Source organism: Engystomops pustulosus, chromosome 9 (assembly GCF_040894005.1).
Source record: "Engystomops pustulosus chromosome 9, aEngPut4.maternal, whole genome shotgun sequence".
Lineage (NCBI taxonomy): Eukaryota > Metazoa > Chordata > Amphibia > Anura > Leptodactylidae > Engystomops > Engystomops pustulosus.
The window spans coordinates 29,500,045-29,572,133 of NC_092419.1; the positions used below are offsets into that span (position 1 = coordinate 29,500,045).

The following is a 72,089-nucleotide window of genomic DNA, read 5'->3' on the forward strand; positions in this document are numbered from 1 at the left end:
TGTAAACCCTAGAAATGGTTGTGCATGAAAATCCCAGTTTCTGAAATACTCAGACCAGCCTTTCTGGCACCAACAACCATGCCACGTTCAAAGGCACTCAAATCACCTTTCTTCCCCATACTGATGCTCGGTTTGAACTGCAGGAGATTGTCTTGACCATGTCTACATGCCTAAATGCACTGAGTTGCCGCCATGTGATTGGCTGATTAGAAATTAAGTGTTAACGAGCAGTTGGACAGGTGTACCTAATAAAGTGGCCGGTGAGTGTACATCACAGTATATTTTATATACATATTATGCTGGACATGTGCAGTACAATATAGATATAATGGTGCACATCCTCCATTCTTTATTGTGTCAGGTCAGATGACGGGGCCCCTGACACTGTGGGCCCCATAGTGGCTGCTATGGCTGCTACCACTTATGTAGAATTGGGCAATATGGCCAGCATCAATTATGGCCCTTTAAATTTAGAGAAGGTGCCACGCGTGCACCCTGGCAGTCGGCTTTCTCTACAAGAGCGTTCCAGGCGACGTCAGGAGAACCTGTGCATGTATTGTGCCAGCCCAGAGCACTTCGTCGGGACTTGTCCTGTCCGTCCCCAACGTCCGGGAAACGTCAGCACCTAGGCTTCTCAGGAGAAGCGTCCTTAGGTGTGAATTAAGCTTCTCCACGCTTGACTCTCCCCGTGCTCATCAGCGTTGGCACTGGCACCCAGATCCAAGTTTCCGCCTTCCTGGATTCAGGCTCTACAGCGAACTTTGTGGATGCTGCCCTGGTCTCCCAGCATCACTTCCCGGTGGTTTGTCTCGAGAAGCCATTGTCCATTGCCTCGGTCAGTGGCCAGATTCTCTCCGTGCCCATCTTGTTTCGCACGGAACCCCTGCTCCTGCAAGTTGGTGCATTACATAGAGAAAGGCTGTCCTTTTTTGTGCTGCCCCAATGCACTTCCACTCTCCTGCTGGGCCTCCCCTGGTTGCAATATCATGCCCCTGTTCTGGACTGGTCTTCTGGGGAGATTCTCCGTTGGGGTCCGGATTGTTCATCACACTGTATAAAGGTTCTACATCCGCTCCCTGTCGGGACTTCTACCTTGTCTCCTAAGCCCCTGGGGGGGGGGGGCTTCCTGCTCCGTACCAGGACTTTTCCAATGTGTTCTCCAAGAAACAAGCTGAGACCCTTCCTCCACATCGTCCCTATGATTGCCCCATCGACCTGCTGCCTGGATCTTTTCCTCCTCGGGATCGGGTGTACCCGCTCTCGGTACCTGAAACAGCCGCCATGTCTGAGTATGTCAAGGAAAATCTGCAAAGAGGCTTCATTCGCAAATCCTCCTCTCCGGCAGGCGCAGGCTTCTTTTTTGTCACCAAGAAAGATTGCTCTCTCCGCCCCTGTATTGACTATCGCGGTCTTAACAAAGTCACCGTTAAGAATCGCTATCCTCTGCCGCTGATCACGGAGCTGTTTGATCGTCTACAGGGTCTTTACCAAGTTGGATCTTCGTGGGGCCTACAACCTTATCCGCATCTGGAAGGGTGACGAGTGGAAGACTGCCTTTAACACCCGTGATGGGCATTTTGAATATTTAGCTATGCCTTTCGGACTCTGTAATGCGCCAGCTGTTTTGTCAACGATATCTCAGGGACTTATTGTACAGCTGTGTTGTGGTTTACCTGGATGACATCCTCGTGTATTCTGCTGACCTCGAGTCCCACCATTCCCATGTACGGCAAGTGCTCAGCCGCCTCAGGGCCAACCATCTCTACGCCAAACTGGAGAAGTGCCTGTTTCATAAAAAAAAAGCCTTCCATTCCTCGGCTACATTATTTCCGATAAAGGCTTGCAGATGGATCCTGACAAGTTATCTGCGGTTCTTCAGTGGCCACACCCAGTGGGACTGCGGGCTATTCAAAGATTCCTGGGCTTTGCAGATTATTATAGACAATTCATTCCTCACTTCTCGACTCTGGTAGCTCCTATGGTGGCGCTAACGAAGAAAGGTGTCAATTCTCGAGTCTGGCCCCCAGCGGCTGAGGAGGCCTTCACGAGACTAAAGTCTGCTTTTTCTTCTGCATCTGTCCATACCAGACCTTATACCGAGAAGCCATTTTTTGTGGAGGTTGATGCCTCCTCCGTAGGAGCTGGAGCGGCCCTTACTCAGAAGGGGCCTAGGGGCCAAACTCTATCCTGCGGCTTCTTCTCCAAAACTTTCTTCCCCGCAGAGAGGAATTATTCTATTGGAGATTGTGAGCTTCTGGCCATCAAGCTTGCCTTGGAGGAATGGCGTCATCTGTTGGAGAAAGCCAGATTTCCAGTCAGCATTTACACAGAACACAAGAACCTCCAGTACCTATAGTCGGCTCAGCGGTTGAACCCGCGTCAAGCTCGGTGGTCTCTCTTCTTTTCCCGTTTTGACTTCCAAATCCATTTTCGTCCTGCCGAGAAAAACATCAAGGCTGACGCCTTGTCCCGTGCTTCAGATGTTATGGGGGAGGACTATGCCCCGAGACACATCGTTCCTCCTGAGAGACTTGTGCTGGCAGCGCTGGTGGACCTCCGGCAATTACCTCCCGGCAAGACTTATGTTTGATCTGGACTTCGAAAGAGGATCCTGACCTGGAGACATTCTTCTCGTGCGGCTGGGCACCCTGGGGTGCAGCGCTCTGTGGCCCTAATTTCCCGATTCTATTGGTGGCCTGATTTGGTCAAGGACGTTCTGGATTTTGTGCGGTCCTGTACCTCTTGTGCTCGTAATAAGCCCTCACGACAAAAAACAGCTGGTCTTCTGTTGCCGTTACCTACCTGCCCGTGGTCTCACGTGGCTATGGACTTTATTACAGATCTGCCACCATCATCTGGCAATACCGTTATCTGGGTGGTAACCAACCGTTTTTCGAAAATGTCTCATTTTATTCCTCTGCCAGGCCTGCCGTTCGCTCCACACCTTGCCAGACAGTTCTTCACCCACATCTTTCGCCTACATGGACTTCCGTTGCACATCGTCTCGGACCGAGGGGTCAAGTTTGTCTCCCGCTTCCTCAGTCTAATGGACAGGTTGAAAGAGTTAACCAGACTTTGGGCTGTTACCTGCGTCACTTTGTCTCCCTGGATTCGTGTCTGCTGGTGCCTCACCTTTCTTTGTTCTATATGGAAGACATCCACGTCCACTCCTACCTCTCTCCGTGTCTGCTGATGTTCCTGCTGTGGAAGAGTTGGTAGCAGACCTTAAAGCTATTTGGGAACAGACTCGTCAGTCCCTGCTTCGGGCGTCTGCCCGCACCAAGACTCAGGCCGATAAAAAACGCAGGTCTCCTCCCATCTTCCAGGGGATAAAGTGTGGCTGTCTTCAAAATATGTCCAGTTGAAGATTCCCAGCTACAAGCTTGGCCCTCGCTATCTGGGTCCATTTGAGGTGCTGAAGCGTATTAACCCTGTGGCCTATAAGCTGCGCCTTCCTCCCACCATGCGCATCCCGAACTCCTTTCATGTCTCCCTGCTCAAGCCTGTCATCCTGAATCGCTTCTCCCAGCAAGATCCTCCTCTTACTCCAGTGGCGGACTCCACCAACACCTATGAGGTAAAAGAGATCTTGGACATAAAGACGGTGAGGGGAAAGCGGTTCTTTTTGGTTGACTGGAGGGGGTTCGGGCCTGAAGAAAAGTCGTGGGAGCCAGAGGACAATATATTGGATCGTAATCTTCTGCAGAGATTCCTCCAGCCTAGGAGGAGGGGGAGGCCAAAGGGGGGGGGTACTGTCACGGGTGGTCCCGAGACCCACATCGCGGGTCGCGGGCTCACCCGTGCTGCCCTGCCCCCGCCAGCGCGCCGCCAGCTCACCCGTCCCGGCTCCTGGCTCGCTCCCCTCTGCTGTGCGCGCGCGTCCCCGGCTGCTAGGGTGCAGGCGCGGCACCTTCTCCAAATTTAAAGGGCCAGCGCACCATTAATTGGCGCTTGCCATATTGCCCAATTCTACATAAGCCTGCCTCTTCCTGTAAGCCTTGATCTTTGTGCTTCATAGCCTAAGACAGTGATGGCCAACCTTTTAGAGCCTGAGTGCCCAAACTTCAACCAAAATCCACTTATTTATTGCAAAGTGCCAGCACAGCAATTTAAGCAATAATGTATTTCTCCTTGTTCTTTGACAACTTTCAATTGTTCAGCCTCCTAAGGACACCAATGCAGTTGAAAGGAGGAGGGCAAATTCATCTATTATTGTAGGAAGATTTTCCTGGAAGATTCTTTGAGTCTTTTCTGGTGAACTTCATTCTTGGGTGATGGTCTGGGTGCCCACAGAAACGGTTCTGAGTGCCGCCTCTGGCACCAGTGCCATAGGTTCGCCACCACTGGCCTAAGAGAAAGCTTCCAAGCGAGTATTCCTGCGTTCCTGTTTATTCCTGCGTTCCTGTGTGTTCCTGCGTTCCCGTGTATTCCTGTGTGTTCCCGCTCCTGAGTCCTGTGTAGCTGTGTTACCCAAGTTCCTCCGTGTTGCTGTGTTCCGTGTGCCCGTGTTCCCGTTCCCACCTGCCTGGACCTCCCGTTACCGACCCCGGACTTGGACTTGACGTTGCATCTCTGCCGCCTGCCCTGACCCTGTGCCTGGACCTGACTACGATATTGTCATCCGCTAAGGTACCTCGACCTCGACTGCCACCGCGGGCTGATCGCACCTGTGGAACGACCTGGTGGTATCCTGCCGCAGCAAGTCCAACCCGCTTTGCGGCGTGCTCTGGTGAAAACCAGGTGCCGCTTGGGCTCCGGTCCCAGGTGTCGGCTAGTTCCATCTCCCGCGGTGGTCCAGAGGATCCACTGATCCTGACACCGCTGTAGTTATGCCCCTGTTTCGGCTCCAGTAAAGCTGATTAGGTGGCGCACAACTTGTTTTAGTGGTTTTCCACTGTTCTATATCGATGGCCCCACTTATCGGCCAGGAACATTTTGCAGCTTATTTTTTGGCCATAGTCCCTTTTATTTAACATGGGCACCAAACACAGCATTTACCCGTCACCGCTTTCCCTCCGCTCCCCATATTTTCCAGTGATTTCCTATCAGACGTGAGAAGAGTCGGTATAATTATTATCACTATTATATAATTGACGCATGTGTCAGTGGAAACTCTCCAATGCCGATCATTATAAGAATGTAATATACAGTAATAGTTTCCCAGCTGTATATCTGAGCGGTCAGCGTCTGCTCTGGACCAGAGGCTTCTTGCAGGAAAGGGACCAAAAATATTTGCTTCTCATTAAATCTATTTGGTTTCCAAGATTCGGAGAGTGAAAAAACATCCATCTGTTTTCCCCACAGAGAAAAGGCCTGTTTATACATTTACTTCACAACATATACAGAATTGTTCCAGATGTACTCGCTTCCTGAGGTGGGTTTATGCTCAAATAAACTTGATTCATCTTGCAGTGAATCAACAGAAAACACACTTTATGCTTCATACATTATAGTATATGATAGTGTATATTATAGTGTCGGGTGCGCTTTTCTCTTTTTTATGTTTTCTTCTCTTGGTTCGTCTTCTCCCTGTCTACAAGAGACTAACCCAGCATTTCCTAGTAACTTCTTAATTCCTTTCTAAAGAGCCTTAAACAACTTCAGATTTATCATCCAGTTTTAGACACCTGGATGCATCCGGTGCAGTTTAAGATTGTTAGATTGTTTGTCTAATTTTATGCTATCTTACTCTTAGGCTACATTTACGCGACTGTGAGGGGGGTGTATGGCCGCAAGTGTGTGGCCGTACATACACCCCCCCCCCATAGACTGCAATAACCGCAAGGAACGTTCCAGTGAGCCCAGAGAGTACTCACCATACCGTTCCGTAGCCCCAAAAAGAAAGAGCACGCTATATCATCGGCCGTATTTATGGCCATGCGGAATTAATTTCAATGGAGAGGGGAGGAGTCACCCCATTTTGCCACCTCCACGGCAATTGGCCGGCAAAGGATATGAAAGAGGCTCAGCCAGGCAGATAAGTGGGCCGGTCCCCTTCCTGCTTTGTTGAGTGTTTATTAATTTGCTGAAAATAGCAGAACAAAGTGGAGAGAATAAATGGAGTACAGGCGGTCCCCAACTTAAGGACACCCAAATTACAGACCACCCCTAGTTAAATACTGTCCCCTATGACCTCTGGTGAAGTCTCTGGATGTTACTATAGTCCCAGGCTGCAATGATCAGCTGTAAGGTGTCAGTTCTTGTCACGGTTACACCCGCGATCCTCGGTACGGATTGAGGGTGTACCCGTGCCTGCTGCTGCGGTCCCCGCTCCCCCAGCTCTCACTTACCTCTCCAGGCTCCGGCCTGCACTCTTGCTCCCAGCGTGTATGCCGCATGCTGTTTCCATGCAGTCGCGTGCTCCTGCCACTAGAGGGGGCGCGCCCAGACTTCTCCCAGCCTTAAAGGGCCAGCGTCCTCCTTATTGGCTCTTGCATTCCTGGCTCGGCTATATAGCCTGGCGACTCCCAGCATCCCCTGCCGGATCTTCATGTCCTGTTACTGAAGAGAAAGCCCTCTGTGTTCCCAAGCGTTTCCAGACGCCTCTGTGATTCCCGTGTTCCGTGGTGTTTCCGTGTTCCTGGTTTCCTGTGTTCCCTTGTTACGTGGTATCCTATTGTGATCCTGTTATCCTGTGGCGGTCCTGCTATCCTGTGGCGGTCCTGCAATCCCGTGGTCCTGCCTGCCTGCCTTCCCGTGGTCCTGCCTGCCTGCCTTCCCGTAGTCCTGCCTGCCTGCCTTCCCGTGGTCCTGCCTGCCTGCCTGCCTTCCCGTGGTCCTGCCTGCCTGCCTTCCCGTGGTCCTGCCTGCCTTCCCGTGGTCCTGCCTGCCTTCCCGTGGTCCTGCCTGCCTTCCCGTGGTCCTGCCTGCCTGCCTTCCCGTGGTCCTGCCTGCCTTCCCGTGGTCCTGCCTGCCTTCCCGTGGTCCTGCCTGCCTGCCTTCCCGTGGTCCTGCCTGCCTGCCTTCCCGTGGTCCTGCCTGCCTTCCCGTGGTCCTGCCTGCCTGCCTTCCCGTGGTCCTGCCTGCCTGCCTTCCCGTGGTCCTGCCTGCAATCCGTGGTCCCCTTGTCCCTACCTTGGCTGCCACCGTGGGCCTGGTCGCACCCGTGGAGCGACCTGGTGACTCCCCGCCGCAGCAAGTCCATCCCGCTTTGCGGCGGGCTCTGGCGAAGACCAGGAGTTCACTTAGACTCCGCTCCCGGGTGCGGCTAAGGTTGTTATCTCCCGCGGTGGTCCAGGGAGTCCACTTACTTAGTCCCAAGGGACTAATCCCCCCAGCGATTGTGACAGTAAGATCCGGCCATGGACTCCGCCAAGGTCATGATCTCTGCCAAAGCCATGGACAGTGTCAAGGATCCATACCTACTTCTGGGTGACCTTCCCAGCACTTTTGCCCAGCAGGCCCAAGAGATTGCTACGCAAAAAGAACTCTTGGATAAACTCACTGCCACCCTGCGGTTTATTACCTCCCAGCAGCAGGCTCATGTGACTCCTCCTGTTGTTTCTGTCCCACAGCCATGTTTTTCGGCAGCGAACTCTGGATCAGATTTTTTGATGCCAAACAAATTTGATGGCAACCCCAATTTTTGCAGGAGTTTTGTCGTCCAGTGCTCGTTATACATCAAGCTGACGTCCTCCCAGTCCACCCCCGAACGCACTAAGTTGGCATGTGTTTTTTCTTTGCTCACTGGAGAGGCGCTGGACTGGGCTACTCCTCTATGGAATAGTGGTGACGTGGACATGGTTACTCATACCAAGTTCCTGGCAAAAATCCAGTCCAGATTTGAACCACCTCAAGTTCGATCACATCATCTGTCCTGCATGGTTCCAGGGTCTCCAGTGTCTCCGCAGCTTCCCAGAGCTGCACCAGCGGCGCCCAAGCCTCCGCAGCTTCCCAGAGCTGCTCCAGCGGCGCCCAAGCCTCCGCAGCTCCCCAGAGCTGCTCCAGTGGCTCCGCAGCTCCCCGCAGCTGCTCCAGTGGCTCCGCAGCTCCCCGCAGCTGCTCCAGTGGCTCCGCAGCTCCCCGCAGCTGCTCCAGTGGCTCCGCAGCTCCCCGCAGCTGCTCCAGTGGCTCCGCAGCTCCCCGCAGCTGCTCCAGTGGCTCCGCAGCTCCCCGCAGCTGCTCCAGTGGCTCCGCAGCTCCCCGCAGCTGCTCCAGTGGCTCCGCAGCTCCCCGCAGCTGCTCCAGTGGCTCCGCAGCTCCCCGCAGCTGCTCCAGTGGCTCCGCAGCTCCCCGCAGCTGCTCCAGTGGCTCCGCAGCTCCCCGCAGCTGCTCCAGTGGCTCCGCAGCTCCCCGCAGCTGCTCCAGAGACTCTCCAGCCTCCGCAGCTCCCCGCAGCTGCTCCAGAGACTCTCCAGCCTCCGCAGCTTGTCAATGCTGCTCCAGAGACTCTCCAGCCTCCGCAGCTTGTCAATGCTGCTCCAGAGACTCTCCAGCCTCCGCAGCTTGCCAATGCTGCTCCAGAGACTCTCCAGCCTCCGCAGCTTGCCAATGCTGCTCCAGTGTCTCCGCAGCTTGCCACGGCTGCTCCAGAGACTCTGCAGCTTGCCACGGCTGCTCCAGTGGTGCCCCAGACTCTGCAGCTTGCCACGGCTGCTCCAGTGGTGCCCCAGACTCTGCAGCTTGCCACGGCTGCTCCAGTGGTGCCCCAGACTCTGCAGCTTGCCACGGCTGCTCCAGTGGTGCCCCAGACTCTGCAGCTTGCCACGGCTGCTCCAGTGGTGCCCCAGACTCTGCAGCTTGCCACGGCTGCTCCAGTGGTGCCCCAGACTCTGCAGCTTGCCACGGCTGCTCCAGTGGTGCCCCAGACTCTGCAGCTTGCCACGGCTGCTCCAGTGGTGCCCCAGACTCTGCAGCTTGCCACGGCTGCTCCAGTGGTGCCCCAGACTCTGCAGCTTGCCACGGCTGCTCCAGTGGTGCCCCAGACTCCGCAGCTTGCCACGGCTGCTCCAGTGGCGCTCCAGTCTCTGCAGCTTGCCACGGCTGCTCCAGTGGCGCCCCAGTCTCCGCAGCTTGCCACGGCTGCCCCAGAGACTCCGCAGCTTGCCACGGCTGCTCTGGCCTCCCCTGAGGCTGCTCCGGTGTGCCTAGAGCCGACCCAGCCTGCTTCCCAAGTCTTCCCGGTGCCTTCTCTCCTCCTAAGGTGTCTCATCACCAAGAAGAATTGGAGGAGGCGAAGAAAGAAGAACAGCGGGCTGAAGAAGAAGAGAACAGGGGCCCTAAGGGGGGGGGTACTGTCACGGTTACACCCGCGATCCTCGGTACGGATTGAGGGTGTACCCGTGCCTGCTGCTGCGGTCCCCGCTCCCCCAGCTCTCACTTACCTCTCCAGGCTCCGGCCTGCACTCTTGCTCCCAGCGTGTATGCCGCATGCTGTTTCCATGCAGTCGCGTGCTCCTGCCACTAGAGGGGGCGCGCCCAGACTTCTCCCAGCCTTAAAGGGCCAGCGTCCTCCTTATTGGCTCTTGCATTCCTGGCTCGGCTATATAGCCTGGCGACTCCCAGCATCCCCTGCCGGATCTTCATGTCCTGTTACTGAAGAGAAAGCCCTCTGTGTTCCCAAGCGTTTCCAGACGCCTCTGTGATTCCCGTGTTCCGTGGTGTTTCCGTGTTCCTGGTTTCCTGTGTTCCCTTGTTACGTGGTATCCTATTGTGATCCTGTTATCCTGTGGCGGTCCTGCTATCCTGTGGCGGTCCTGCAATCCCGTGGTCCTGCCTGCCTGCCTTCCCGTGGTCCTGCCTGCCTTCCCGTGGTCCTGCCTGCCTTCCCGTGGTCCTGCCTGCCTTCCCGTGGTCCTGCCTGCCTTCCCGTGGTCCTGCCTGCCTGCCTTCCCGTGGTCCTGCCTGCCTGCCTTCCCGTGGTCCTGCCTGCCTGCCTTCCCGTGGTCCTGCCTGCCTTCCCGTGGTCCTGCCTGCCTGCCTTCCCGTGGTCCTGCCTGCAATCCGTGGTCCCCTTGTCCCTACCTTGGCTGCCACCGTGGGCCTGGTCGCACCCGTGGAGCGACCTGGTGACTCCCCGCCGCAGCAAGTCCATCCCGCTTTGCGGCGGGCTCTGGCGAAGACCAGGAGTTCACTTAGACTCCGCTCCCGGGTGCGGCTAAGGTTGTTATCTCCCGCGGTGGTCCAGGGAGTCCACTTACTTAGTCCCAAGGGACTAATCCCCCCAGCGATTGTGACAGTTCTGAAGCTTTATTGATAATCCTTGGTCCCATTACAGCAAACTATTTTGAAACTCCACTTGCCACTGGGGCACAAATTTTTTTTTATCTGGAACTAGAATTATAAAATATACAGTTTCTACTTACATACAAATTAAACTTAAGAACAAACCTATGGAACCTATCTTGTACCTAACTCGGGGCCTGTAATTGGACAAGTAATTAACATGTCACTCCACTAGTTAGGGGAACTAATCCTTATCCATGGGAGTCCCACCAATCAAGATGTTATCCATTACTCTTTGGATTGGAGATAGCAATTCACCTTGGGGGTAAAATGTAACATCAGGTAAATTTGGTAAAATACCTATGTTTTATAAAATAGAAAGTGCTTTTTACATAGCGCCAACTTTTTTTTAATTACTTTTTCGTCACCTTTCATTCTATCCAAATGTTAAGAACATAAAATAGGGCCAACCTATAAAAATGGGACGTTCTGTACTGAGAATCTATGAAATAGATCAGCACTGGGCTTCCTTCTCTATCTAAGAATAGTTCATCAGTGAATGTTCCCATTTAATGGTACACTAAATCACAGTACTGTTGGTTAGCGGCGCAGCATGTTCGAAGACTTCCTCATTGCCGTCTCTTTTGTGCGGAGGATATGAATGAGTCAGTCATCAATGAAGAATCAGCGTCGCTTCTTTTCAGACCTGCAGCTGCGAGTGTTACCCTTTCCCGTCCTCCGTCGCGAGGAATATTCGGTAATGCTTTGCTTTCCTATCTGCTATCTGAATCATGTATGAATTGGTTAAGGTTTTTTTTTAAATTCTCTCTTTTTGGGGTTTGTTTGCAGCTGGTTATGTCGTCTGGCAATTCTTACCGGATCCTGACCCCGGTATCTTCCGTTCCTATACTTTGCAGTTGTGTGTGAAAAGAAATCTAAGGGAGAGAACTTCCTATGGGCCAAAAGCTAATGCTAATAGTGATAGAAATGTTATCTCTCTGTTCAGAGGCTGGGATCCAAAAAGAGGAAAACGCCTGCCAAAAATTTCTACTTTTTTGAAAGAAGAGTGAGATTAAATATATTTTTGTTGTGTGACCCCCATTAATAACTAGTAGATCTGTATCACCAAATATTGGACGTAGACTTTGTTTAAAATGATCCATTGGTTCCCCAAGTTAAAGGAAATCTACCATCAAAATCCATCCTGATAAACAAGGGACACTTACTCATAGATCCAGGCACCGGGACTGTGGTATCTTCTTATTGTTGTTATCCATGGCCTCCTTCCTTCTAAAATCAACCTTTAAAACCCTCTGTGGTATGGCTATACAGGCTGCTACACTGTTTCACTCTTCCCCCTGCTCCCTCAGCACTTCCTTCTGTAATCTCAGTACAGAGGAAACAGGGGGTGGTGAGAAAGTGTAACAGTCTGCAAAGCCTGATCACACGGGGTCAAGAGTAGCCCCCCAGGCTTATTAGCATAATTGTAAAAGTTGATTTTAGAAGGAAGGAGGCCATGGATAACAAATATTAGAAGATTACCACCATCAGGGATATATGAGTAAGTGCCCCTGGATTATGATGCTTCATTTTGATGGTATATTTCTTTTAATGCAATGGAAAAGTAGAATAAAGCCCCCCCCCCCAATCAGAGTTGACCTTTGAAGTGCTTGCTCTGAGCAACTACTTAAAGGGCATCTACCACCAGAATGAAAAGCTTTATGCAAATAAGCCTGAGGGACTCCATGCTCCTGGAGCCCCTCAGGCTCATTTGCATACAGTCTTTCATCCTGGTGGTAGATACCCTTTAACTTTTTATTTGTACCAGTTTTGGAAACTCTTCTTTAATTTTCTTGTTGCAACCACCATGGAAAGGAGATCAGAAGCCTATACTGTACTGTCTTTCAGGCTATGTCCACACCTGAGTTAGAGGCACCACTAGAACCATTAGGACTTTTTGCCTGGCTAAATAATGGACAGCAGAAATGGCTGCTGGACCTCATTAGAGGCAACAGAGTCTTTAGGGTACAATTGGTGTCCATTTTTGTTAATATTGGTATTTTCTTAGTTGCATTATTGAGTACTACCTATAGTGGCATCTATAGTTGTTAGTATGTAATATGGTAAAGAAGATCCCTGACGTGCCTATTTTTGTAAATACTGTCTTTGTATTTCTCATGAATAATGGCAGGCTGCTACGTACGCCACTGCTACACTCTAAGACATCAGTTCTGCATTGGTAACATATGTCTTCAAGGGGGATTCCCAGTAGAATAAGCCCTTTGGACTTGTTCAGTACTGCAATGTCCAATCCTGGTTGACTGTGTCTGGATTTGAAGTGAAACTACACTTGGGTGATCAGCAGGGTCAGGCAGTAAAGAAGCTCTTATTGGGGCTTATTTACTAAGGGTCTGCGACCGCACTTTCGTCGGATTTTCCGACTTTTTCAGGATTTGCGCTGCTGTGACAGGTATTTAACTGGGGATTGTGTTGCATGCGATCTGATTGTGGCGCTGCTGCGCTGCCTTTCATCCGTCGGGGGCGGGCCGTCGGACGATCCGACTGCGTGCGGGATTTAACTTTCAAATTGTGTTGCTAGATCAAGCACTTACATGCATCAGGAAGAAGGTGAACTCCGGCGAACCTGAGCGGGGCAGCGACACATGCAGGATATCGACGCACGATCATAGTGAATCACTGCAGAGTGCATTCCGGTTGGACAATGCATTTTCTGGGAACGCGTCAGGACGGGTAAGTAAATGTGCCACAACTTTCAGCCCTGATTGACTAGAGACAAGTTGGAATGGTTTGTGGGATTTAAATGCAAGACTTCAGAATAGGCATCAATCAGTGCAGGAAATATAAGGGCATTTCAGGATAAATGTGATGGAAGAATCAGCTGAGAGATTAATGTGTTTGTCTATGGAAGTAAATGAGGATACAATTTTTTTTTTCTAAAATGTTAAAGGGAAACTGTCACCATAGGGCCTTTTTTAGTAAACAGGTTCCCACAAAGTTGAGCTGTTATGAAAATAAAGTATATTGAACTTTACCTGGCTCCCTGCCAGCTATCACAAGCAAGTCCCTGGGGCTAGTGAGAACACAAGCCGAGTCCCCATGCCCTGAGGTAAACACTTGTCCTGTTCATTATTCAAACCCACCTCACTCCTCCTCTTCCACACTCCTTGCCCCCCCCCCTTCTGGTTAATCTTGATGTGATAAGCGATGTATGCATAGAGAGAGTAGAGACTTTACTGCTCACTGCTTGGTCAGCTGCTTCTATTTGCCATGCACATCGAGTGGCAAAGTCTCCACTCAGCCTGTGCATGCTCCGCCTATTAAGGCGAGATTTGGAGCGGCAGTAAGGAGGAGGGAGGTGGGTTTGATGAATGAAGAGAATGAGCATTCACCTCAGGACATGGGGACTCGGCTCATTTTCTCACACACCCCAGGGAATCACTCGTTATAGCTGGCAAGGAGTCGGGTAAAGTTTAATAAACTTTATTTTCATAACCATTCACCTCTGAGATTTTTCAAACACAGGTTTGCCTATCTACTCCTAAAAAAGACCCTCTGGTGACAGGTTTCCTTTAAAAAAGTAAAGTAGTAAATTTAAATGAGTAACTGAAAATGAAAGGATGACAGAATATTACAGATATTGTCGGCAAAAAGATCCTATTATTGTTGATTGTTGTCCCATGAATTGGCAATAAACTGCAGCTACCATGCTCTGCTCCCTCCTACCTTCTTCACCTGTCTCTCCATACCCAGTGTCCAGGGTGACCCTCCTATATTGGGCTCAGAGCTCTCCAACAGATGTCCAGCTGGCACCGCCTTCATAAGAACCTTTCCTCCAATGAAGTGAGTTTAATACCGGTAGCCACATGAGAGTTGTTTGGTTACAAATTTAACCTCTGACCACATTTGCTTGTCCGATGTTTGTCCTAATCTTCCACCTGTCTACTGGCTTGAATACTGACAATGCAAACCCTAACCTGTATTCTGTTGTTGTGTCTAGGGTCTTCCATATACTTACCAAAGCCGAGGTGTGCTAAGCTGGCATCATTAAACCAACGCACAGGCGCCAGGAGTAGTTGACCAAGTAAGTATAAGTGTTTGTACAATGTGGCCCTGTAGAGCTATTTTATATGCATAATCTATAATCCATAAGCACCTGTACAGTATTTTTCGGACTATAAGGCGCACCGGACTATAAGGCGCACCATCAATAAATGCCTGCTAAAACGTCTAGGTTCATATATAAGGCGCACCGGATTATAAGGCGCTCCTGATTATAAGGATGAATGACCAGCAGGTGGCAGACCTGTGCACAGTTCAAGGCAGCTGTTGTCTGTAAGTACTGTTCATATATAAGGGGCACTGGACTATATAAGGCGCATCTTTGATTTCTGAGAAAATCAAAGGATTTTTAATGCGCCTTATAGTCCGAAAAATACGGTAAGTAGTTTATTGCCGCAAATTACTCTAATAGTTTCCTTTAAACAGGTGAGTTTCTAGTTTTATGAAAAAAATTACCAAAATCTATTACACAGTTTGTGCGATGGTTGGGAATTTCGTACACAGTATTTACACTGTCAGCGGGCCAATAGAGTCTTGCCAACACCAAGACCGTTTTTTAATAAAGAAAATTTTTTGTGAAATTGATGTCAACTCAATATAAGACACAAGTTTGATACAAAACAAAGCGCAGACACGTGATCTGTTATTTCCTACAAACTGTTTCAATTAAATTCTTCTAATGTTTTCCATGGGATAGTTTACATTGTTCATTTTATGTAGCCCTTTCTCGGAATCTTTTTCCATTTATCCATCGCCTTCTCGGTGTGTCATCTTCTCTGGCAGGCTTTTTCACCTTGAAACGGCCAAGGTCGTCGGTTCATTCGGAGTGCACTGGATGAGCCCAAACATGTTAGTATGCTCGCAAATTTACAAACAAAATGTTAATAAATTGCTTTTGACATCACAACATCGCACTGTTGTTGATACAGCTGCACAGTTCTGAAGTTTATGCCAAAAAAAAAAAAAATAATTCAATGCTCACATTTTACAAACAGCTTGCAAAATAAGCTAATTGTCCCCCAGATAGATTATTGTTATGAAAACCTCATGTGACATCTGCAAAGCTTTTCAAAGTCTAGGACAATAATCTGGATCCTGATCGTGTCCTCCTATCTGGCTCGGAAAGGAAGAGATCGGTGCCCATATTTTAGAATTTCTCACGGTTCAGATGATTAATTCTTTCTCTTAGCATTACAGTCCATATTCTGGTGGAAGGAAGGAAGCTTAGCTGGGATGTTTATATGTTCTGTCCTGTCTGATACATCTTGGTAATTCTCCCAGTGGCTGAAAATCTGGCAAGAGAGTCCCAAGTGGACCATGAGAAAGTCTCTTTAGACTGTATGTCCATCTGCCTTCTACATAACTAGAAGTTCTCAGTGATGACTTCAGTATGGAGATACAAGCTCCCATATTACAGTCTGAACTATGATTCATTACTGGCATTTTTCTGCTAGGAAAGTAATGTAAGCATACAAAAGGTTAATTATGCTCTGTGCCCTTTGTAATGTCTGGATATCTACTGTGACGTATAAGAAGAATTTGTATATATATATCAGGGCAAAGTCTGTTACAGTTTGTAGATCACCGATCTACAATGGACTTCACCCCCTATATGATATGCATAATTCCATAGATCCGCAGGTACTGTAGCCTCATTGAGATTAACAACCAGTTAAATGACATCTACCACCAGACTGTATGTAAATGAGCCTGAGGGGCTCCAAGCTCCATTAACACCTGTGGAGCCCTGAGCCCCTCACGCTCATTTGCATACAGTCCTTCATCCCGGTAATCGATGCTCTTTAATGCACTAGCAAAAAAGCCAAATTATATAGAACTTTCCCCACTCACTTATTGTCTTGACTACATTCTCTATGCTTTCTTAACATTTTTCTTAAGGTTTGCACCCCAAGGTTTTACTTACTTTTTGGCAAATTAAGGAAACTTTGAAATTGACATTAGTTACTATCAGTTGGCAGCATGTTGTAGAGAAATGCACTGTGATTTCAAAAATGCCTTTGTTATTACTGTCCGTTATGCCATGACTCATAAATTCCCATTTTAATCCATATGCTAATGAGGCAGTTGGTGCACCCAAAACCCTGCACTCTCTGCTAATGAGACTCTGCACCCAGAGCAGTGTTGTTCACTAGTCTCACTTTCATATAAGCAGGAGATTTGTCACATGACAACCATAAGCCTTGGAAGCCGAAGGAAGTGTTTTAGGTGGGCGTAGCAGTGCTCTGGTTCCTGAGGACACAATTTAGGTGCACAGACTGCCTCATTAGCATACAGATTAATCTGAGAATATCTTGGAAAATTAAAAAAAAATTCTCTTGGGAATAAATAAGGTGGAACTGTGTACTGTGAAATGTCAGCAGACATTGTACAAAATAACTTGATGCAAAAAAGATAGTTATTGCAATCGCTTTCAGTCATTATTCCTCTGCAGCCTGGGCAGAGCACAAAGGTTGAAATCCACTAGAAAAATCCAGAGCAATAATTCACAGGCTGCAATATCCAAAAAATTGAGGTGGCTTGTTAAAAACCGAAAGAACTGAAGCCCCAAGAAAGGCTGGATCGGTAATGTGCTGTTGATGTAATATAAATGCTGCCAACCTGAAAAACAGAGTATAAGTCAATTTTTTTAAGCTTTTCAATAAACGTTTTCATAGACAATTTGGAATTGAATACTCAATGTGCACAAGGTTAAGTAGTGAAGTTGAAAATTTTCAGTAATTCCTGTAGGTTTCTATCAGCTTTTACTGCACTTTTGCACTTTGCTAGAAATAATACCCATAGCCATTACATAAAGAGGCCTCATTCCCAAGTTTGGAAAAAGCATCTGTTTCATTGTTACAAATCTCACCCAGGAATAAAACTCTTGACCTTTTGTCGCCTGAGCAATATGATCCTGGTACAACCACCTGCGTATTAGTCACAACGCATCTGTAAAACAGATATGTAATATAGTGACATTGATGTAAAGGTTCACATGTGCAGCTGCGAATGACACAATTGAAAAGGTGGACTTGAAAATCCGAAAACTTATGGGCTGTAAACATGCTCGATTTCTAGGAATGTTCCACAATAGCTGATGATACTGTGCGAAGCATTCGGTATAGGTCCTAGAACTTGCCTCCATAGGGTTGTGTATTGCTGACAGAAGCACCATGATGCACATCCAGTGCCATCATTGAAGGGCACATTAAGACTGGCATGGAACCTGGGCTTTATGAAAATTGTGGGCCTGCAACCTAATTTGCCTGTGTAGGTCATGTGATCACCACTAGTTTGACTGTAGTTGGTTGGTTGCAGTGCATCCAGTATGGACAGTGTTGTTGTGTGCAGGGGTGGCAGTTACACACATTGGGGCACATTTACTTACCCGGTCCCTCGGAGTTCCCGAAAGTGCATTGTCCATCTGGAATGCACTCTGCCACGATTCACTTTGACCGTGCGCCCGATTTCCTGCATCTGATGCTTCCCCGCTCAGGTCCGCCGGGGTTCACCTTCTTCCTGGTGCATGTAAGTGCTTGCCTTGCGACACAATTTTGCAGTTAAATTCCACGGTTTGTGCAAATCCATTGGATCATCCGACGCCCCCCCCCCCCATTTGTGTCGCATTAAAAAACCGGCACGATTGCGCCAAAATCCGATCGCGTGTGCCAAAAACCCCTTTTAAATCCCCGTCTCAGCGGCGCAAATTGGAAATCGTCGGGATGTCCGACGAAAGTGCGGTCTGCGGGGCCCTTAGTAAATGAGCCCCAATATTACTGTGGTAACAGAGCAAGAAAATCTGTTACATTATTGCTGGGAGTGGAGCATAAGAGGGAGGAGGAGTTACTTAGAACTAAAGGATCATGGGAGATGTAGTTGTAGATGGCGGCCATAACATTTTGTGAATCATAAAATCAAACTATGTAAGCTACATATTGTGACTAATGACATTGAGTTTTGTTATGTTCATTTATTTATAGCATCATGGGTTTTTGTATCAGACATTAATATTCCCGAAATACTCCTTTAAGCAACAGAGGTTTAACGTATCTGTTAAAAATCCCATTGACATCAATGTAAATTTTGTCATCCGTCAGCTAGACAGGTATCTGATATCCATGTGTTTTTTTCGAATGGAGGAAAAGTGCTGCAGCCACCCTCATTTTGTCCGTCCAAAAAATGCACGGATAATGGATAACGGAACAAAACGGATGCCACAAAATTTCCATTAATTTTTTGATTGATACGTTAAACCTCCGTTCTTTACTATTTTTTGAACGTAGGTTAGGAACGGATGTTTGAAGTGCACTGTGACCTTAGCCTTACCTCCTATTTAGGTAAGGGATAACTGAGGAAGTGAACACTAGATGGCAGTCTACACGCCCATACAGCAGCTGTGACTTGCAAAAAGCTGGGGCTTATTAAATCTCATGGAAGTAGGATGTGAGTGAGCATTATCACTTGCTGGAGAAGAAAGCAGCATTGATTCCAGAGTCAGTGGTTTCCTGAACTGACTAATACATCAACTTCAATCTTCATTTAGCCTCTTGTATAACGTGTAATGCATTTGCAAAGACAATGCTGCAAGATCTAATGAGATACAACAGATTCTATTCAGTTCTGATAAGTCCGGTTGGATCTGTCACCGCCTTGTGATGTCACTGCACAGCATCAAGTCCACTCCTGACGAATAGCAATCATAATCATAAGCACTCAAATGTTATGTAGGTTATGGGAGATACTTTAAAAAACATATAAAATAACATATAAAATGTGCACAAACAGCCATCATGGTTGTAAACATGTAAGCAATATTCCGACCTTGGAGACTTTCCGACCAATAAAAGTATTGTATTACACTGAGTCCAGGACCGGGTCTAGGGCAGCCGGGCTGGATTAACAGATTCAAGGTACCAACACAACCGGGCACATTTACAAAGAGCAGTGCAGTGTGTTCTATGTGCAGTTTGCCTGTGTATAGTATAGAGGGCGCCAGATTCAGGATTTCTGTAGACCGTTGTGCATGAATCTGGTGCTCCCTGCACTGCCCCGACAGTGCACCTTTAATGTGGGGGGTGCAACTAATTTCTGTCAGACTTTGCATGTTAAATCTGGCGCATGGTACGAGTGAGCACCGGAACACCCCCTTCAGTGCAGAAATTTGTGTCGCATGAAGCCTTGTGCAGCTGCCCCACAAAATGGTTGCATGCAACACAATAGTGGTGCAGACACTTCTTATATACCTGTGCAAGTATTTTGCACCTAAAAGAACCTGCAAAGTCCAACAGAAAACTAGACAGAGCACTTTAGTAAATGTGCCCCAATGGTACTGTTCTGCCTCCCAATGATCCTGATTTCTATGGGATGCATAAGCATAACAAGCTACGGCTCCCAACATGGTGGGGTGTAACACATATTTGTATGTTAGGCTACATTCACACGGACGTATGAAAACGTCCGTATCCGTACCGTACCGTACCGTACCGTTTTTTTACGGATTACATACGGCCACATTCATTTCAATGGACAATACGTCTGACCATTTATATTGCCGTTGTTAACTCCGTTCCGTACCGTACCATATACTAGCCGTATAAAAATATAGAGCATGTCCTATTTTCTCCCGTATTTCAGTTCCGTATGCCCTAGAAGTCTATGGGGACGTATAAAATACGGGTTACATACGTGCTGCATACGGATGAAAAACGTCACGTATATACGGCCCGTAAATACGGGACTGGAGAAATCATACGGTCGTGTGAATGTAGGTATTTAACACAAACACCATGGGATTGTTCAGAGTTGGCTCTTACTGTTGCTAGGTAAGGGAGGCTTTTTCTTGTACTTCGAAACTCTTTACTTCCTGACTCAGCATCCAGAGTGTCAGTCTTATGCACTCTTGTAGTCTTTTCTTGTTGCAAATATCTAATTGCTGGCCTATCTAATTTTATTTAAAACGGTCTAATTCTTACTGTCGTGGACGTACTGCTGTATATATATATTTATATATCTCAGGAATTGACACACATGTGTGAGTGGTATAGGACTGAAGACCCTTCTCCTTATATCTAAGGGTGCTGTCACACGTCGCGTTTACTGCATGCGTTTAAAAACGCATTGCTACAGCTGAAGGGATATTTCCTTAATTAAACAGCTGTTAACGCTTGCGTTTACAAAACGCAAGTGTTAACGCATGCGTTAACATCGCGGTTAACGCATGTGGTTGTTAACACATTGTTAACACAATGCGTTAACCGTGATGTTAACGCATGCGTTTTGTAAACGCAAGCGTTAACAGCTGTTTAATTAGGGAAATATCCCTTCAGCTGTAGCAATGCGTTTTTAAACGCATGCAGTAAACGCGACGTGTGACAGCACCCTTAGGGGTAGTATCAAACTACCGTATATACTCAAGTATAAGCCAAGTTTTTCAGCACTAAATTTGTGCTGAAAAACCCTAACTCGACTTATACTCGAGTCTATAAAAAAAAATGAACACTTTATTCGGGTCACCTCGCGATGCCGGCGGCTCACAAACAATGGTGTCAGCAAGCGGCTGACGTCATTCTGTGTGCCGGCCGAGCGCGGAACGTCCTGAGAAGGAGCCAAAGAGGAGCAGAAGAACCTGAAGAGGACTGAAGGACCAGAGGTGGCAATGGAGCATCGGAAGCAGAAGAGGGCCTAAGGGGGACGTCGGAAAGGTAAGTACAGTGTTAATTTTTTTTTTTTTACTATAAGGGCTAGCAGATTATATACTCCAGGAGGCTGGCAGGCTATATACTGGGAGGCTGTGACCAATGCATTTCCCACCCTCGGCTTATACTCGAGTCAATAGGTTTTCCTAGTTTTTTGGTTAAAATTAGGTATCTCAGCTTATACTCGGGTTGACTTATACTCAAGTATATACAGGTATGTGGATGGTTGGCTATGAGTGATTCAGAAGCCTTGGGTCCAGGCTGGAATTTTATAATCCACTTTTGGTCACTTGAGCGGGTCCACCTTCTCCTTGCGGATCACATCTGAACTCCCTGGTACTATGTTGCATATTTGATGCCAGCACATGGTGTATCCGTTGCAAATGACTCCAATTTTAAATTATATTCAGCCTTTTTGATAAATTTTTTTAAAGTCAAAACTAGGAAAACAATATGCATGGAGGCTGTTATGCAAGGTCTGGGAACAGACAGAGGTGTTTGCTGATGAATAATGTGTAATCTGGAAAGAAAAACATAGATGCAAAGTGAGTGGAGTAATAAAGGGCCTTCAGACAATGCACAGGTGTCAAGCCTTAGTTGAGATTGCCTTAGGCTTTTTGAAGTTATCACAGGTTGTTTTTGAGTTTGTTTCAGCTCCTTATATGGTCAAATTTTGGTGTTGAACGCAGGAAATAATTGATGTAGTTGAGAAAAGGCAGGTGGGGGGTGTGTGAAAAACAAATACTGAAACAAATACTTGGTTGTGATGATCTTTGTCACAGAAACAAAGCACAATGGAAAACCTGGTCTCCTTTCTTCTCTGTGTAACAGGTAAGTAGATGGTACAACAGTGAAGTTTTTTTTTTTTGGTTATAATTCATAGTTTATACGGTTGAAAAAAGACGCTTGTCCATCAAGTTCAACCAAGGAAGGGTAGGGATTGGATGAGGAAGGGATTTAGGGGAAACAATCCTATATAGCATAACAATCAATGTTATTTAGGTGTAAAAAGGCATCTAGACCCTTCTTGAAGCTCTCTGCTGTCCCTGCTGTGACCAGCGCCTGAGGCAGGCTATTCCCCAGATTGACAGTTCTCATAGTAAAAAAGCCCTGTCGCCTCCGGTGATTAAACCTTGGTTTCTCCAAACGGAGACAGTGCCCCCTCGTCTTTTGATTTGATTTAATCTGAAACAACTTACCACCATATTTTTTGTACGGACCATTCATATATTTATATAAATTAATCATGTCCCCTCGTAGTCGTCTCTTTTCCAGACTAAATAAATCTAGTTGTTTTAATCTTTCCTCATAACTAAGACCCTCCATACCCAATGTTTCATACCATCAGCAAAATAACCAAATACAAACAATATTAAATATAGATCATCCTTGTACAGGCAGTCCCTGGGTACATACAAGATAGGTTCTTTAGGTTTGTACTTAAGTTGAATTTGTATGTAATTCGGAACAGGTGTAGTTAATAATTGTCCCTGCAACAATTGGATTTTTTAAATTTTTTGCTGTAATGGGACCAAAGATTATCAATAAAACTCCATTACAGACACCTTACAGCTGATCATTGCAGTCTGGGACTACAGTAACATCGAGAGAACTTCGCAGAGGTCACATTGGCTAGAGAGCTCAGTCACCGAGAAGTCACGGATCTTCTATAGTTTTTTTCAATACAGAAATCGGCCATTGTGTTTTATAGTTTCTACATCTAAAACACTGCCCATTTTAATATTCTAACAAAAAGTATGAGCACAATGTTAGATTTTGAGAAATAGAATATATCATTCATCATTTTAAACTAGGAATCTTTTTTCTATACATTTGTTGTGGAGAGTTAACTTTTTTAATGTGCAACAATAAATATTTTAAAACATGTTTTTTGAATGTATAATTCTAAGAAATAACAGTTTGTAAGTACAGGCAGTCCCCGGGTGTTACGTACAAGATAGGTTCCTCAGGTTTGTTCTTAAGTTGAATTTCTATGTCGAAACTGTATATTTTATAATTGTAGATCCAGACAAATTTTTTTTTTTGCCCAGTGACAATTGGAGTTTCACAATTTTTTGCTGTAATGGGACCAAGGATTATCAATAAAGCTTCATCACAGACACTTTACAGCTGATCATTGCAGTCTGGGACTATAGTAACATCCAGAGAGGTCACCAGAGGTCACAGTGGGCAGAGAGGTCTGTCTGTAACTAGGGGTCATCTGTAAGTCGGGTGTCCTTAAGTAGGGGACCGCCTGTAAAGGGAACTGTTTAAATTCATTTTAATGGAGAGAAAGAAATACTCATAAATGTGAAGCCATTGTCAACCATTTTCATTAATTGGCTTATTGTCCATTGTTTTCTCTACTTTTAAAGCTGACTGGGCACCTCTTAAATTTGTTCAACTATTTTCCTTTCTTTTATAGAAATTATTTATTATTTAAGTAAAAATTACTTAAAATAAATGAATAACATTAGACTAAAGACTTAATATATATAAGTAATGAATGTGGATTCAAGATATAGTTCACATTTAGTATTTATAATTATTAATGTAACTTTAACCTCTATTGAGAATATTTTTGGCCTTAAGTACCACATAGGTTTTATTTTTCAATATCACTATTTTTATAAATTAATTTGAATATTTGAATATGTTTTTAATATTTTTTTTCTTAATGTTCCCGTTGCATTTCTCAAAGGCATTAATAAACTTTTGTTCATTTATTTTGAGGACAAAAACTACATTAAAAGTTATCAATTCCATCATTGTTTTTTCCCCAGTATTTTTATGTTTACTAAAAAAAAAAAAACATTTTTCTGGGAAAAATTTTATTTTTCCATGTTGTATGTTGATTTTTAAGAAAACTTGTCCAGCATCATCAATAAGTAAATCACCTATAGAATAAGGATTGTATACAGGATATTGAATGCATTATAGAATTCAATATTTTAATTGACTTGCTTTTTTGTCAACATTTGCACCAATCTTTTTACGGAGTTAGAAAATTGCTAATTTGTTATAAGATTTAACTTGTTAAAGTTGTTGTAAAATAAGTTGTAATTCAACACTTTTCATCAGTGGACCGTGGACCTATATGTCTATGTAAGTGGTTGCTGCATTGGGCTATACAGCTATCGGCAGGTGATTTATGTCAACAGAGAAGCTGGATCTCCGAACTTGGACAGACCGCTGCACTCCTGCTCCAGCAGCAATGATCAGTGTTGGCTCACTAATTGTTGCGATTTAGTAATTTCTATAATGCTGTTTATTGTAAAGGAGGGGGCTCTTTCTCCTTCACCATCGACACCCGATTACTAAAACACATCTAGTATATAAAGCTGAGTGTATGTGTATGTGTTTGTCCGCTAAAATAATCTGCTATGTCACATTTACAATCACCAAATTTTGCACAGCCACTTTCTGTGACTCAGGATTCGTCATAGTCTCGGTTTTCAGTTGAAATTTGCACTTTGCAAAATACACTTACCCACCATATACAGGAGCCATTGTCTGCTGCTACTGTGGCAGCAAGCAACCAATCACAGCTCAGCTTCTAGCAACCAATCACAACTAATTTTCTATTTTGCCACAGGTCATTAATATGAGCTTTGCTTGGTTTCTATAGGCAATGAGTATAAGGCAGTTTACATATGAGTTATATGTGAAGTGATATATGAGTATTAGGAGGTAATATGATAGATAGTACCACACTGTCCAATTATTTGCCAAAAATATGCTTAGCAACCTAACTGCCTAACTACATGTACCATTGGGGGAGTTTAACAACGCCTTCTCTGCCAGTTTGGCCCCTTATAAGTCACTTTGGGCAAATTGTATTTACTTTAGCAGAAAAATCCACCAGGTCAGACGGATCTTTATGTGCTAAATAATTGTTTTGTCAACCCATTCTATTTTGTTATAGCTAAGAGAATAGAATAGAATAGAATAGAATGCTTTATTGTCCCCATAGGGGAAATTGACTTTGTCACAACGACAGCAGCAACACCCCCATTCATAATCACAGATATACATATACAGACAGAGTAAGATACAAAATACTTTACATATAAATATAACAATTATTTAAAAAGAATCAATAAAAAGTATAAAAAGAAAAATAACACCGTGGTTACATATTAATTACTTGCCCATATTAACTAATGCAATTGCCCTCGGTATAAAAGAGTTTTTAAAACGATTCGTTCTACATTTCATGTGCAAAAACCGATCACTAAATGTGCTACGTTGACCCATCAGTGTGTTATGTAATGGGTTCTTCTCATTACATACAATGGATTTAAATTTGGAGAGCATACGTGCACACAAGACTGACTCCCAATCCTCTGTCTTAGTACCAACAATTGAGTTCACCTTCCTGACCAATTTCTTAAATTTGTTCAGGTCAGTCGTGCGAGCATTATTTCCCCAACATACCACCGCATAAAATAAAACACTTCCAATTACAGACTGGTAAAAGGACAGCAACATCCTACGGTCCACATCAAAGGACCTGAGCGATCTTAAAAAGTACAGTCTCCCGGACGCCTTTTTATACAATTTCTCTGAATTTATATGCCACAATAACTTATCATCCAGATAAACACCCAGATACTTATAGTTTGTGACGCGTTCCACTGCGACACCCCTAATCTTCGTAGGCTCACCATCAGTATCACGTTCTTTCCGGAAACTGATTACCATTTCCTTGGTCTTAGATATATTCAATTCCAAACCATTTGTGTCGCACCACTCCGAGAACACATCAATGGTCGACCAGTATTCAGACAGATCTCCCTCCTTTATACACCCTATTATCGCAGTGTCATCCGAATACTTCTGCAAGAAACACTGATTTCTATTTTTTTGAAAATCTGCGGTGTAGATGGTAAATAAAAACGGGGCAAGAACAGTCCCCTGTGGGGCTCCAATATTACTCACAACCACGTCCGACACCGTGTTTCCAATTTTCACCTTCTGCGGTCTTAATATCAGATAATTAAAGATCCACTGAATTAGGCCAGAACCAACCCCCATTTTACCCAATTTCTGACATAAACGTTTCGGGATAATCCTATTAAAGGCACTCCCAAAGTCGAAGAACATTATCCTGATCTCCGACCCCGGCTCGTCCAGATGCATGTATACCCTGTGGAGCAAATAAAGAATCGCATCCTCCACACCCAGACGTGGTTGGTATGCAAATTGTAAAGGGTCAAGATACGGTTCAACTACTTCAGCAAGATGTCTCAAAACAAAACGCTCAAAAACCTTCATGATTATTGGTGTTAACGCTATCGGGCGGTAGTCATTTGGTTCTCTCGGAGCCCTGACCTTTTGGACCGGAATAATGCACGACGTCTTCCATAGCGACGGAACCACTGCAGCTGAAATACTACGATTAAACAGTTCACAGAAAACAGGGCCAAGTTCCCCAGAGCACATTCGAAGGATCTTCGCACTTATGTAGTCCGGACCTGTCGACTTCCTAACCTTTAATTTCTTTAGTTCACATATTACATCCTCTGCCAAAATTGAGAAACCAACATCATTATTGGCTATACTTCCCAATATAGCATCCTCCTCGTTAGTGTCCCCATCCCAAGCAGTACATGGGTTCCCTGCCCCTGTACTAAACCGATTAAAGAAGGAGTTCAAGGCATTCGCATTATCTCTATCCCCTGAAAAACCATCCATCTTTGCTTGCATCCCTGTTATTAATTTCATACCCTTCCAGACCTCACTGACCTGGTTGGCAGCCAATTTGCTTTCCAGTTTCTCCTTATATCTGTTTTTACATTCACGGATCATAACTTTAACCTCCTTCAGTAATTCCCTATACAGGTCCCCATCCTTTACCTGGAATGCTTTATGTTTCCTCTTCAAAAGAACTTGAAGCTCTTTAGTAACCCATGGTTTAGAATTAGGGTATTTCCTAATAGTCTTCCTAACGGGGGCAGAGTAACTGGACGATAAGCATCATTAACATTGACCAACAACAAATCCAAAACATTCTCTCCTCTGGTTGGATTGATGACATATTGCCAGAACTTTGGAAATAATTTTTTCCCGTCCACGTGATTAAAGTCACCCGTGACGATTATCAGACCATCCGGGTACCTAGTTTGCATATCTCCAACCACAACTTGCAAAGTGTCACTCGCGATTTCTCTGTTTGCAGAAGGGGGGATATATGTGACAATCACCACAACTACTGTAAATTCCCTTGGTAGATATATAGGTCGGATTGCTACTGCCAAGATCTCAATGCTGACCTCGAATCGTTACCTGTCCCTTCGGACACCAAGAATCGTTGGTATATACCATTACACCCCCTCCCCGACTTTTACCACTTAGCCCAGACCTGTCCAACCTAAAGAGACTAAACCCTGGTAGGGACACCGATGCATCACTGATGTTTTCGTGCAGCCACGTCTCTGAGAAACACAGCAAGCAGCAGTTAGAGATGGACTTTTTATACATAACCAGGCTTTGCAACTCATCAATTTTGTTCACAATGGACCGGACGTTTCCTGTCAATATGGAGGGAATAAATGGTTTCATCCCTCTCTTTGATATTTTACACTTCCTTCCACCCTTACATCCCCTATACCGTCTCATCACTTCTTTAGGTACCCATGGTCTTCTGAGACAACCCTTTGGAATTCCTTTCTTGATACCAATTAACATGTATCTTGACCACACAATTCTTAAGTTCCCATTATCCACCTTATTTATACTGCGCACTACATGTTCTATCCCATCAGCTCGATTACGGACATTACTGTTATACCCAACTTTATACTGCTCAAGGTTACTGGTGTTAGTACAATTAGTCCCCCTGACATCTTCACAAGATGACAATACAGATGCAGGTCGACCGTACCTTGGCCACTTCAGAGTGTCTTCACAACTAAGTTCATGAACCGAACCGTAATCCTCGGACCTGGCCAGACAAGGCAGAGACCCATAAACTGAGTTTTTACCATATACCCATTTAGGAGCTAGCGGTACCCCGTCTGACCCCTTCGGGATCCCATCACTGGCCATAGTATAGTCCGTCTCGGTTTTATTCCTATGGCAGCTACCCGAACATCTTCTGTCCGGAGTATTCCCATTTAAGAACCGAGGGGCCTCATACTGATAGCCGACAGGCCCCATACAGGGGGAGGTTACATCCCGGAAACCAGGATCATCCCTTACCCCCCAAGTAGCCAAGACATTTGGGCGACCACCATTGCCCCCCAGGTTCTGGACTCTCCAAGGGCTTTTACCTTTGCTGACATATCCAGAATCTAAGGCTACGCGCTGTCCATCAAGGCACCATGCATCTCCAGATTGCCCTTCCTGTACATCCAGGTTCAATGTAGAGTCCTGCATCAGATATTTCCTATCCCGAGCTAGTTTATATATAAATAAAAACGACAAGTAATTTTGAGATTACATTCTCTACAGTAAGTAACATGCAAGTAACTTATAATTATTGGAATGCCACAAATTTATATTTTCCTTGTTTTATGTTTTTTTTTTTAAATACATGCTCCTGGTAACTTTGTTAAACAGGTATTATAAAAGGACAGCTATGGGCATTTGTTAAGGCCTTATGCTTTCATTATTGATTTATGTGATTTATGTAAATTACCTATAGAGGCTACTGGGGCCTGTCTAATGGCCAGCAGCTAAGGCTACTACACAGTAGCCTCTTCCTGTTCTGCTTCCTGCTGCATCCCTGCTTTGCCTCCCGCCCGCCGCTGCTCATGTCTGCGCATGGACAGTAAATTCCCGATTGGCTCCAGCTTATGTGTAGCCCGTCGCATACGTGTTGCTGTCTTCATCAAATACGTGCCGTCGCTGTGCAGAGACTGATGCCTATGGAGAGTGGCCAACCATCATTGATGATGTCACTGTGTTTCCTTTCTATGGCAGGTCTTATCGCTCCTGTGGATGTCCGTAAACCTTTTGCAGAGCCCTCTCTGGAACAGACACTTCCATCCATTACCACTGCAAGAAAAAACCCTACTCTGAAATGCATCATGAGAGGTAGCAAGGTTTCATATCATGTATTATCATGGTATCGTCAAAAACCAGAAAACCAAATAGAGTTCCTCATGAGTCACAAAATTAAGAGTCGCCCTATCTATGGAGAAGGAATCACCGAAAGGTTCATTCCAGAAATTGATGAATTTTCAAATACCTTCACAATGACTATTGGAAATGCGGAGAAGAATGACGAGGGACTCTACTACTGTGCAGTTTGGTTCTCTAACCATTATATCTTTGGAGAGGGCACAGAGGTCAAAGTCCACGGTATTAACAAATTATTTTTTAGATATTTGAAATAATTTTAAATTTTGTACTGTGCCATCATTTCTTGTGTTTTTTACAAAGCAAAACATAGCACATTTGCAGTAGACCTTTTGTTTTAGTATGGTAAACTAAGAAGTAGTATCCTTACCCACAACTTCTTAAGACATATTTTAACAACTTTAAAGATATGTTCACATGCAAAGATTTCAATTTTAGGGCCCCATCTGCCATTAGTACCATGCACTCACGTTGGTGGAAGTAGAGATTCCCTCCCTCTTAAACCACATAAATGCCACAGTCTCTTTTGACCAAAGCATCTAAAGGATTAAGAAGGCAGAAGAAGCACAACAGGCAAAAAACGACTGTCACATCAGTAATTCACACCTACAAATGTCAGGGTTTTTTTGGGTGGTCTTAAAGGACATCTACCACAAAGATAAATTATTGAGGAGGAGAGGAAAAAATTGTGAGGGATTATCTAGAGCTTGGCGCCAAAATGGTATGCACAAAATGGGGGAAGGGGATATTGGAGTGGAGTTGCAGCGTCACGCCCCGGAGCTGGATGTGGATCCAGATGTATTGTGCAGAAATAGAGAAAAAACGGGGTCAAGGAGTGAGACGCGCTACATCCAAAGTGTGTTGTTGATTATTTTCATTAGAATTATGACGCGTTTCAACACCGTAATGGCGTCTTCATCAGGTCAAACACTGCAGGGGGTCCTGCGGTTTCACGTGGCAGATGCTGTGCTGCCTAGGTGTCCGATCCGCTGCGTTCAGTGTAGCGGGGAAGAGGGCTGCGTGCTGTCACTGGCGCGGGATGGACTGAACACTTTGGATGTAGCGCGTCTCACTCCTTGACCCTGTTTTTTCTCTATTTCTGCACAAAGATAAATGATTGTAACCCAAACACACTGACATGAGGGGTGTACCCCCTCTGGAAGGATCTGCTCTTCTATAAGCTTCCTATGTACTTTTTTTTTTAAGACTTTCCAAATTATGCAAATTACCCTGAGGGACTCCAGGCTCTATTAACACCTCATTATCACAATTCTATAAGGCTTTTCTTGCAAAACCCAAAGCATATGAAGCTTAAACAAGATTGCATCCTGCCAGAGGGGCACACGTCAGTATGTCAGTGTGTTTGCTTTAAATCCTTCATCCTGGTGGATGGTGAAGGGGTTAAACACGTCACGTACCAAGGGGATGGTCTCCCACTGTTCATTAAGTTCACCTTCATCAATGAATGTTTCCTTTATATGCTTCATAGTGGATTCATACTTTAAAATTACTTCAACACTAAAATTTAGATACATTGTGTGTTATCTCCTAGAAAGTCAAGAAGTTCAATCACCATCCATGATGATCTTTGAGCCCTCCCCTTTGGAGATGCAGTATTATCATACAGCCACGTTCCTCTGCTTTGTTGAGAGTTACTTTCCCAAGCCCTTACGGATTAAGTGGTTTCTCAATAACAAACCTTTGCCTCCAGAGTTCTTCTCTTTCCAAGACTTTCAGAATACAGACGATTCATTCTGCCAAACCTCTTTTGTTACTGTACCATTGAGACTATGGAAGAAAGGAGAGGAGGTTACATGTCTGCTGCAACATGAATCAGGTGTACAGACTCGGAGCATTATATCCACTGGACAGCATGACGTTTTTTGGGAAGGTAAAATTAAAGCTGATCACTGTTGTTGCCTGAAAGGTTGAAACACTCTGAGATTGTCTTTTACTTTTTAACAACTTACAATTGCACGTCCTCTAGTTTTATTAACTTTAAAAACATGCAAAAACATTTATTTTTCCTCAAAAGTAGGTTACTTTTTAAAATGAAAAACTAAACATTTTACTCGTTATTTCATTTATAATGTATATTTTAAAAAAAGCAATAAAAATAAAAAAAAGTTGGGAAAAAAACTAAACATAAAACAATAAAAATATAGTAATAATTTCTTACAGTTAACATCTTCTTTTAAATTACAAAATATTTAGTTAAGTGTAATCTATTTATTCCAAAAAAAAACAACCTCCCAAAAAAGTATTAGAGCTCAATTATAACTCCTATGTACGCTAAAATTTTGCAAATTAAACTGGATGGGGGCTTTAAAAAAGAAGTGGCAAAAAAACCAAAAACATTTTATCAAAAGATTCCATCATATGGTCAATTAAAAAATTTTTAAAACGCAAAAACGAAAACAAATTTATCATTTTTCTCATACCTCTAAAAGTAAAGAGTTTATAAAAGTAAATCTCTGCTTTATGTATTCCATACCATGGAAAAATGCAGCTCATTACGCAAAAGGCAAGTCCTTACACAGCAACATCACTGGTAAAATAAAAATGCAATGGGTCCTGTTAGGAGACTATGAAAAAACAAAAAAAATGCTTGAACTAAAGGTGCCTGGATATTATATCAATTTGTTTTACAGTAGTATATAGTACCATAAAATAAAGGGAACTTGATTTTTTTTAAGACAACCCCCCCCCCCTTCCGGTAATATAGTTGAATAACACTCAACCTTAAATGCGTCCAATCTGGACTAATGAAATCCTGCTAGGGAAAGGCTAGTTTGTAGCCGAATTTAATGCAAAATGGTAAAGTCTATGTATCGGAGATAGACAGCTGGTTAAGATTAACCTGTGGTTGAACTAAAAATTCCAACCGGGTCCTGAGAACGGTTTCACAAGACATCAGTTTAGCGAGATGTGAGTCTAGTGAGACATATATTTACCACAAAAAAAGGCTTAAAGTTTCACAATGAGTTTTTCTGCTAAACCACATTTTTAGGGGGCTTGTGGTTAAATAATGAGTGTATAGTAACTGCTAATAGTCCACCACAGTCTCCGAAAAGAGAGGATGTTACAGCAGTTATCGCCAGACCCCCATAGTGAATGCTTTTTGGGTATAAACTGTAACCACTGGTCTCGAACCCCAATATATAATATACAGTCTACCCAACAATGTTCATGGGGATATTTATATGTGTTCCAGAATGTGAAGCCTCAAATCTGAGCGCTGAAGACTGGTCACCGACAAAAACTGAAACAGAAGAAAAGACATCAGTGGTATCTCCAGGTATTACTGCAATTATTAGAGAAAATAAAATCAGATATTGTACATAAATTTAGCTTTTGGTCCCACATGAACAAAAATTTATACAGGTTTTGTGGCCAAAAACTATTAATAACTTTTCGGATAGGCCATTAAAGGGGTTGTTAGAGTTATGAAAAAAACAAATGGTGGCCGGGAGGGGGCTGCTTAAAAAAATAAAGATGTACTTACGTTCCGATGCCCTCGAGTTGTCCCTCGCTGCTTTTACTCCGGTCCATGCGCCATGTAAACAAACATGGCCGCCGGAGCAGTGCTGGATTCAGCTTCCGGCCAGACGTGGCTGGCCACGCCCACCCATCCCTATTCACAGCACTGTGTATGTGGGCCAAATGGTTGTCGGGTCCGGCCTGAAACTAAGTCCAGCGCTGTTCTGGTGGCCATAGTAAATAACACCTCTATAGCAAACTGTATCATCAGTGGCGTAAATGATGAGTCGGTGGTACTAGTCTTTTCATATGGGAAAGTGACACCCTAAACCATTTGGGCCTGGTTGCGACCGTACCCTTCGTACTCCCTCTAGTTACACCCCTGAGTATCATTGCCCCCACCAATGACAGTTGACGATGTCACAGCTTATCTACAACTGTGATCTGCACAGAGCATAGACCTCTATAGACCCCACTGGGTCAGCTCTGGTGCACTTCTTCCTATAACCGTCTGCTGTAAGACTGATCACTAGATGATGTTACTAGAGCAACATGACAGTCCCCATAATCTTGGACAGAAAATAGAAATTACTAGTTTTTGGCTAGAAACCCTGTTAACAATAAACATCCAATCAGTCTACATAAAAGGTAAACTCATTAAAGGGACGTGTATAGTGAACTTACTTGGTGTTACTGTTACTATTTCTGTTCAGATCCCTAAATAAAAGTGCACAGTGTTATTATTTTTATGCACTCATGACAATAGCCATTGGCCGGCCCCACACATTCATTTTTGGATCTTTGGTGCTTATTAAGCCATTGAGTTATCTCCTGACAGAGGACATCTGCGTTGCTGATAGACATACATATCCATTTTATCTAAGTGGGTAAATCCCCAGTACGATATAAGACAAGAAGAACATTTATTTAAAATCATAGCCTTTCCAGCTCTCCGGCCTCAATCTGTCCCTGGGCAGTGCAGATGTCTGCTGAGGGAAGGATATCATTTATTCCTCTTCCTACTTATACTCTCTATCCACCCATTTCACTCCCCCTCGGGAGGTGAGATTACAGCCCTGGAATTTCCGAGTAATTTCCAGACCAACAGCTGTTGGAAATGGGGAGAATGTGAATTTTACTTTCTCTGTCCAAATGCTGCACCATGTACTCGCGAAATATAAATGTTTCCAATTTTCTTTTTACATTTATGATACTAGAACGTTAAATATTAAAGTACAGTTTAGATATTTTACAAAAACATAAGTCTTTTGTAGCTTGTGCATATCCCAACACTGTTAATAGTTTGTGCATGGATGCAGTGTGGATACTTACTGATGCTCCTTTCACTTGTGTTGGCGAGACCTAATGGCATCAGTCCCCATAGAAGTGAATGGACAGGCATGCACATACTACTTCTCATATTCCTGTTGTCATGATTGTTGGGGGTCCCATTACTGGCAAGTTATCCCATGTCCTTTAAATAGGGTAAGTGTTATCCATAAGAAAAACCCTTTAGAGGCTCATGAACAATTCTTATTACATTGAAGACCATTGACAGTATGGGGCCAGATTTATCAGGGCGCGTATGCCTAAAGTGTGGCATAAAAGCCCCGTAATAGATGCTGTTTCTGGCCATACACCAAGTGGGCTTGGATTGGCATGAAGACGCCAAAATTAGAAAAAACCCACTGGCACTATATCACATTGGCTATTCATTCAGCCGTCAGCCAAGGACAGGTAACTGTAGAACAATCTACGTTGCTCACCCCAACAGACAAACATCCAAAATGTGAAAAGTAGAAAGTAGAGCGGCACTCACCGGACACATTCAATGTTTTATTAGACAAAATGCAGCATGGTGGAGAGTGGGCAGGCCGCGACAGGCCATTTCATGCTACACAAGCTCCTCGTCTAGCCAACTATATGGTAGGCTAGGGGAAGCGCCTGTGGAATGCAAAACTGCCATTGCATGTTGCGGCTTGCACACTGTCCGACGTGCTTCATTTTACCTAATAAAGCTTTGAATGTATCCGGTGAGTGCAGATATACTTTCTCTTTTTCAGATATTAGGGTGTGGCCGGTGATGCATTCCTGACCTTTTTTTGGACATAAACTATTTCCTACGCCCATTCCGGAAGCACCATCTCCCGGGTGGCCATTGCCTCTTAACAAATCTGGCTAGTGCTGGGGACTGGTGCACATAAATCTCCACCATGGAGCCTGTTCCACAAGATACAAATAAAGCCAAATGTATACAGAGCTCCAATAGAGTGGTATGTAAATTAGTGATTCCTTGGCAAATAAGGGACTTGAAAAATATTTGTTGCGTCAGAAATTAAAGAGTTTTGCAACATCAGTATCTGTTGATAAAATCATATGTCTGTGTATGATGATGTATCATGATGTCATGTCTTGTTAGCCTGGTCCTCGGCTGCATCATGTGCTATCGACAAGTCAGTTTCCGATCATGTGATATGGCCAGGGCCTGGACAGAGAACAAAAGGTACTCAATAAAGCAAATTTTTAGGAAATTACCAACACAGATTGACATATGAATAGCAAAAGCGGTGCAGGACAACTTGGAGTTCTTTATATAAACATTGGGGGCATTTTGAATGGCGGCCTCTGTTTGATCCAGAAGACATCTCTGCCAGGTCTTACCTCGTTAGACCAGGTTAGACCTGGCGGAGATTTTATGCCATTGTCTCTGCCAGGTCTGGAATAGTGGCAGAGATGGATCTTGTTTATTTCCCTTCTCTGACAAAAAATAGTTAATTTGCCTTAACAAGTTATGACCATTTGGACTTGTCCAGTAACATTGTTTTTTTGTATATTTTGTCTAGATGCAGTCAAGCTCCTCCACGTGGCTTTCATCACATACAGTGGTCTACTTTCTGTCAGTGTGTCCTATGGGTTGTTCTTGTCCATCTTGCTTCTTAAGAGAAAGCTGTTCAGGTCCAAAGCTGTGGAAGAAACCATTATTTTTGATCGGCCCAATGCAGAATAAGTTATCAGTGCTTTCACCATTTCAGTCATCACTCAAGTTGTATCAGATACTGGCAAGTGGACTGTTCTACACTTATTGGGGCACATTTACTTACCTGGCCGACGGCGTTCACCCGAAGTGCATTGTTGGAGGACAATGCACTGTGCCGCGATACACAAAGATTGTGTGCCGATTTCCTGCATCTGTCGCTTCCCCGCTCAGGTCTGACATCTTCTTCCCGGTGTATGTAAGTGCATTGGTTGCGACACAATTTGAATATTAATCCCGTGCTTAGTCCGAATGAGTCGGATCGTCTGCCCCCAATTTCTGTCGTATGAAAGCCGGTGCCGCTGCACCAAAATCCGATCTTGTGTGTCACTTCAGTAATATCAACTCATCTTTGTCAGAGACTCGGAGGACTGTTACCATCCACAAAGTTGGGACACTCATATGTATTTTTATCTCAGCCTCAAATGCTTGTGATGCTGAACTGTTTCATATCATTTCATATATTTGTTTTTTCTTTAGGTTTAATTTCTAATTTTAAGTTTTATGCAAACAAAATCAAATAATAAATTGTGTTTTCTTAGTCCATGATGTGTCTGCTATTTGCAAGGCATACTGGGGAGGTGTCAGGTTTATTGCTTTATATCTTTATTGCTTTCTGTTATGTAATGGATTGTCCACAGTATCGTTTACCCAGCGTTCCACAGTCCTTTAATGAAATGGCCCCAATTAATAAAATGTCCACAACAGAGCCTTTTTTTAAATAAATATCAACAGCAGAGCCCCCATTAAAGAAATGTCCACATAAGAGCTCCCTTATTGAAGAAATGTCCTCAGAAGAGCCCCTTTAATTAAATGTCTGCGGCAGAGCCCCCCATTAATGAAATGTCCAAAGCAGAGCTCCCTAGTTAATGAAATGTCCACAACAGAGCCCCTTTAATAAAATATCCAAAGCCCCTCCCCTTTACAGAAATGTCCACATTAGAGCCCTCTTGAAGAAGAAGAATGCTATACTTATCCCCACGCATACACTATGACGTCACACAGCCGCGTAATGTATGTGTGCTGGCAGGAAGAAGAGAAGATTGAGCTGCGGTGAGAAGAAACCAAAAATGAGTATTGCTGGGTTTTTTTTAAAATTGAAGCGGTCTGATCCTCGGGTTTAGACAGCGTGGGCTACTCGTAACCCAAATGCCCAGGGGGCCCGCCCATACCACCTATATAAAGGTCCGCCAGTGCCCACCACCCCCACTTTGGGTAGTCAAACAATGGTTAGACTGCCCTAAAAATAATTCCTTTTGCATTACCCCCCAAAGGCAGCAGTGATCAGTTGATCTGCCCCAAATTACTCCAGTGATAAAAGTTTGTTCAGCCAGGACCCCACTGAAATACAGTCATCCCTTTTAGTTTCATAACAGACAATCCCAGCAGAATATCTCCGGTAAGCAAATTGCACAGTTCCGTAATCCAAAAGTTGCATTGTAGGTTTATACTCAATGCAAGCGGCTGACAACCCCTTAAAATTTCTATTACTCTTACAATTTACAGTATAGGGGATATGTTTTCTCTTTGTCATTTCCCTACACAGAAGGGATGTTCAGCTTCTGTCACAAGAGAATAGATTAAAATTGAGTGTCCTTTAAAGTAGTAAAGATAGACTTTCAGGCCTATGAGTCACTGCCAGCATAGCGATTGCTGACTTTCTACAATCTAATGAACTTTCTCTTCTGTCTGATTATACGCCAGCCAAGTGCTTCCAATCACAGGGTGAGACAGGGGCTCAGCCAGCCCTAACCCAATTACCTTTGATTATATCTAATGGGATGAGGAGTCTAATAACACTTAAGCTTCCTTCCTGTTGTAAGGAATAAGTCCATCTCTATTGCCTGTAAGCTTTTATATACAGTATATATATATACCAATATGCAATCTACTTATCTAATTTTTACTTAAAATGGATGTCAAAAGCATCTCGTAACTAATAGAACATTGCATGTACATGGCAGAAAAAAAATGTAAAATAATTGATTACCAAATATATCAAATTTTCATTCTCAATTATGTTATTTGTTATTCCATGGCGTGTACAGGGAAGCTGGAAAAAAAATCCTAATTTGGTGAAATTGTCAAAACAATGCATATGCGTCACATTTTTGTGGGCTCAGTTTTGACAACTTTCACTGTGCTCTCATAATAACACCTCTGCTTTATTCCTTGATTCGGTACGATCACAGTGATACCAAATTTATGTAGGTTTTGTTGTGTTTTAATACATTTTCAAAAATTAAACAAATGTGTATGAAGACAAAAAAAATTCTAATTTGTGATTTTAACTTTTCCGTTTTTAAAAATTTTTATTATTTTTTAAACTTTCTTTTCTACTATTTTTTAGACCTTCTAGGGTCTGGTCTGGTCTAGGAGGTCTGGTCGTTCCTACCATATACTGCAATACTACTGTATTGCAGTATATGGCATTTTTACACAGTATTCATTACAATGAGCCACTGCTTCACCTGCGGCATCGGAAAGGTGAATACCCGTGATTGGTGCTAGCACCAATAGTGGGTAATAGCGGTTGGTGTTTGCTGCCATATACTGCAAAGCCCACCTCTGTATGAAATGGGCTCATCCCGTGAGCCCTATTCATATAGAGTCAGAACCATTGCGGCGTACATGTACTGCGCAGAGTGTGAAGGAGTCAAAGGCAAAACTGATACATTGGGGGAAATTTATCAGTACTTCTTGCCAGTTTCTTGTATACAAGCACACAAATAATTGCAATATCTTGCTCACTGCATTTATTTTTTCGACTACTCCACATGGGCGTCGAGGGGCGTAGCCACTGGTGGAATGGGCAGGCATGGAGCGTTCCCGCTCACTGCCTGCATACTTTTTAAAAACCTGCAAACGTTTTCCGCAAAAACGATCCAAGGTTGTAATTAACATAGTTTTTTCCAGGTGTTATGGCTGCCCAACAGATCTAAGGTCTTTGCCTCTTGATGTATCCAGTGAGACGAGGTTTAAGGCGTGTCCTTAATTTTACACCAAGCGCCAGTGTATGATAAATTCCTCCATTGCGTTATGCCTAGTGCTCGGACGGTGCATGACCGTCTTATCGAACATAAAGGAGAGAATTCATGTGTCATACATCTGCCATTCAGGTAGGCTTAATACAATGGGTAGGTTTACAAAGTGTCTAAAACATTGACAAACATTCTTTACAGTATAAACTTGAGTACCCATTTATACCTATATCCTCCCCCTCAATTCTGTCTTTCCCTCAGCCTCTCCAATGCTCCCCACCCCTCCACTTATGTCAGACCACCACTGCAAGCAGGTCTCACACTTGCACCGTGAGCTTTGACTTTCTGTCACATGCAATGATGAAGATGGAGCGACCCTCCTTCACTTCTCATCGTGCATGCTTCACATACGCAGTCCCATTGCTAGGCAGTGCGCAACTTATGATGGAGTTTGTGTACTGCCGGCAACTCTGCGTCTAGCCTCCCTCACCGGACTGAGCGGCAATCTCGTGTCTGTGAAGGAAGGTAATTATAACGAGGGGGAACTGTACTTGTAGTAAAGAGTTGGGCACATGCAAATGCAAACCAAGCAAAAATACGAGAGGGCCATGTGCTATACCAAAAATAACAATCTTTATTCAACATAAATGGAACAAATGACATATGCACCAGACCAACAATAAAAACAATTAAAAAGGAAATAATCCTAAAAACTTAGACCCAGGGGAGGTTTGGGCACATGATAATGCCCCTAAAGGCAAATACCTCCCTACCCAGCCCTACACCCAAAGCCTGTCCAGCAAGATGAATCGAGTGACAAAGACCATGAAAAAGTAACATGGCAAGTGCAACCTTGCAGCAAACCAATAATAATAAGATAAGATACAATAATTACCAAGCAGGCCAGGCAGCTAGGGGAGGGACTGGGAGAGCCCCACGCGTATCGCCACACACAGTGGCTTCCTCAGGGGTGAGCACCAGGGGTAGTGGACCCACTGGACCAACGCGGATGATGATGTAAGCGGACACCAGGGACCGGAGTCTAAGTGGCACCCGGTCTTCACCAGAGCCCGCCACAAAGTGGGTTGGACTTGCCACGGTGTTGTACTACCAGGTCGCTCCACAGGCACAACATTGTCAGTTGTGGCAGCCAAGGCGTAGTACAAAGTCCTGAGGCAGAGGCGTGGTCGGGGACAGGCAGAAGGTCGAGACGGGTAGCACAGGAGTCGGGGACGTAATGGTAGGTCAGGACAGGCAGCACAGGAGCGAAGTCAGGAACAAAATCAAGGTCACAACGGGAAATCAGGATAATCGCAAAGGTCTTGGAATACAGCTTTCTCTCAAGCTTGGAAGCACAAATATTTGTCAGGGAACACAGAAAGGGGTTGGGAATTTATTGGAATTGGTAGCCAACCAGCGGCAATTATCGTCACACTGGCTCTCTAAATCTTAGGAAGCCAGCGCGTGTGTGCCCTAGGAGACAAGGATGTGCACGCCGTGCCGCCGGAGTCAGCGCTTGGGCAGTGGAGAGGGGCACTGGTACGCCTGTGACCTGGGAAATTTTTAACACTAACCTTATTTGTGTAAGGATTAGTAGTGTGTCGCTTTGGAATACCTTTAGTGATGGTATCTAGTTTCTGAAATTAGGGTCAGACTAGATCTAGGGACACGGTCATCAAAATATGGAGTTCAGATCAGTTTTTGTGTAATAGTCTTTGTACCATACATGCCCATGATTTGTTTTTCTGTCAATCATCACCATCCTGTACTAGTCATCAATTTTGTGAACACCTAATCCAGTGATGGCCTTTGGAGCTCAGTGTGGTGTGTCATTTCTAAAAATGTCCAATTTTGTGATATTTGTAACTCTAATAACAAAAAGTTCTCTTCCCCTGTATTACTGAGCGGTTCCTGTTGTGGGGACACTGGCAGCAGGATGAGATTTTGGAAGCTGCTATAAGATAATGGTTGGGGTGTAAGGAGCACACGTGCCTGACATGACTTTCCTATGCCCCCTGTAGTCACTGGGATGGACCTAGGTCCACCTCCGGATGCTGTCAGCTTGGTGAGTGTCAGCAAAATTGTTTTGATGTCTCAATTCTGACACGTGTGTCATAGAATAGCCATCAATGTCCTATTCAGTTCCTCCTTTAAATAGTTAGGTACACTAGGTACAATAGTGAGGTACACTTGACCTAGGGGTAATGTTAAAACAGGAAAAGCTCTTTTCTGTAGGTAAAAATTGTGGTCAGGAAGTAAGAGTTTTCTTTATGGAGAGATTGCCAATTAAGGCTGCCTTACAGTCGTGTGGAGACTTATAGCCATTGATGCTCCACTAGGGGATTCTGGAAAATGGAAAACAATCCCTTCTTTTGCTACCTTGAAAGGCAGCCAGCCACCTTAACACCAAGCATGACCTACAAGAAGCCTACTAACATGATGTAGGATTAAAACCAAACCATTCCAGAAGGAACAGATTCCTAACCGTAGACAGTAATGTTTCAGCCTGGTTGGGTCTCCTCAGTACAGTGTAGGAACTGGTTTGGCCGAGTGAGAGGCTTGTGACTAGGATCAGGAAGTAAGAGTTTTCTTTATGGATGGATTGCCAATCAAGGCTGCCTTATAGTCGTGTGGAGACTTATAGCCATTGATGCTCTGGATTCTGGGAAATATGCAAATATGTTTTCCAAGGAGAGAAATGGAAAACAATCCCTTCTTTTGCTATCTTGAAAGGCAGCCACCTCAACACCAAGCATGACCTACAAGAAGCCTACTAACATGATGCAGGATTAAAACCAAACCATTCCAGAAGGAACAGATTCCCAACCGTAGACAGTAATGTTTCAGCCTGGTTGGGTCTCCTCAGTACAGTGTAGGGAACTGGTTTGACTGAGCGAGAGGCTTGCGACTAGGGTCCGGAAGTAAGAGTTCTCCTTATGGAGAGTTTGCTAATTAAGACCATCTTGTAGGCGTGTGGAATTTTGCTCTACTTTACACATTCTTCGTTGTGGCTCCAAGACCCTTTATCCCTTACCAGAATCTCTCGGTTGTCAGAGATTTATACCAAAAAACAAGTGTAATGAATAATCTTCTTGTTTTTTAGTGGCTTCACGTATTCTGATGCAACACCCATGACTAACATCTACGTCTCTGTGCTATTCCTGACTACTAATGTCTCCGGTCTCATCTCGTAGCTTCTGTCTTCTCTATATAAAAACATTTGTCTTTTCTGTGAATGGCTATAAATAGAAGACAGATCTTATTGACTGTGATCTCATTGTATGTCTTATGTTTATTTCACTGCCTGTAATTGAGGCCTCAATGAAAGAAAAAATGGACTGGAAATGGAGAGAAAGTATCCATTTTTCATATAGCATATGATATACTATACTGTACATCAGCGGCTCCATTGCTGATCATTAAAGGAAATGAGATGTTTATTGCAAACAGACTCTGCTGACCATGAGGTAAGTCATCTCGCATCTCAAGTCTTACCTTAGGTGGCCCCTTACAAGAGGTTTTCCATACATAATTCATCCTCTTTATTTTTCCCTTTGTCATAGCAAGAGAGCAAAATGTACTTGGATTATACAGAATTATTCTACATTTTTTCTTTCAGTTCAACGCTGTATTTTGTTCCATATGAACCAAAGGTCCTTCTATTGAAATATTTTAGTATTGTTGTTAGCTGATTGCTTTTTTTACTAGGTGATTTTGAAATGGGCCCCCTAAAGTCTTCAGCATCATGACCTGAGTTAAATGGATTGCATGATGCTACTACTATCCAGTTGACTTGGACCACAGAGTTGCAAAACATAGAAGGCAACTAGTCAGCAACTATTTTCTAATGTACATTTTTTACACATTATAACTTTTTTTCATTATAACTTCTTCACTAGTTTTCTGGCGGAGAAAGAACATATATCTTGCCCTTCCTGCCAGTTTTCAGGCTTCTCTGACCCGCATGCCACTTTTGGTGTGTCGTGAACGGTAGGCAGCAACGTGAATCCCCAGCTCGACACATTTACTATATTCTCTGTAAGAGACTATAGTAAAAAAAAAACTTAGCTAGTTCCAATCTAGTGTACAAGTCGAAACTGGCAGAGTTCGAGCCCATATCCACTAAGAGGATAGAACCTATTAGTGAATACGGGGGCTGTCTTAATTACTTCCCCCCATTTTCTACCCCAAAAAAGCAAAACAGTTCTACTTTTGGGTGGGGAAAATGGGGGAAATTCATTAAGACTGCCCCCATATTCACTAATAGGTTCTATCCTCTTAGTGGATATGGGCACAAACTGTGGGGCAATAATGTATGCTGTGTAATTTTATTGGCTTCTAAAGACATATGTTAGATAATCCTGTTTAAGTGTAAAACTGTAACTACTGTGTAGCTCTTCCATCTTACTGTCTGTTGTGGCAAACTGCTGCTGGATGCTAGGGTGCACATGCAAGCCACCTCCTTATATTACATATGTAAGTGTGCACCCTGCTAATGTGTCCTTGGGTGATCAGGCTGATACAGAAAGGCACCCTATCCCATGGGAGTTTGCTTGAACATTGTGGTTCTGGATCTCAAAGCAATAGTGTATTGTGCCTAATACATTTTGGATTTCTGTATTTCATCCCAGTTTCGCTCTTTTATGCAGTGCTATATTCTATGTATCACTCTGTAAACAGCTTCGGCTTGACCTCACAAGTATCTGCTTTGCCTGCCTTGACCTATGGCTTGTTACCCAGATTCAGTTGGATTGTCACCTGCCCTGAACCTTGGTGGTCACCTACTACTTCAAGAGGTAGTGGTCTTGTGTCCTTGTTGTAGCAGTGTGCAGATCCCTGAATGCCAACTGAGACTGTTGGATAACACTCTTGGGATTAGCATTACGTCAAAACAATTAGGGGACACATTGGTACAAAACACACTGTGGCACATTTACTTACCTGTCCCGTCGCGATCCCCGAGGTGCGTTGTCCGATGAGGATTCGGAGCTGCCGCGAATCACTACGATCGTGCGTCCAATTTCCTGCATGTGTCGCTTCCCCACTCAGGTCCGCTGGAGTTCACCTTCTTCTCGTGTAGGTGAGTGCATGGCTTGTGACACAATTTTGAAAGTAAAATCCCCACTGTTTCCTATACCCTGCTATGTACCCTGAAAAGTATACAGATGTCTTTCCTTTTCCAGATGCTGGTTTGGCTAATACTGTATTCTAAACCTGTTTCAAGGTTTTTTAATGGGTCAGATACCGACCCATGTCGGTAGATTTTGTGTTTCTTTAAACTACAATAGATGTATTTAAAATGGCTGCATAGATGAACCTATGACATTGACTAGGCTAGTAATAGGTATATTTCTATTTTATATGGAACAGAAGGAAAGGGGAACAAATTTGACATCTGACAATGTATTACAACGACATTTCAATCTACAATTCATATCAAGACGCTTTAGCTTGTTTGGTTTCATACATTTGTGTATCCACATTGTGTTATTTTAAGTAGGCAGAATATCCTGGCCACATGTAACACTAGCTGCTTTATCTGAAGCTTTCTCTCCATCCTGTCTCCCTTGGAGAATGATGAGTCAGGTTCTTGTAAATCGACACAGGGGAGGTGGGTATAATGTTGGGCAATAACAAGATGTAGCTGTATCTTCTACATGCACCTTTTAATACTCAGACGCAAAAATGCACATATTCTTCCAAGCGGTTTTACTTCATCTTTGATATTAATGAAAACTATTCAAAATTATATAAAAATCATGATATTGATCATCTAGCCATGAGTCCAAGGTTTACAACATTTAAAAAATGATAATGCTCAAAGTTTGTTAGTACAATTCAAAAATATATCAGCATTCCCATACATTGATGGAACAGAGATGTTGTAGACACTTGGTGTGGCATGAGACACTTGGTGTGGCATGAGGCACTTTTGGTAAGGATTATGCAGTAACAATCGATTCTAGAGGTTTACCAAGAATTATGATGAGCAAAACTTATGATCATACAACTGGTGTGATGTACTAAAAACACCACTGATGCCCTTCAATAACTTCTTTATATTGGTATGGGCAGGGCAGGATTATGGGGCGGGCTCAAAGGAAGTGTGCCTTGGGGCCCCCACCATTTTACTTAGAAAGGGGCCCCCCTCAAGCAATGTCCAACAGTAAGCCCACATTTGTAAACTGATGCCAGCCAGACCAGAAGTTTAGCTAAGTATATAAGTAGGAAAAAGTTTAGAATATTTATTATAATTTAAAGTATTAATGAGTACCACTGTTTGGGCTACATTCAGCGTTGGCCCCCACACTGATTTTGTGCCCAAAGGCGTACACCAACTTTAATCCGGCCCTAGTCATAGGATTGATTGGCCTCAGTAGTAATGTGATGTTTGTCCAGAAGTCCAGTGCAGCCGGATACATCAAGAGGCCCTAACAGGAAAGTCCCGCGCTGGCCCACTCCCAGCCAGCCGTGCCCACCCACTCCCAGCCACCCTCCCCCTTCACACCCCTCCACGCTCCCCTCCACATGTGAAGGTGGCAGATAGGGGAATATAAGCGCAAGACCTCCCTATAAGCTGATGTGGCACAGAAGTCCTCATAAATATCCCCCACTGCTCTTAATTATGTTTTATTTTACTGTATATGTGTGTGAAATGGTGCAAAAAGAGTCCTGAAGACTTAGAAGAACGGTGCAGAGTTCAGCTCAAAAACGACCACTAGGATAGGTGAATCAGTGAATTGTCATACATTGCTCTTGTGCCTCCATACTGCCAAGCCATTCTGTGATTTCTTCTATTTGATCCAAATGGAAAATTCTCTGGGGGGAGACTTATCATACGCCGGCACTCTTGCATATGATTGCGGACACGTCCCCCCTTGTCGTGCCGGATACATCAAGAGGTTTAGGTCCGACCTGGCACCTAACAAAAGTTCACTGGTTTTTCTAAAGAACGAAGCCACGGGATGGGAACACCCGATGCCCACCTATTCTGCTGGCCACCACGCCCCCTCCATGCCCTCATTGTGCGGAGGGGGAGAAGTCGCTATTGTAATCACAAATTTTTGCACTGTGCGAGCATTATAGATTATTTCACTGCTTCTACACCAGAAAACTTCTATAGAAGCTGTGATAAATCTCCCACTATATTTCTGGGTAGAAATAGATTATCTTACAAGCATAGGGGATCTCTTCTGTAAATCTTATCTTCCTAAATAGCCTACAATGAGAGTAGATGTGAACACAATAGTCATGTGAGAGATGGAGGTGAAGTCTTGCTGTCCTGAATAAGTGACACAATATTGGAGGAAGAACAGATGCGCGGAGCATTAAGATAATTCATCTGTTTATTCTATCTATGCTGTAATATCTTTTATCTCAGTTCCGCTGCTGTCTGTCTCCCTGCCTGCATTTATCAAGGGACTCCGCTAGATTGTAACAAGGAGGATTTTTTCCTTTACCATAAATTGTAATTCTCAGAAGCGTGGTTAGTAGAGATCTGAAATTCTCAGTGCAGATCCCAGCTGCTTCTTCTGGAAAACATCTGCTGTGCTTTAAAAATCGCTCTGTCCTGACACTCCCTGATACAAGGATTGCAGTAACATAAATAATATTCGTGTAGTATCATTGTCCACAATGGGATATACTCGGCAGACCTCCTTATTCGGGAAGGTCTATAAACTGACAGTATTAAAGTCTCTCCCAGGTTAGGGGCAGTCTTCCACTCCCAAAATCATAGACACATAGGGGCATATTTACTAAGAGTCCATCGGACGCATTGCCACCGGGTTTCCTGAATATTTCCGATTTGCCCTGAATTGCACAGGGTTTTTTGGCGCACGCGATCGGATTCTGGCGCATCGGCATCGGCTTTCATGCAACACAATCGTGGGGGCGTGACCATCGGACAACCCCGACTGATTCGGACAAACCGCAGAATTTTAAATGCAAATTGTGTCGCAAGATCAGCGCTCACATACACCAGGAAGAAGAAAGTGAACTGCGGCGGCCCGGGGGGGTGAAGCGACACATGCAGGATATCGGGCGCACACTGTAAGTGAATCGCGGCAGCTCCGAATCCTCATCAGACATTCCGGATCAGCAGCGTCAACGGGACGGGTAGGTAAATGTGCCCCATAGAGTTTACTATGGGGAGGTATCTAAGTTCTACTGGTCTGTTTTTTACCCCAGGACCTGGTAAGTATGGTGCAATTGACAACCATGTCTTGTGCAGGTGTGGGGCTTCAGAAATGCAGCAGTAGAAGTCAGTCCCAGGTACTGAGTGAGTCTATAGCTGCATCTGAGAAGACCAGCGGAAGTGTAGCATTTTAGAGGTTGACAGAAGCCTCAAGTTATATGTCTGGTCTAAGTTGTCTGGCTACACAATTTCCCCAGTCAAAAACTCCACTGCCATGGAGTAACCCATGTTTCTGCCTGATGCTTAAAGCCCCTACTACAACCTACTACCTCCATTTTTACAACATCTCTTGTATCCAAGACATCCTCAATAGGGAGTCTAAAAAATGGCTAATGTCTTCATTATATGCTTAATAATTAAAAGACCAGCTCACATACTCTTTTACCTGGTCGCCTTCTAGAACGGAAAGCCCTGGTGTTAGGGCCAAGTCACAAATCCCAAACAAGTCGTTTCCAGCCACAGAAAATTCTTGTGTGTTTATTTTTTCAATGTGTTTTAGGCTAAAAGTTGCCTCTCCTCTCTGCCAGTCTCTCCACTACTAACCATGATTTACAGTGCACCCACAACCAGCCTTTCCCACGTGTAATCTCTGATCCTCATAAGGCATTCTGTTTTACTCACTACTATCCTCTCTACTTACAACCCAGGACTTTCCTCCATGCTTCGTCCATAATCATGAACACGCTACCAAAATAGCCATCTGTGCACATAACACTGGTATCTTTTTCTTATGGGTTACACAGAACCGCATTAGACTGGGTTCCAGGGGAGCTCTCAATGTACACATTAAATGAAGGAGGCATCCTTTTTGCACGTGTTCAGTATACCCTGCTTCCAGCAAGAAACAATGGATGAAAAAACAAAGCATGCTGTATTTTTTAATTCTGCTTTCTGCTGGAGAGCGCAGTATACACGCAACTAGAGGCTATGTGATATGGATGCAACTGTATGACATCCATCCCTGCCCTCCACTGAGCGTGCGCTCTTGGTGTTTCACTGCTGATGTAAGTGTCTAAATATGGACAGTTACGTAAAGTTAAAGTTGTGAGACACCTGGAACATCAGCAGCAGCAGCCAATCACCGACTGCTGCTGATCTTTACTCCTCCTCCTGCTTTCAGAAGGGAGGAGCTAAACCAGAGAACATAACACACTGAAGGAGTATACAGTAGCATACGTCCTAGCTCTCCATTGTAAGGACACATCAGGAATCCTCCTGACGTATCCTTACAACAGAGGAGCAAAAACGAGATATAAATGTAATCTTAGGCTTTCTTCAGACTTCTTCAGCTGATATGCATATGTTCAGAATATATAGATGGGGTTTTACTCCAATGGGCCTAAAGATCCCTAAATTGACACTGTCCATAGTGTAGAGAACATAATTTAGTGGAAATTTTTTCATTTGATGGTTGTTGTAATATCTTTCTGAAAAAAATATCTGAATCTTTAGCGTAAAGTCAATCAAAAACATGGTGATGGGGCCAAGTGGGGTTGTAGACACAGGCAAGGAAGAGCGAATGCTCTGTATAAGACCAATATCATTTTTTATATTAACAAACCATGTTCCGCATGTATACTAGAAATAAAATCCACTTCTCATCTTACCATGTTGCCGATCCCCACTTGACCAGATGTGATCAGATGTATACAATGACTCTTCAATGTGTTATTGACTATATTATATCACTATCATAATGTATGGAAAATAATTGCATTTTTACAACCTATTGTCATTTCATTTTAACACCATGTTAAGAAAATATTAGCCCCAGGAAGCTGGAAACCTTAGTGACAGACACAATGTAACAGAACTCTTATAGAGAGAGATGTATCAGAAATCAATGTCAGGCACAGGACTGGGAGAAACATGAGATCATGCTTACCATGCAAAGTCCATTCCGTCTACTGCAACAAAACAAGTGATTCTGCCGCTGCTATTACCCGGGAAAGAGACTGTATTTCATGTTCATTCTACATGTGGGGTTCTGAATGCCAAACATAATTTTGCTGCAGTCACTTCTTTACACAGACCCCAAGTACAAGCCTTCATAAATCCCCCCTCCCTATGTATAGTAATACCTTTATAATTTATCCTATCCTTTCTGTGTTCTCCATCAGATCAAAAAGAAACATTCAATTGTATCTTGGATTCAGGGTCGGCTCTACCTTTCAGTAGGCCCCTGGTCGACAGAGCCTCATTGGCTCATCTCATGTTCCCTAAAATATTCCCTAGTTTATCATACCCTCTTTTTTATATAAAGCCCCCCTAACTCCCTATGGATTAATTAGATACAGCCCTGCTTAACCCCATGGATTCCCTATGTACAGCCTAATGTGGGCTCCCCCAGCAGCTCTGGGCCCGGGTACTTGCCCAGGTATGCCCAGTGTTGGTGCCAGCCCTGCTTGGATTGATGCCTCCATATTAGGAAAGTCAACACTGTCTTTGTAGGCAAAGAAAGAAATCAGCAATAGTTATGACAAAGACTAAGAAATCACCTCTAAGTTCGCAATGTGTCGGTCCGCTTTATGTGATGGGCATACCATTTTTTAACATGATGGAATAAAGGATAATTTTTATGGTACCTTTTTGAGTGCTAGGGTTTCCTTAGTTTCTTGGATGCAGTTTTACCCCATCTCCTTTTCTGACTATTTTCATACATGAAGGAAAGTGATATACTTGGAGTCCACATTTTCTGTTAGTGGTGAGTTGACTTTTAATTTAGTTTTTTTCTTTGTATACTGGAAATTTGTGCCCTTTAAAAATAACAGGAACTCAACTTTCACTGTCTCACCATTCCCATGGTGTCATTCTTTGGTCTGTTTATATACCTCTTGGCAGAGCATCTCATTACCACTGTGGCCAAATAGGAGCCTCAGCGATCACATGAAGAGAAATGTGACCAGTTATATCATTATCTCACTCTAGTGGCCTCCTCATTGGCCATTGGGGGTTACCAAACCACCTACACTTCCGGTTTAGCCGGATGTTTCAACAGCAGAGCAAAGGGCAGGAACTTAGATCCAGGGCCAGGTAAGTACCATCCATTTCACTCAATCCACTCTGGTTGCCAAGAGGTTTTCCAATAACTGGAAACCCACTTTATGTTCCCTGCCCTTGCTCTTATCCGGTGGTTATATTGGTTGTTTTCTCAAACGCAAGTATGGCTAAGAAATAGGTGAATTGAAGAAGACAACTGAAGAGCGATTACTTTTATTTTGAAGGGCATATACTTTAACAATAACTAATATTATGTAACATATATGCATTTAGTGGAAGGTTAGTACTTATTCCCATGATGCAGCCTGTTTTTCAATATAATGAGACATGGAAAGGGTGCGGGACCTCTTCACATTGTTAAAGCATGCTAATGTACAACAGATATGAGAAAAGAGGATCAGATATAACTGAGCTTCCAACAGGAAATGCTATTCCCAGCTGAAAGCTATTTATAGGTGAGAGGGTGGAGTAATTTCCCTTCACTGATCAGACAAGCTTTCGATGGTGACATCACTGGGAAAGTTTGTTAACCTCTTAGTAAATTGATACAATAATGTATACTATGCAGAGATCGTCTGGAGTGGTGGCCATCAGGTATCTTGCTAGTTGGCAACACTCTGGTGAAAGTTGTCAACGTCTATGTTCATAGAAGGTGGTCCATGTGCCACTTACTAAATGTGTCTGGGGTATAGGAAGCTTCTATGAGTGGTCCATCTATAGGTTGAACAAATGCTCACTCCACCCATTGGGCAGTTTTCTTACCATGTCTAGATCCAGCGATCTCTCTTAGGACTTTTGAATGAAGGCAACAGATACCTACAGATTGGGGTGGCAAGGACCCAGAAGTAAAATCAATTCCAGGGGCCCTCAGTTTAGCTGTATACAAATATACATGACACCCAATCACAAATTACTAAAATATAGCTTTATTCAGTAGTAAGAAGCTATGCCTTGGGCTAGCCTGTGGTCTTGGGTCGGTAATCTATTCACTGGCTCCTGTTTTAAACTGTTGACATGATGACAAGTACATGACTTTACTATTATAGAAGAGTTTTACGCTTACCCCTTAATTGGCAGAAATCTGTGCTTCTATAATGCTGATGTCTTTCCTCCTTGGCACTGTGTTAACATGCATCCAGATGCTCCAAATCAGCAAACTTCCAAAACGTCTTGCTTTAAAGATGTGGTCACACTTGCTGGTAATCACACTATCAATGGCTTTTGATTATCACCACCTGGATTTGACTTACTATCTTAATTCCTATGGATGGAGTAAGACTGGGTTCTTAGTTTTTCGACATACAAAAATGTAAGCACACATTATTAGGCTTAGTTGATGTTAAATCCGTTTAACAATGGAATTTACAATTTGTTGTTGAATCTAAGGCCCCTTCCACACTAGCGTTGCATTTCACGTCAGGGTGCAATGCGTGAAAAACTGACGTTTTTGGCTGCGTTTTTGTTCCATTTTTCCTTGGAGTCTTTAGCGTTTTTGCGTTTTTCGCGTGCGTGTTGTCCGCGTTTTTTTTTGCGTTTTCGGTGCGTTTTCACGCGTGTTTTTTAAGTAAATGGGAGACTCAAGCATTTTTCAAAGGGACCATGGTTCAGGAATAAATGATAAGTTAGCAGATATATGCAAACATCTGCAATCTATTCTTCACTGTTCCGCGTGTATATTATCTCCCGACAAGTTAGCAGATGTGAAGAACAGTGAAGAATAGAATAAAAACAGTGAACACAGTGAACACAGGATCATTTAAGTGAAAAACGCAGTGAAGAACACAGTGAAGAATAGATTACAGATGTTCGGCACATCTGCTTACTTGTCGGGAGATACGCGCGGAACGGTGCGAACAAAATAGTATGTGAAGAACAATATATATGTGTGAAGAACACATTGCAGATGTATGGAAACATCTGCAATGTGTTCTTCACACACATATATAGTGTTCTTCACATGCTATTTTGTTCGCACCGTTCCGTGCGATCTCGAGCAGGGGAATTATTCATGTCACCTAGCAACCCATCCGTTTAAAACGCATTGCACTCGCATTGCACTTGCAATGCTTGCGAGTGCAATGCATTTTTGATGCGTCTCCATAGACTTGAATGGGGCGGGAAAAACGCGCGTGAAACGCAAAAGTAGAGCATGCTGCGATTTTGACGCACGTCAAAACAAACGCAAGCACGCGCATGAAAAAAAAAGAAAATGAGGAAAGGCCCATTGTTCCTTCTCGTACACTCTTTGGTATGAGTTAGAACAGTAAAGGTAATATTCCAATATGGTACTTGCCACAACCCAATCCTGCACTTCTCTGGTCCAGTACCACTTCTTCTATGTTCTCCATTTGCAGGAGATGCCTGTTTTGCCAACTAATGGCTTCAGCAGTGACCCTCCTTTACCAGTGATGTGCTGGAAAAAAGCAGGGTCCCCAGAACCAATACAACAAGATCTGGAGAAGATAACTTCCCCATTTTGGTATGTTTAGTAACCTAATTTGGGTCCCTTTATATATACTTATTATGCACTGGTAGGCATTCAGGTTTGGCTCACCTCCATCATTTAATTACACCTGTCATCAGGTCTCTGTCACTAGTCCTGTCACCTCTACCTGTTGGACCAGCTCACAAGGATCCCATCCCAGCCTTTATCTAGTCAATTCGTACATTAATCATTATAAAATCATCTATTCTTTATTATGTAAATGAGGCTGGTCACATGGTCAGATGCAGTGATATCAATGCTGTTACCCCTCCCCTCTCTTCCCCCTGCTCATGTCTGTGTGTAATGTATAGTAAAGCATTGCTAGTGTGTGTGCTTCATCTGCTGACCTGCTGCATCCTCCTAATACACAGAGACACAGACAACAGCTACACAAGTACCTGACATGTTCTGCTATAACTTGGCTGCAGCCTGGAGCTGTTGTATCTCTCCTATACACACACACAGGCTGCAGGGGGCATGGCCACCAGCAAGCACATGGAGGAGTCGTCACATCATTATACAGACTGTCAGTCAAGCACTGGGGGTGTGGCTGTGCCTCCCACTCATGAGCTTGAATATGCTAATGACTCATTGGACATTTCACAGGTCATTTGCATACAGCTTTAGGACCTCATTGCTTAAGTTTACAGGCATGTAGAGGGACAATGAAGGGATAGAGGCAATGCTCTCTAATGGCAGTTTATGAAAATATATTTAGATTAGGGGGGTTATTTTGCCTGACGGGTTCTCTTTAACACCGGTGATCAACTGGTGATCAGCTGAACTTGCTGGAGTGGTGGCGGTTTGGTCTGCGGCATTTAAAGAGTTAACAAACACTGCCAGCACCGATCTTAGCGGTTGGTTTGGATTTGTTTCACATACCCAAACCCCTTTGGGTTCGTTCAACGCTATGCACTGGAATTTTTTTTTTTAAGATAATTTTGTAAATCCCCTATAAATTTAATATGGAAAAGAAACTGTAGGTTCTTGAAAATCCCTTGAAGTAAATTATTTTTATGGAAATGCTCCTGTTGTCTGAGAGCTTGGAGAAACCTAAGGGCAATTACATCCTGTAATGCAGTAAGCGCCATGTACATGGAAGTCTATATGGTATATGAACTGTATATACAGGTGATTGTACAATGTCTATTTCTGGGTGTATAAGAAAGATTATCACACGTAGTTATGAGCGGTGCGACAACCAAATATTTCCATCAAAAATATTAAACTCCGCGTAATCAAACTTCTTTTTTGTCAGTTTTTTTTTTATAAAAAAGGAAGTTAATAAATAATGTACAACAGAGAATGCATTAATGAAAGAGAACGAGAGAGCAAAAGGAAAGGGCAAGGAGAAAGCCAGTGATATTCCTGCATTTATTGATTGTATATGATTACATTAGGCGCATCAAATATTCATAATGACATCCCACAAGAGGTCATTGTGTGTATTCTTTCCAGCATAGTACACTCTTAGTTATGGGTGCAGACTCATAGGCAGTTCTCAAGGCTCATTGCTGGCCAAACGGTGAGGATAATTTATACAAGAGCCATGAACATTGACAATGTCATGTTAGCTTACATCATAATACTCATACGATTGGTTAATGAAAGGACACCCCTCCCCCTAATAATAAAAAAATACAACCTAGAAATATAAACAGAGGTTGTCACTCCTCAGGCTCCTCAATGTCATGGGCCTTCCCATTACTCATTCCCACACTTACACACATTTTGTCAGCACCCGTCTAGCAAATGCGCAACCACAACCATGCCTGGCGCTAGCTGTCAGACTACGTAAGTGGTGGCGAACTCACCCTGCGATGTCCCTGTAGGCTAAGGCCCTGCCTAAAGCAGATAAACTGCCCTGATAAGGGCGAACCCACTATCGGGAACCTAACTGACGGTCCCTGAGTGACCCTACAACAGGACAGGGGACACTTACTTTGCCTGGCAGCTGCTGAATGGTGGAGCGGACAGCTTATGGAAATACAGGTATAGACCAGTGTTCACACTGGCGCACAGAAACCAACACAAGACTGAACAGGTAACCGGAATGCAGGAATAGACCAGTGTTCACACTGGTAACAGAAACCAACACAAGACTGAGACAGGGACAAAACAATAGATATATACAGGTCAGGTCAAGATCAAGATCAAGCAAGTATACACAGGTCAGACTCAAAATAACCAGCCAGGTAAGATGGGAATGGGCAGGTATTAAAGCCGATCCCGGACACGCCTCCAGCAGCACACTGGGGGAACTGTCCATCAGGCTAGTAACCCTTGCTGGGCAGGACAGAAATGCAAGGAGCAGGGTGTGGCTCAGTTAATCCAAACACAAGAATTAAGCCACAGTTCACACACAAATAAACGCCTCTATTCCGCCAACTGCGGATGGAGCGACGTTCAGGCACGGACGTTACACATTTACTGTAGTTATATTTCATACTATAGAAAAGTCACACAAAAGTCACACAATGGGGGATTCGGTGCTTTGGATCTCGTGTAGTCTTGCTCGAGGGGCCTGTCCACCGACGACTCCATCAAGAGGCCCATGTCTCTTCATGTATCCGCCGCAACAGTGGTGTGTGGCCTTTATCATACGCCGATGCACAAATTGATGAATTCCCCTGATTGACTTGTTTAAAGGGAGTTTACCATCTCCTAAATCAGTCTACAACTAAAATCGGCACTTCATACAAATTTTTTTAATACAAATTAGCCTCTCAGTGCATTAGGGGTGTGACATTGTTTATTTCTTTCTTGCCCAGAAATGCTGAGCATACCCCTCTACACAATCTTTATCATCAAGCATAGATAGAATTGGGGGGAATTCATGAAGACTGCATTTTGACTGCCAATCTTAAAATTCCCGCCACCGGTGGTCCTGCGCCGATATTCACCGAGAGTCTCTGGTCTCTTAGTGAACATGGGTGCCAACTGGCAAAGTTTTCTACTATAGTTTCCTCTCCATAAAGCAAATGTGACGGGCTGGGCATTCACATCCATCCTTGCCCTCTGCCACCCCGGGGTAGGAGAACGCCTGAAACTAGCAGGGAGATTCATGCCGATTCTCCACCAGAAATCTGTCAGAGAAGCCATAATGAGTCTTCCCCAATGAGTTTCCACCTTACTCTCAATGGAATAGCTGCAAAATATCCCACTGTATAAGCAGTTGGACGTCTACGACATAAATGCTTTAGTTTCATCTAATGATAGGAATATTACTATTAATGGTAATTAACCTCCATCATGATGGATATAATTCCTTAGGATTAGATTTGTAGCTTTTTAGTAATCACACAAATGTTTACTATGTAAGGTGGTTACAACATTCTGGGAGTTAAACATCTGGAAAGGCACAGGTTGGAGATCACTGTAATTCTACCTGCACATTAGGGCATGAGGACCACTCATTCACTGATAACAGTAGAAAAGACCTCCTAAGTCACAAAGTCATGTAGGAATTGGACCTGCTCTAAGTAATTGGGCTCGGGCAAGCAGCTTGAGGCCTAAATAAAAAGTGGTTTTCCTGATTTGTACAAACAGGTTTAACAGACCTCCACAGAAGGGCATCAATATAACAAAATAAAACCATACCAATCCCTCAATGTTTTTGTCCCCTTGCATTTCTGCTGCTTGTCTCTTGACACACAGAAGACAATTGGATCACTGGAGATGCCAACTCAGCCAATCAATGTTAGGACTTTACACTTGGGGATTAACTGATCAAGAATCCCAGAGCATTTTCTGAGTTTGGAGACAACAAAAAGATCCATGCATAGGGCCAGAGCAGTTTTTGGATCTGAGTGATGGGTGAGTTAGTATGTCACTCAGCTTTTATATTTTATCATACCCGTGAGAAGAGCGCAATGGGGGGGGGGGGGGGGGGTATGAGAACCGCAGTGTCACACAAAGTGAGTTAAGAAAAAGATAATTATGAGCCCAGTGGAGAAATCCAGGATTGATGCCCAGCTCAGGCTTGGTATAGTCATGTACCACAATATACGTTTATTAATAACATAGTTAAAGGTGGACAACCTTCGTCAGGTTCCAAAAACGTGGCTGGGGTGCTGATAATGAAGGTACAGGCTGGGTGAGGCAAATGATGGAACCTGGAGTGAGTCTTGGTGACCAGGGGTGTGCTGTGAATCAGCAAACCTTTTTGGAACCGGACTAAGGGAATGGTGTGTTCCCTAAACATGTCCACCTTTACATATGTCATAAATAAACATATATAGTGATATACTACTATACCAAGCCGGAGCAGCTCATCCAAAAATTACCTGGAGTCTTTTGCTATCCTCATAAATGATAAACATTATTTGTTTACAGTTGACATATTTCACATTGGCTCACCATTGGACCCAGATTTCAACCCAATAATGGACTCCATTGGTCTAACTGAAGACAGACCAATTTGGAGGCCACAAGTGCCTTGTTCTTAGCTCCAGGAATTGATAAAGGTTGGTACCCGAGAAAAGTTTTATCTGGTAGGCCCAGATAAAGTAACCCCAATCCTATACTAGACATGTGTGTACCTATGACATTAATAATAACTTAAAATTAGCTTTGAATCAGAATCCTATACATTCTAGAAAGTCATTGCTGACGGTGTTAGGAATCTTTCTTTTACCAAGGGGAATGGTAACATCCAGTTATGTTTAATTCCAGGAGAAAAGGTATGGGAATGGTATAGGTTCAAAAAGGAAGATGTTCCAGCTTTTATATTTCTTGAGGACAATGGGGGACATTTACTTACCTGGCTGCTGGAGATCCCCGAAAGTGCATTGTCCGACTCCAATGCACTGTGCCACGATTCACAAAGATTGTGCGCCCGATATCCTGCATGTGTCACTTCTGCAGTCACCATCTTCTTCGCACTGTATGTGAGTGCATTGGATGCGACACTATTTAAATATTTAATCCCGTGCTCAGTCCAAATCAGTCGGATTGTCCGATGGCATGCCCCCCGATTTCTGTCGCATGAAAGCTGGCGCTGCTGCGCCAAAATCCGATCGTGTGCGACACAATCCCCTTCTAAATCTCTGTCACAGTGGCACAAATCCTGAAAACTATGAGCAGTCTGACCCTTAATAAATAAGCCCCAATACTTTTTTGTAAAACTATATTTTGAGGTTTGAGGGGTTCTTCTTAAAACAGGTTGTCAATGAATTACTCTTGATGGATTATCCTTAGGTTGACTGGTGGGGCCAAAACAGCCAGAAGCGGGAACTTCAACCATGGCTTCCATTCACTTCCAACTCCATGGCCAACTACTGGGAGACAGATGCAACTGTTTCCATGCGCTATATTTATGTGGCACCAAACAACTAATAATAGTGTTTACCTTTTGCCTGGATTGTTCCTTTAACTTGTACATGGTGCCTTCTTCTCTGACATCCTTCATTTTGAACTTCTGGGCTTCTATCTAAAATCCCTGAGACAGACTACATTTTCTCTGATAGAAAAGGGAATTAAACTGCACTCCGAACAGCCGGTATTAAATTATTCATAGCTGATAGGGAAAGGCTTTTGTACCATCTATCTCTTCACAGCAAAATGCTTACAATTAGCAAAACAACCAGACTAATAACATTTAAAGAAGGAAAATTACCTGTTCTCCTTCCCACTTCCTTGTCGGAGATCTCGGCAGCAATGGAGCAGATTAGCCGTTTTCTCTCTCAATTAGCCTAAAAGGAATCACAGTATCGGAGGAGGCCGTAGTAAACTTGATGGGAAACTTAAAAATGTGATAATAAATTATGGGCAGAGCAACAAATGAATTATTGAAATACTTAATGAACACGTTTTAATATACAAGTTATTTCACCTGTAATCGCTACATTACTGAGTAAAAATGTGTTAAAGGGGTATTCCTATCTTACACAGTGACTGCATGTAGTTTGGATTGAATCTCTGGTATCCGGTGCCATATATACAGATCTCTAGGAGCTTAGCATGTACCCATTAAAGGCCCCTGCATACTCAATTATCACTATCTCTGAGTCTCATTGATATTTATCATGTGTCAACCCATAGATAACATAATACTCACTTGAAAAGTGTCAGGGTTCAGGGTCAGTGGACCCTCTGGACCAGCATGGGAGATGGTACTATCCGACACCTGGGACCGGAGTCTAAGTGGCACCTGGTCTTCACCAGAGCCCGCCGCGAAGCGGGATGGTCTTGCTGTGGCAGGGTGCCACCAGGTCGTTCCACAGCTGCGACTAGCCCGTGTTGGCAGCCAAGGTAGAAGTACAGAACACAGTCCAGGCTCAATGTCGGGAACCACTGGGCAGTCAGGGCTGGCGGCAGAGATACAGAGTCCAAATCCAAGCCCGGGGTAACAACGGGAGAAGAGAGCAGGAGAGAACACTGGAACTAGGGAATACACAGGAACATGGGAACACTGGAACGCAGGAACACACAGGAGCAGGAATGCTGGAGAACAGGAACACAGGAATCACGCAGGAGAGCTTTCTCTAAGGTTTTTGGCTCAAAGATCCAGCGGGGAATGATGGGAGCCGCCGGATTAAATAGAAATCCCAGAGGTGGCCAGCGCCAATCACCGGGGTGCTAGCCCTTTAAATTTTTGAGTGCCGGCGCGGGGCCTAGGCCAGGCGGGAGCAGGAGCGTGGAGAGGTGAGTTCAGGCAGGGCTGGGGCAGCACCATGGAGAGGGCACGGGTGTGCCTTCGATCCGTGACATGGATCGTGGGGGCACTCAGAACATAAAGATTATTTTTTATACCCCTATTCTTTTAGACTATACCCCCTTCCCTTGTGCAGAACTCTAATATACTATAAAAACTCTGAACCCCAACTTCTATAATCTGAATTTTTACTTGTGTATATTATGACCTTCCTATGCCCCAATCATATACATTTCGACAACCCTCTGCTCTCACTCTTATAGACCACAAAGCTTGCTGTCCATATTCCTGTATAGTATGGCTCCCTCATGTCCCCACTCAGGGGTTCACCATCCATTAGGCAAGTTGCCATACACAGCACCAACTGAAGGAATGTGGGGCAGCATCAGGGGCATAGTCACACGCTACAACGCAGGACCTGACAATTAAAAATGGTGTCACCATGAGACTACATGGAGAACTCACATACTACTGCATGGAGAACTCACATACCACTGCATGGAAAACTCACATACTACTGAATGGAGAACTCACATACTAAAAAATAATACAATACATTACTATTGGATTGGAAGGAGGAACGCACTGAGGCAGAAATTGTAGGTTCACCCCTGACCCCACTCCTATACCTTGTGATGTACAAAAAGAGTAGTATCCGAAAACATGATGGATCCAAAAAACACTTTGTCCACTTGAAGAAACTATGCAATCATGGGCACTGCTGTCAATATAGACAGTAAACCTCTGCGACAATAACAAAAATATATCCTGTGTTACCTTGTGCACAGGGGCCTAAAAGAGCCACAAGGTCATTAATCAGCTCCATTTTTTTCAAGAATTCCATCACATTTTGCTTCACAAATTTGTCATTTATTGAAACAGTCCATGTAGATCATTGAAAATCACCATCCTTTACTTTGGCCTGTTCTAGGTTGTGAGCTTTGTAACAGGATTCCAAAGTCTTGGGGTGCATGCACAGGAACCGGTGCCCACATGGCCACGGCACATGTCGGGTGCGCTGGAAAGGAGAAGCGAGCGTTGTTCGCACCTCACCTCTCCATAGAGAATAATGGCGCACGGCCGTGCCTACAGCCAAAAGATAGAGCAGGCACCATCTTTTTTGCGGCCACGACATGGTACGGTGAGCACACGTACCGATACCAGGCACCATAGACTACTATGGGGGATGTATATGCGGCTGTTAATTTGTGGCCTTATATACATCCACCATACATTTGTGTGCATGCACTGTCATGATTTATACAGCTGGTTTCCTCACACACTACACATACAAGGGCGTAACTACAGCGATAGAAGCCATATGAGGCCCGCAGCGTCTGAGGGCTCCATAGTGTCAGGGGTCCCCCATCATACGACTCGACACTAAAGAATGAAGGATGTGCACAATTATATACATATTATTCTGCCCGTTGTACAGCATAATGTACCGGTATATAACATATGTGATGGATATATGCTGTATCTGTGTGTGTATCTGTGATGTGTATATGGTGTGCAAATGCTGTATGTGTGTATGTATTCTGCATGTCTGTATATGTGTATGTATGTGTGTATGTATTCTGAATGTCTGTACATGGCACTGTATGTGTGTATATGTGATGTGTATATGAGTATGTATGTGTGTAAGTGCATATATGAGTGTATATGAGTGAAGTGTATGTTTATGTATATAAATGTGTGTGTATGTAATTGTAATATGTATATTTTTAAGCGAGAAGGGGGGTCCCATTCAGAGGTCTGCTAAGGGGTCCTGCCTCTCCTAGTTCTACCCCTGGGTACATAGACCTTTTGGGACCTCTTATCCTCTGGAAGGGGATGCAAGTGCAACTACTGTACCCCTTATAGATATGTCCCAAGCTTGTTGCTTACCATCCTTACTGCTCACAGCAGTAACATAAATCTCTATTGTCTGGTACCATGGAGCCTTTTTTTATTTATTATCAAATGCCATATAACCTTTAATATTGCTAGTGTGAATCCAAATAGTCTCCAGCAATGCCCTCTAGTAGGATCTACCTTATTGCACATTTCGACCAGGCACAACCACTGCAAGAATCTATAAAAAAGGCTTCATGCATATTTAATGAATGACAAACAGTAAATGATGAGCTTGGGAAATAATACAAAAGCTCTGTTGCATCAATTCACATCTTCACGAAAACTAGCAGTATATGAATGTTTGCCATCAATGAAGTCCAACACTGGATCCGTCTACCTATAAATGTGGAGACTTGGTCTTTCCAAGTTGGCCAGAGGCCTTGGGCAACGTCTTACGTTTATGGAAACTTTAGCTAGACCTCTCTAACTGGAAAGGTGAAGCTCTGGATACAATTTGGGCACAATGGTTTCTTACTGGATCATCAGGGCAAGTTCTAGATAACTTCCAGCATAAGAATGTTTATCTTATTGATACCAGCAAGTGATTTTTTTCATATCACCTTTTGTTAATTTCGAACTTTCTTCAACCACAGGTCAACAAATCTGCTGGTGGATGCCCTCATCATCTTCTACCTGGATCAATCCAATTATCTTTGTGGCCTCTCATCAAACACTCTTTAACAGGCCTTCATCCATCATTTTGTGAAACACACATACACTATAATCCTACTTTTTTGTTGTACTTGCCTCTGCTCTTAGTGAATGAGGAGGTGGCCTTACATGCAAGGAGAAAGTCTATAGGTGTTACACAGGGTTGGGTCATAAGAACCAGGAAGAATTGGTTGGTTCTACTCCCACAAGCTTTTAGAACTACAAGAAACTTTGTAAAATATTATATTAGAGGAAAATGCTTCTTTCTCCACGTACTTTGACCCTTAACATCCTTCCTACTTTCACCCTTAGCACTGCACCCATCACCATAGAGAAGATTCACAGAGACTTTCAGAGACTAAAAATTAAGGTAATTGACCAGAAACAGTGTTACTTTACATTTCACTAATAGTTTGCAAAGTTTTTGTTGAAAGATGAAGTCACAGTAAGGCAGAAAACATGACTAGAAGGACTGAAGTACTGTAAATGCTAATCGAGTAATATACATGACAACTCATTAGGGCACATTTACTTACCCGAAGTTCCCAAAGTACAGAGTGTCCGACCATAATGCACTCTGGCGCTATTCACTAAGTTCGTGCACCCGATATCCTGCATATGTTGATTCCCTGCTCAGGTCCGCCGGAGTTCACTTTCTTCTTCCAGGTGTATGTAAGTGCATTGTCTTGCGACACAGTTTGAATCTTAAATCCTGCGCTCAGTCTGAATCAGTCGGATTGGCCGACGGCCCGCCCTCCGATTTCTGTCGCATGAAAGCCGTCGCAGCTGCATCACAATCCCCAATTAAATACTTGTCACAGCAAATCCCGAAAACTTTGAAAATCCGACGAAAATGCGATCCACAGACCCTTAGTCAAATAACCCCATTACACTTGCAACTAGTGCTGTACCACTGTAGTACAGTGAACTCTGCATAATCAAAAAGTTTTCTGGCAAATGTCTGTGTGTGTAAATAAAGGACCACCACTACACCAAACAACCATTTACACAATGATCGGTATCCTTTGCGGAAAGAAGAGACTGAAAAACAGGCAAACATGGTCTCATCTCTCGTCTTGTCTGAAAAATAGGAAAGACGTATCTATAAAGCTTATAATGTGCCTGTAACACTGTGGCTTCAGTGTCATCCTCTGCCCCAAAGTACAGCAGAATATTTGCTGCTGACTGTTATTTGGAAATTATTTAGCATTCAGTCCTGCACTAGTCTGAACTTTGCCATATTCCAGCCGGTAATCTTAATTGATTCCCACCACATCCTGCAGTCTCCTGTTGACTTTATTCTGGTCTGCAGACAGTTAAGTTAGCTGTGATGCATCATCCAATCACTTTCTGGACCTCTGATATATCATTAGAACTTATAATATGCCCACTTCTCAGTACTTGCTATAAGTCTGCTTGGAACCTGCTAGCATTTACTGGACTTCTGTATTTTGGACTCTTGATTACATACTACATTGTCCTTTTGGTTTTGACCTATATATGTATGATTATTCTTTTAGCATTTTTGGCCAGTTTGTGTCTTTTTTTATACTTTGGCTCTGGAAGGGAACATCTACCAGTTGTCACCCACTGCTTAGGGTAGGATTGGAAATTAGGTAGGGACAGCTGGGTGGTCTAGTTTAAAGGTTCACTGTCCATGTGTGTCCTAGCTTTCCACCTTTGGCAGTTCCCTCACTGCAACAATGCCATGTTAGATTTACTTGTGGTTTGTGAGCTAGTAGACATCCATTAAAGCCATGTGCAAGTTTGATCCAAGAAACTTGCTCCGTGTGCCAGGGACTTGCTCCGAACCACAAATCCCAGAACTGAACAGACATTCTGAGTTCAGTTCAGAAAATCCACATAGCAAGTTTCTTGGAACTCACTAGTGGGCAATGGGCTTGAAGCTCAGCCAAACTTATGTCAATGAAAGAACCTGAGGACGGGGGTGGAAATGAATCCTAGACAATCTCTTTTATTACATTTGTTTAATAAAACAGAATCATATTACATGAGTTTCCCAATGTTGCAATAATACAGTTGAGTCTCTACACTTACCTAGAATAGTCAGTCCGGATACATTGCAGTTTAGTAGCATCACATATATCACAATGGTGCGCCACATATAGTTTGGTATCATATAGGTGCAATTGCACTACTTTCCATTTCCCTTCTAATCATCACTACATCAGCGCAACCAAAGCCAGCAATGCATTCTCCCTTTACATTAATAACATTTTTACTGTGCGGTGGCAGGAAATGCATTTTCAGTTCATCTGCTGCAGCTATTAGATTACCAGGAAATTGCTGTCTGGCCAGCGGCCAGGACTCTTACTTAAAGGCCAACACAACCAGAGGAAGAAGAAGAAAGAGAGACAAGATGCAAGGCAGCTGCACGGACTAATGGAAATGATGCTGAGCCTACTATCCCCCGACTTTACATAGGGAAGAGATATTCCTAATACTAAGCCGCTAACGCTGCACTCACTTCCTATCCAATCAGCAATCTCTGGATATGCCAGTACAAGTCTTGATAAATCCTTCAAGTTGTACAGAGATACAAGGGGCAATAAATAACAACCACTTTGCCAACTTTTTGGCCCAAATCTTGGATTGCAATGAAACCTGGGACTTTTTGAGTTTTATTTCTGCATACCCAGTTTTGCAAAATTTGGTTGGTCTTGGGTACGGGTTTGTGAAGACGTAGCTTCTCAATTCTTTATAGAGATTATGTCACCTCAATAGTCACGTTTTAACAGGACACATGGCCGTGTTGGTAAAGTGTCCTAATAAATACAGCTTTTAGGATAAAATATGTAGTCTGTGTGCAGATCATTTTTATTTAGTCTTTTTGTATGCAAATGAACATTTAGCTGCACCATGGCCGTTAGGTCTAACAATCTGGCCGAGAGTAAGGAGCAGAGCACAATGGGGCTCATTTACTAAGGGTCCGTCGGGTTTCCCGTCGATTTCCGTTTAGTGCCGAATTGCCCCAGGATTTTAGCGCACGCGATTGGATTTTGGTGCATCAGTGCCGGCATGCACACAACAGAGATGGGGGGCGGGCCATTGGACAATGGATTCGGACAAACTGTGGAATTTAAAAACGCGATTGTGTCGCAAGATCAAGCACTCGCATACACCGGGAAGAAGCAGGTGAACTCCGGCGGACCTCGGCGTGGAAGAGACGGATGCAGGAACTCGGGCCCACGATCTTCATGAATCGCGCTGGACCTGAATCCTCGTCGTACAACGCGCTGCAGGATAGCGACAGGACCGGGTAAGTAAATCTGCCCCAATGTCATTGCTATTTCTTTATTTCAAAGAAGCAGCATGATAGGCCCACGATGCATGACGTGTACAATGCATAACACGTACGGTGCACGCCACGATAAAGCGATGGGCCATTTTGTGCGTGGGCCATTTTGATGCACCCTCTTTTGGCTTGTTTTACAGTATAAGCAAGACACTAAACATGCAACCAGCTTGTCATGTTCATGCCTAAACGGAAGGTTTATGCCTAAACGGAATTTTACTATTTGGCCCTTACCTGCATTTTTGCATTAATCACTAATAAAAGGTGACCCAAACATTATCTACGATTATATATATATATATACACAATCTACAAAAATATATAGCACAATTCTGCTCTTTAAGGGGGTAATTTATCTTACTCTTTTCTTTTTTTTTTTTTCTCTGATATAAGCAACTTTTTTGGCACATTTGCATCTATAAAATCCAGTTCTAGATGTATAATCTCTGAAAAAGATGTAATTTTGGTACAAATAAACTCCTCTCCCGAGAAAATGTAAGAAGTTTAGAAGGAGTTATAGTGGAATTTACAACTGTTATGTGACTTTAAAAAAAAAATCCCAAAAACCCAACATGCTGATATAACACTCTCTGAGATAAATCAAACCCAGGCCCAGTCCAAAACCTGGGGGAAAAAAACCCAAAAAATAAGACATAAAAAATAGAGGACCTTTTAGGACATAATTTCCTTCCATGGACGAAGTGAGTGCAGACAATCCTTGGCTACGAGCACAAATAGACAGAGATACAAACGAAATCCAACTTCAAACATGGTCCACATTTTTTGACAACTTTAAGACAGGTCATGGCACGATGTGTGAACATGGACATACTTTCTGGGTAGAGAGGAGACCAAATAATAGCCTGCGCGTTTCGGAAAAAATATGAAACACAAATGTCCATACTAAAGATAACTGACCTCCGATACCTTGAGCACCTTGGGACAGATTTATCATTTTTTTTGGTATGCTTTTGTACCTTTTTTTGTCTATACAGGCGGTCCCCTACTTAAGAACACTCGACTTACATACGACCCCTAGTTACAAACGGACCTCTGGATATTGGTAATTTATTGTACTTTAGTCCTAGGCTACAATAAACAGCTATGACAGTTATCACAGGTGTCTGTAATGAAGCTTTAGTGTTAATATTGATTCTTGTGACAACCCAACATTTTTAAAATCCAATTGTCACAAAAAAGTTCTGGCTGGGATTACAAAGATAAAATATACAGTTCCGACTTACATACAAATTCAATTTAAGAACAAACCTACAGACCCTATCTTGTATGTAACCCGGGGACTGCCTGTAATATGTGTTTCTGCCATATTTGAGACTTTAAATGTAAGCGGAGCATGAATTTTAGCCAAGTGCGACATATTAAACTTAGGATGCAGATTTTTTTTTTTTATTTATGACATGCAACTTTTTTTAAATGTCTCAAAAAAGTCTCAAAATTGCTCCTTTACAGAGGAGGCATAGATTACCAAAGAAAAAAAACATGTGATACACACAAACACATGCGATAAATCAACTTTCTTCTTTTTTTGGTTTTAAAATACAGGCAGTCCCCGGGTTACATACAAGATAGGGTCTGTAGGTTTGTTCCTAAGTTGAATTTGTATGTAAGTTGGAACTGTATATTTTATCATTGTAATCCCAGACAGAACTTTTTTGGTCTCTGTGACAATTGGATTTTAAAAATGTTGGGTTGTCATAAGAATCAGGATTAACACTAAAGCTTCATTACAGACACATTTGATAACTGTTACATCTGATTATTGTAGCCTAGGACTAAAGTACAATAAATTACCAATATCCAGTGGTCCGTTTGTAACTAGGGGTCGTATGTAAGTCGAGTGTTCTTAAGTAGGGGACCGCCTGTATAGGTAAAATAACTGCCCATGTGTACGGCTATCTGCACATGTTGTAGATTGTCATGCACAAAATCTGCATCCAATACGTGGGTTTTTTTATGTGCCATTTTCATGCAGATCTGGGTGCGTTTATGTACAGGGGATTTTTGTATATGCAAAGTTGGTACAGTATTATTACAATGTAAACGTAGAATAATATCCAATCTTTTATTTTTATATTAAACAATCCACCCCCCCTCAAAAAATTAATCTAAAGAACGTTCTTAAATGTTAAATGATAGTATGTTGCAAGCAAAATGTTGTCAGCTGAAGCTGATTTATAGGATTCTTTCTCAATGAGACTTTTTACAAAAAGTCACAAAAACAAGCCGCGAGAATGATCACATCCAAATTTTTCCAGAGGTCCCCAACCGCCGGTCCGCGGACCAGGACCGGGCCGTTGGAGTCTATCAGCCGGTCCGCGCAGGGGCGCGCGCCTCCTGCTGTACGAGGGGGCGGCACCGTGCTCCCGCCAGCCGGCCCGCATCCTACTCCCACCCGCCCTCCGGCCCGCACTCCAGCCGGCAAGAGGCTCCCTGCGCCAGCCGGCACTGAGCTGCCGCCTGCCCCTTCTGCCGGCCGGAAAGCGCCGAGTTCCCACTGGCCACCATCATTCTCCCGCCCGCGCTCTGGTCCCTGCCTGCCGAAACCAAGCTGCCCGCCCGCGCGCACCATGTAACCGGTCGTCGGCCATGACTATGCGACCGCCTGCAGACCGGCACGACAAGCTCTCAAGTGCCTGGCCGGCATGCACCGATCTTCTGCCCGCCGACCACCTGGCACCGAGCTCCTGTCCGTATGCCAGTTGGCCGGCACCATGCTGTGGCAGCCCACTGGACAGCACCGGGTGCCCGGCTCCTCCACTCCCCGCATACCTGTCAGGACCATAAAAAAAGGTAATGTAACTTTATCTGTGCATGTATATATGTATATGTGTGTGTATATGTGTATGTGTGTGTGTGTGTGTATAAGTGCATATGCTGTATGAGTGTTTATGTATATTCTGTATATAGTGTGTGTGTGTATATATAATATATATATGTGTGTATATGTATGTATGTGTGTATATGTATGTATGTGTGTATATGTATGTGTGTGTGTATATAAATGTGCATTGTGTGCATATGCTGTATATACTGTTTGTATATGTGTGTATATATGCTGTATGTATATGTAGTATTTGTGATATTTATCAGAGCTTCTATTTTGTACTACATGGCAATACGCTGTATGCATTTTATACTACATGGCGATACGCTGTATGCATTTTATACTACATGGCGATACGCTGTATGCATTTTATACTACATGGCGATACGCTGTATGCATTTTATACTACATGGCGATATGCTGTATGCATTTTATACTACATGGCGATACGCTGTATGCATTTTATACTACATGGCGATACGCTGTATGCATTTTATACTACATGGCGATACGTTGTATGCATTTTATACTACATGGCGATACGTTGTATGCATTTTATACTACATGGCGATACGTTGTATGCATTTTATACTACATGGCGATACGCTGCATGCATTTTGCATTGCTTTATTTTTGCACCAAACCAATATGATGGATCTGGTCCGGACACTCCCTGATATCTTATATTATAAGCTCCACCCCTCCATAACCCCGCCCCAAATGACCAAAGCCCCGCCCCACCCCCACTGGGCCATGGAAAACTGGTCTAGCTTAAAGCCGGTCCCTGGTGCAAAAAAGGTTGGGGACCTCTGCAATAGACCATAGTATGGTGCAAAATGGAGACATTTTAGGTGCAAAAAAACTCGACAAATAGAAAAAAATTTAGATATATCGGCTCCCTTGACTTAACATCCATTGTGTATTGATGTAAATGAGATAAGTAGCACATCTGTTCACATCTTAAAAACTGATATATATGATGTAGCAATGCAAAAAGCACCTGATTTTTACTGAAACTGTTAAAGGGGTCGTCCACTTTCAGCAAATATTTGATATGATTTGTGTAAGGAAAAGTTATACAATTTTCCAATATACTTTCTGTATCAAATACTCATGGTTTTCTAGATCTCTGTTTGCTGTCCTGCTATAGAAGCTTCTATTCTTACTTCCAGTGGATAGAAATCTGTCCATTTGATGTGATGGAGGTGCAGGCGCACAAACCGTTTTTATCACACAACTCCTATTACTCTCTGTGATAATAACGTTTTTTGCACATACGTGTCCATCACACGGTGGTAGATTTCCTTAAAAGTCTCTTATAGGGTCACCCATGGTTTATTTACCTGTCATAGTTCATGTGACCCTCTAACAGCAGTACTTGGGATGTCCTGTGTCCTGATGGCTTCTGATGGAGGTTAGTGAAATCATGGAAGTCCTAAGTCCGGCTCCTGATGGGTCATGTAACCCATGGCTCCTGGCAACTACAAAAGAAAACTTAACCAAGATAAGTGCAATATGGATCACCCTATGAGGGTATTGTATTTACCCGGATAAAGTTTCTTGTTAGTGACCAACCCCCTTTACCCTTAACCATGCTGAGATGTTGTGACCTGTTGTGAAGATGAATGTGCATACAAGATATCCACAAATATTGCTAAACTGAAAGGCATTTGATCCAAAATCCCTCCTCGTCAATATGCTAATCATATTATCAGCTACTGCACATTTGGTGGAGGGGAATGCTAAAAGTGGATTTGCAGGTTTCAAGGGTTCACTTACTTTTTCATCCTGCCCTGTGGATGTTCAGTCAATGAATAAAAGTCAATAAAAGGCATGAGCCGTACAACTGTATTGGAACCAGATGGAATAGAATAATGGCGCTGTATTGGGGTAATGGAAGATCCTGTGCTGGATTCACCAATTTCAGAGGCCTGGGGACAACTTATAACTCGGGAACATTTTACTGTAAATCGGAAAAAGGTGTAGGGCATCGCTTATCCTCTTTGTTGCTATCTTTTGCTAATGTGTATTTTTAGATCATGTATTATTACTAAACTCTCCAGAGAAATTGGTCCTCCAATAAATACTTGGATTCAATTGCAAAAACACCAAGGCCACTTATTATTTTTTTCCCCTTTTGCATTATCTAATATGCACAATTCAGTATTTATTCAAAAAATCTTAAGAGTTCATAGATTTTTCTATCTTTGTATCACAGGCACCTAATGAAATTCCATTTGCTTTAATCTAATTATGAGTTATTTTTTCCTGTAATTGTCCTTCCTGTGTCTCACAAAGTCACAGCGATGCAGCTGTTCTGTGAGTAAACTGCACTCACATCCTATCCTATTACAACGCGTAACATTTTCATTCTCATTATGATCCTGGGCTATTTCTACACATTTAGCAGCAATTTTCTGTAACAAATACAACATAAAATGGGAAATGCAAAATGAACTTGCTGTGAATGGCCATATTAAAGCCGAACAGGAAGCCACCGATGAGAGGATTTGCTATTTTTAGAAAGGGTTAGAATGACAGTTCTGAAAATAGTTTGCCGGAACATCCAAATTTAATTACCTTGCTTATCACATGCCTCTGCCGAGACTCTGTTTTTAGAGTCATTTAGTCAATTCAAATCCATGTGCCAGCTGGGGATCCCTGCAGTCTTGGGAAGGTTGGGTGTCATGTTTTCCAAGCCCACGCCAACATGCCATGACACATTTGTTGAGTTCTGTCTTGCCTTTTACACTACAATTCAAGTTAATTCCATAGGAACGTGAAAAACACATCCATGTTCTTCATTGAGTGGGATCAAAATAACCCATGGCGGAATATCCATGGACCTTTTTGGTTTGGTGTGACCTTCACTGGGTCAAGAAATTTCATTATACAACAAATAAAAAAGATGTGGACACACTTGGGCATCAATGCTAAACCAGGAAGCAGAATCTAAAGAATTATAAACAGCTGTGATTTTTCTCCGATTTTTACCTCTAAACCTAAAATAGTCTCATTTAACAACTGTTGGCATGTAGAAAAGAATGCTTTCTCCATCAGCAATCAGGATGCACAAAATGATTGTCAGACACCAGGGATAATGGACCCACTGGACCACGGTGGATGATGACGTAAGCCGACACCTGGGACCGGAGTCTAAGTGGTACCCGGTTTACACCAGAGCCTGCTGCAAAGCTGGTTGGACCTGTTGTGGTGCGGTACCTCCGGGTCATTCCACAGGCACGACTTTGTACACAGGGGTGACCAAGGCGGAGTACAGAATCGTAAGGAAAACTCATGGTCGGGGACAGGGAGGAGGTTGAGACAGGCAGCACAGGATCAGAGTCGGGACGTAGCAGTAGGTCAGGACAGGAAGCACGGGATAGAAGTGAGGAACGGAATCAAAGTCACAACGGGAAATCAGGATAATCACAAAGGGCAAGGAACAAAGCTTTATCTTAGGCATAGATGCACATAGATCCGGCAGGGGACACTGGAAGGGGCTGGCTATTTAACAGAATTGGCAGCCGGGCCAGCACTAATTAGTGGCACACTGGCCCTTTACATTTTACAGAGCAGGCACATGCGTGCCCTAGGAGGTGGGGACGCACATGCCGAGCCGCGGGAGACGCTGATGGTAGAGAGAGAAGTCTTCCATTAATGGGGCTTATTTACTAAGGGTCCGAATCGCACACTTTCGTTGGGTTTCCCGATGATCTCCAATTTGCCCTGAATTGCCCTGGGATTTTGGCGCACGCGAACGGATTTTGGCACATCGGCACCGACTTTCACGTCACAGAAACCGGGTACGTGGCTGTCTGACAACCCAATGGATTCTGAAAAAAAGCGTAATTTAAGAAATAATTAGCGTTGCAAGATCAAGCACTTACAAGCAGGTGAACTCCAGCGGACCTCTGCGCAGCAGAGACATCTGGTGGATATCGGGCGCATGGACCTTAGTGAATCCCAGCAGACCCGAATCCACGTCGGAGAACGCGCCGCTGGAACGCGCCTGGACAGGGATAAGTAAATGTGCCCCAATGTTTTTATATAATGTATTAGAGCTATCCTGCCTCCTTGACTTTATTAAGGAAGTAAATAAAATTGCTTTTTAGATGAAATGGTGGCACCAATTCACTATATAGAATCATTAATAGAAGACTTATACATTGGGGCAGATTTACTTACCCGGCCCATTCGCAATCCAGCGGCACGTTCTCTGCACAGGATTCGGGTCCGGACGGGATTTATGAAGGTAGTTTCTCCGCCGTCCACCAGGTGGCGCTGCTGCGCTGAAAATCATCTGAATGCGCCGGAATACACCAGCTCGGACCAAGTGAAGGTAAGCGCTTCCCAAGCGACACTTTTTCGGTTTTTAAATGCGGCGATTTCTCCGAATACGTCGGCTTTTTGTTCGGCCACGCCCCCCGATTTCCGTCACGCGTATGCCGGCGCCGATGCGCCAAAATCCGATCGCGTGCGCCACAATCCCGGGGCAATACAGGTACAATCGGCGCAAATC

General features: G+C 43.6%; 1 protein-coding gene across 1 annotated transcript; it reads left to right on the forward strand.

Moving 5' to 3' along the window:
* The first annotated feature begins 14,181 nt into the window (after positions 1-14,181).
* On the forward strand, positions 14,182-35,623 carry LOC140077231 (immunoglobulin kappa light chain-like). Its single transcript, XM_072124220.1, has 5 exons — positions 14,182-14,266; positions 28,866-29,246; positions 30,577-30,915; positions 32,239-32,322; positions 35,348-35,623. Exons 2-5 carry the CDS (start codon positions 28,973-28,975, stop codon positions 35,509-35,511), a joined length of 861 nt encoding a protein of 286 aa, XP_071980321.1. The 5' UTR covers positions 14,182-14,266; positions 28,866-28,972; the 3' UTR covers positions 35,512-35,623.
* The last annotated feature ends 36,466 nt before the right edge of the window (positions 35,624-72,089 follow it).

What these genes read in the sequence shown, in the direction of transcription:
- LOC140077231 (XM_072124220.1), top strand. Translation starts at nt 28,973, where the DNA reads ATGAGAGGTAGCAAGGTTTCATATCATGTATTATCATGGTATCGTCAA. An exon ending in CACAGAGGTCAAAGTCCACG is followed by an intron (nt 29,247 to 30,576) that starts GTATTAACAAAT and finishes GTTATCTCCTAG; the next exon opens with AAAGTCAAGAAGTTCAATCA. An exon ending in GCATGACGTTTTTTGGGAAG is followed by an intron (nt 30,916 to 32,238) that starts GTAAAATTAAAG and finishes TATGTGTTCCAG; the next exon opens with AATGTGAAGCCTCAAATCTG.